The 72,089-nt window shown below is 35.4% G+C and overlaps 6 protein-coding genes across 7 annotated transcripts; 4 read left to right on the forward strand and 2 right to left on the reverse strand.

The window, feature by feature from the left end:
• The first annotated feature begins 20,042 nt into the window (after positions 1-20,042).
• LOC140886769 (uncharacterized) lies at positions 20,043-26,587 on the forward strand. Of its 2 annotated transcripts, XM_073293580.1 has the most exons (9): positions 20,043-20,839; positions 23,199-23,405; positions 23,501-23,743; positions 23,941-24,007; positions 24,091-24,279; positions 24,428-24,519; positions 25,157-25,339; positions 25,420-25,556; positions 25,941-26,587. In XM_073293580.1, exons 1-9 carry the CDS (start codon positions 20,339-20,341, stop codon positions 26,119-26,121), a joined length of 1,800 nt encoding a protein of 599 aa, XP_073149681.1. In that variant the 5' UTR covers positions 20,043-20,338; the 3' UTR covers positions 26,122-26,587. The 2 variants fall into 2 exon arrangements, with proteins under 2 accessions (XP_073149681.1, XP_073149682.1); XM_073293581.1 differs by lacking the exons at positions 25,420-25,556; positions 25,941-26,587 and having other exon boundaries at positions 24,428-24,523; positions 25,157-25,324.
• A 16,441-nt stretch (positions 26,588-43,028) lies between these two features.
• LOC140890069 (uncharacterized) lies at positions 43,029-43,745 on the forward strand. Its single transcript, XM_073297824.1, has 2 exons — positions 43,029-43,160; positions 43,290-43,745. The coding sequence occupies exons 1-2, from the start codon at positions 43,029-43,031 to the stop codon at positions 43,743-43,745; spliced, it is 588 nt and encodes a 195-aa protein (XP_073153925.1).
• Positions 43,746-43,887: 142 nt separating this feature from the next.
• On the forward strand, positions 43,888-46,840 carry LOC140890070 (uncharacterized). The gene is made up of 8 exons (XM_073297825.1): positions 43,888-43,944; positions 43,986-44,094; positions 44,200-44,472; positions 44,524-44,706; positions 44,877-45,049; positions 45,434-45,770; positions 45,894-46,242; positions 46,594-46,840. The coding sequence occupies exons 1-8, from the start codon at positions 43,888-43,890 to the stop codon at positions 46,838-46,840; spliced, it is 1,728 nt and encodes a 575-aa protein (XP_073153926.1).
• Positions 46,841-53,641: 6,801 nt separating this feature from the next.
• LOC140890853 (histone H3.3) lies at positions 53,642-55,435 on the forward strand. The gene is made up of 5 exons (XM_073298974.1): positions 53,642-53,729; positions 54,475-54,546; positions 54,644-54,720; positions 54,807-54,897; positions 54,983-55,435. Exons 2-5 carry the CDS (start codon positions 54,475-54,477, stop codon positions 55,151-55,153), a joined length of 411 nt encoding a protein of 136 aa, XP_073155075.1. The 5' UTR covers positions 53,642-53,729; the 3' UTR covers positions 55,154-55,435.
• Positions 55,436-63,519: 8,084 nt separating this feature from the next.
• LOC140893160 (14-3-3-like protein 16R) lies at positions 63,520-65,298 on the reverse strand. The gene is made up of 4 exons (XM_073302225.1): positions 64,651-65,298; positions 64,196-64,318; positions 63,879-63,995; positions 63,520-63,779 (listed from the first exon to the last, which is right to left on the reverse strand). The coding sequence occupies exons 1-4, from the start codon at positions 65,128-65,130 to the stop codon at positions 63,738-63,740; spliced, it is 762 nt and encodes a 253-aa protein (XP_073158326.1). The 5' UTR covers positions 65,131-65,298; the 3' UTR covers positions 63,520-63,737.
• A 435-nt stretch (positions 65,299-65,733) lies between these two features.
• On the reverse strand, positions 65,734-69,691 carry LOC140886380 (ras-related protein Rab11D). The gene is made up of 2 exons (XM_073292928.1): positions 69,335-69,691; positions 65,734-66,481 (listed from the first exon to the last, which is right to left on the reverse strand). The coding sequence occupies exons 1-2, from the start codon at positions 69,562-69,564 to the stop codon at positions 66,034-66,036; spliced, it is 678 nt and encodes a 225-aa protein (XP_073149029.1). The 5' UTR covers positions 69,565-69,691; the 3' UTR covers positions 65,734-66,033.
• Positions 69,692-72,089: the final 2,398 nt, after the last annotated feature.

The following is a 72,089-nucleotide window of genomic DNA, read 5'->3' on the forward strand; positions in this document are numbered from 1 at the left end:
GTGATTCCATGCAGGGTCACTACAAAAGCTGACTTTACATCCATTTGATATACTTTGAAGTTTTTGTAAGCAGGATAGTCAAGGAATATCCTGATGGCTTCAAGCCTTGCTACTGGAGCGAATGATTCGTCAAAGTCAATACCTTCCTCTTGTCTAAATCCTTGAGCAACCAGTCTGGCATTGTTTCTAATCATTGTCCCATCCTCATTAAATTTTTTGCGAAATACCCATCTGGTGCCTATAATATTTTGGTTTTCTGGTCGAGGAACTAGATTCCAAACTTTGTTTCTAGTAAACTGATTTAGTTACTCTTGCATTGCTTCAATCCAGCTAGCATCTTGTAAGGCTTCATCGATGTGCTTAGGCTCTAGCTGTGAAATTAATGTTGCATGTAGTAGTTCGTTAATCATTTGATTACGTGTACGTAGATGGGCAATAGGGTTACCAATGACCAGCTTAGGTGGATGACTTTTACTCCACCGAAGACTTGGTCCAAGGGGATTTGTGCTTTGGTTTGTTGGAGTGTCTTCTTCATTTCTGATGTTGCTATCGGGTTCAATGATTTCTTCTCTGATTCTATGTTCTCCATGATCTTGATCTATTCTTCCTTCATTGGGTTGAATGATCACTTCTTCTGGTTCATAGCTTGTGACAAGAGGTTCATCACTGTCACTTTCATCATCTAACACAATTGATTCCTGCCTATTTGCTAGATCTTTGATATTAGTTTGAGACTTATCTGCACATACAGTAGCTTCGTCAAAAATAACATGAACAGTTTCCTCTACCGTCAATGATCTTTTGTTAAAAACTCTGTAAACTCGACTGACTGAGGAATATCCAACGAATATGCCTTCTTCTACTTTTGCATCAAAGTCCATTAAGATATGTTTTCCGTTATCGTGGATGAAGCATGTACAGCCAAATACTCTAAGGTATGAAACATCAGGTTTTGTGTCATTTCAGATCTCATATGGTGTTTTGTTGTGCTTCTTGTTAATCATAGATCTGTTTTAAGTGTAACATGTTGTGTTAATTGCCTCTGCCCAGAGTCTTTGAGATACGTTGAAATCAGCAATCATAGTTCTAGTTGCCTCTTTACGAGTTCAATTTATTCTTTCAGCAACATCATTTTGCTATGGGGTCCGAGCAGCAAACAACTCATGCTTGATTCCCTGGTCATCTAGATAAAATTCGAGGGTTTTGTTTAAAAATTCAGTGCCTCTATCACTCCTGATCCGATCTATCCCAGTACGTTTCTCATTTTGCAAACATTTAAAAATCTTTATCAGGTGAGTAGTTGTTTGATCTTTGGCAATATGAAAATTACCCAAGTGAAACGAGAGTAATCATCCACAATCACTAAGGTATATCTCATTCCCCCTAAGCTCCTGACCGGTATAGGACCAAATATATCCATGTGTAACAGGTCTAAGCATTTAGAAGAAGATATATACCCTTTGGTTTTAAAAGTAGCTCTCACTTGTTTGCCCTGCTGACAAGCCGAACAAACTCTATTATTTTTAAAATCTCCTTTGGGCAGGCCAAGAACCAAATCATGTTTGCTCAGATGTTTAATGGACTTAAAATTCAAATGATTAAGCAGTTTATGCCATAACCACTGCTTATCACTATGAGTAACAAAACAAGTAGGAGTGGATGGTTGTTCACTTTGCCAATTCATCCTATAAGTGTTTTGTTCTCTTAGTCCGGTTAACATGATTTCACTATTACTAGATTTGATCATGCATGAGTGCTTGTGAAATTCAACAATGTAACCATTATCACATAGTTGACTAATACTGATCAGATTATAGCATAGGTTATCAACAAGCAATACGCCATTAATAATAATGTTACCATGAGTAATCTTACGCTTAACCATGGTCTTACCCTTTGAATTATTACCAAAAATAATTTTAGGCCCTTTGTATTTTATGATTTTGAATAACAGTTCTTTATTTCCAGTCATGTGCCTGGAGCATCCACTGTCAAGATACCACGTTGTCTTTTCCATTGGACTATTCTTCTCGACTGATTTTACTGATAGTACCTGCAAGAAGAATATATAACCATGGTACCCTTATTTATTTGGGTCCTAACTGGATTAGTCCTTTCGAGACACACACCTGAATTACTCTAACGGTTTTACCCGTATGTTCATCTATAAAGTGATTCGGTCGAGGTGCACGATGTGTACTTGTGTGTGGTCTGGATTTTACAGTGTGTTGTTTGACCTTTTGATCTTTGTTATCCAGTCTGTATCGTTTTTGAATAGGCATGCAATTGAAGTACTGTTTTTGTGTCACCCGATGATTCCTGTATTTGTATTGACTTGGTTCAAACCTCGACTGCCTGAACTTAGATTGGTTTCCCTTTCTTTGTTCATTCAATCTAGATTTGTTCCATGTTTCTCTTTTCCTTGGATTCTGAGGCTCCACATATCCCAGTCCTTTATGTTTACCTTTGTTCTCATAGCGACTTGGCTGTCCATCATAGATCTCAGGTTCATCATGTTCATATATCGTACTAGATCGAACAAATCTTATTGCATTAGGATCGTTCCCACTAAAATACGATTGAGTATTTTCCTTTTTAAGAATACATTCATTTGAGCCATATCCAAGACCGGTTCTATCACCTGCTTGTTTCTGGTTCTCATGTATCTTATCCAACGAGGTAGAAGCATTATTCCAAGAGTTGATTATTTTAAGCAACTTTTTATTTTCATACAAAGTGGCTTGGAATACTCGTTTCATATCATAATTCTCAGCTGCCAACAGATTTAGATTAGTCCTTAGACCGTCAAGTTCTTTTTGCTGTGAACAGCTAGATTCCCTTGACTTATCAATAAGACATGTCTTTTCTGTTTTTGCTTCCTCGAATGATGTAGAAAGCTTCTGATACTCAGTGACCATATCATTAAGTGCTTGAATAAGTTCTTCTCGTGTAAATTCAGACAAGTTAAAATCAAATACCTCAGTATCATCTTCTTCATTCTGAGAGTTAGCCATAAGACATTGAACTTTCTTTTCCTCACTTTCTTCGGATGAGCTATCTGTATCGGATGATTCAGATTCTGTTTCTGCCCATTTGCTTTTTCCTTCGTCTGAAACTAGCACTATTTGTTCTTTCTTCTTTCGGAACGTTCTTCTTCCTTCTTTGCCTTTATTTTTCTCATAGTGCTGCTTTCTCTCTTCGTTCTTAGGCCTAGTACAATCTGCAATGAAGTGGCCTTGCTTGGCACAATTAAAACATGCAAGACCATCCTCTATATGGTCTTGTTTGTAATAAGGTCTGTTAAATTTTGTTTTATCCTTACGCATGAATTTACCAAACCTTTTAATGAAGAGGGCATCGCTTCTCCACTCATCTGCTCAGCTGTCTTCTTTGCTGATGCTTCCTCGGTTGGTTGAGGTGAGATAGTTGACGTTAATGCCTTGGTGGGGTTCGAGACCGATGGTTCTTCCTCTGTTATGATTCCGAGTTCAAACTCGTACACCTTGAGATCTGCAAATAAATCATGAAGCTCTAGTTTGTTCAGATCCTATGATTCTCTCATGGCTATGGTCTTGACATCTCATTCCCTGGGTAGTGCTTGCATAACCTTCAAAGCAATTTCACGGTTAGTGTATATTTTTCCAAGAGCAATCAAATCACAAATAATATTGATAAATCTTTCATCAAACTCAGTCATAGTTTCTCTTGGTTTCATCATGGTGTTGTCAAACATCTGAATGGCTACGGTGAGCTTGTTCTCCTTGGTTTGATCATTTCCTTCGCACAGTTGAGTAAGTTTCTCCCAAATTTCTTTGGCAGTAAAGCATGTCTTGATCTTGCTAAACATGTTTTTGTCCAGCATTTTGTACAGTATATCTTTGGCTACGTTGTCAAGATTTGCTTTTTTCTTGTCCTCATTACTCCATTCTGCTCTGGGTTTCTCAACCATCTGTGGTTCGCCTCCTGATATGGCTACAACAGTGTTGACTTTGAGAATCTTCATGGGTCCGTCAGTGATGACGTACCACATATCATCATATCGAGCAGAAAGATGTGTCTGCATACGTATTTTCCAGTCATCTTAATCTTCTTTAGAGAACATAGGAATTTTGTTTAGTGAAGTCATGATGAATATCAATAGCTAAAAGAAAAACCCGCTCTGATACCACTTGTTGGGGATCGAATGTGTGTGTAGAGGGGGGGTGAATACACACTACTAAAAACTTTTAACTCTAATGCAATATGATTGAGAAAATGTTAGTTCACTCAACCGATTTTCTTTTGGCTTTCTAGATATATAAGAGCTACTTAGAGTAGTGCGGAAACAACTCTTACTAAACTAGATGATAATGACAAAATAGTGTAATGCAGTAGCGTAAATAAGCACATATATGTTTCTGAATGTTCGGAGCTCAATATTCTATGTCACCCCTTTTTCCTCACGAGAAGGATACACTAGAAGACTTTGGTTATTACAACGTCTTGCAATACACCCGATCCAAATTAGGACTTATCAAATGCCCAAGATGGAACTCCTAGATTCATACTGATAAGATTCTAATTTCTTATCAAACTTTTCTTCAGTTGATGATGTAGAATGTCTAAGCTTCTTGAAGGCTTAGAATCTCAAATCCTTGTAGCAGATAGTGTTCTTCAAACAATAGCTGGATTTGAGTGACCCTTGAAAAGATCTCTTTGTAGATCGGATATGCTTTTTAGCGAAGGGTTGAATGTGTAAGAGTGGGTGCCCAGTGAGCCAACTGTGTGGCTATGGGCTTTGATGACTCTTTGTATAAACAATCTTTTGTTTAATATTATTTACACTTTTATGGCAATGACTTTATATTACTTCATATTGTTATATTGTGATATACTATTGTTGTTTTGATAAAGACCTTGAATATACTATAGTGTATGTAAGATGTGGTAGAACATGGAGATGTCTATCATGAAATACATCTTATAGTCACTGTATATTCTAAAAACCGTTCCTAGTCGATTGAGCCGTCCGATAATAAGGATAAGGATCGCTCGAGTTTGAGACTAGCATTTGCGATGCGGAGTACCACGTTTCATTGGTAGGGAACATGGAGATGTTCGAAGCATGCAAATGGATATTCATAGGATGAATAATCGAACTACCCTATCCGGACTTTCCAAGTGGTTATCACTTATCGAGTGGATAAAGTTCGCGGTTTTGGTTGTACACCATTAGTCCTTACGACTTGAAACATCATGGAGACTCTATATGCTAGTGCTGTGCTTTGACTCGTTTACCGACTCTATGGGGGTCATCAGGTGTCGAGATTGGGTACAGTTACGACACATATAGGAGTCAATGCATTGTTGTCAAGGATTCACCACATACTTGCGAGTGTGGATATCCTATGCGATCTGAGGAGATATTAGTGTGACAAATCTCTGGCCAGAGTACTTGATGTGATTTAAGAAATGGTTTCTTAGTAGCACATGCGATGTCACTAATTTGATCTTCAAGATGCATTGCATAGTTATCGAATCTTGAGCGACTCTCGATATACCAATGGTTGTTGATTCGATCGGGATATATGGATGAAGGGACCGTACTGTACGCTAACCAAAATCTACTGGTTCTTGTAGGCACTATCAGTGATACCTAGGGAATCATGGGGCGATGTTGCTAGGCGCTTTACCATGATTCGTTGGGCAAGTCGGAAAGTGTTGTTCCGAGTCACAAGGAGTTGTGAGCCCACGGCTAGCTGTATCCCTGAACCATTGAGGGTCACACAGTGTAATGGAGTTTTAATCCCCGTTGAGATAGTTAAATTTAAAGAGTTAAATTTAATGAACTAAGGAGTTGGACTTCTTAATTAAGAGTAAGGGAGTAGGGTTTCCTAAAATGACATAGGGATGGACATTTTTGGAAACCACTGAATTCGGATTCAGGAAAATTTATTTTGACTTTAAAACGTGCAGAAATGGTTTCTGTGCACATTGGTGAAATCGTTTCATCAATCGGAGTCACGATGAATTTTATATTAATTTCTGAACGAGCGGGCTTTGCTTGTCAGGCCCCAGCTTATGATTAATGGGCCCTAAGGTGTTAGTGGCCTGCATTATAAATAAGTTATTTCAGTACAGAAATTAAACATAACAGGTCATAATTTTTGAGAGCAAAAATCGAAAACCCTAGTTCCTCTCAAAGATTGTTTCGGCCGAACCCTCCCCATACTCTGCCCGAGATTTTCCGGTCTGTGATTTTGAATCGCAGTAAGGAATAACGAATCAGATTCGTTTATTCTCTTCGCAGAAAAACTTCTGATAGATTTTCTAGTGCAATCTATCAGAGGGATTAAACCTCTGTTCGTGGACCTGATTGAAGGAGTTCATCGGTTCCAGGGAGAGACAACAAGAGCAGATAAAATCTGTTGGTGTCCAGTAATCTCGTTGCGAGATTGAAGGTAAAATTTAATTAATTGTTATTTGAATTTTACACACACTTATAATTTAATCGTTGAACGGTTGATACCCACACCATGGAATTGTTCCATGATAAAATTTTAAACTTCCGCTGCACCGGGTATCAATCGTGATTGATCTGAACGCCAGTTTTTTCCAACAGTGGTATCAGAGCCAGGTTGCTCAGATCAAACGATTAAATTAATCGATTGTACAAAATTTTTGAATCTCGGTTTTTGGAAAACAAAATAAATATTTTTAAATAAAAAAAAAAATTTTTTCCGGGGCAAAACCCGGGCAGCGATTGGATCGCTGCCCGGTGGGGCAGCAATTGTTGCTGCCCCGGGCGGCGCACGGCGCCGCCCAAAGGGGGCGCACGGCGCCGCCCAGGACGGCGACCGTCGCCGCCCAGCGCAGCGCTGGGCGCTGCGCAGGGCAGCGCTCGGCGCTGCCCAGGGGCGGCGTTCGGCGCCGCCCAGGACGGCGCACGGCGCCGCCAGGGCAGCAATTGTTGCTGCCCTAAGGGGGCAGCCGGGCTGCCCCCGGGGTGCGGGCCGGCCCGGGAGTGTCCCGGGCGGCCCGCGGGAAAAATTATATTTTTATTAAAAATTAATTTTAATATGTTAAAATTTTATTTTTGGTCCGGTCAAAAATTGTTTTTGATTGGTTCACGAGATTTCGGATCGAATTGTTCGAGTCCGTAAATTTTAAAATTGATTTTGGATAAATTTGAATTTTTGGAAAATTTTAATGTTTTATCCGTAAATTGAATTTTGAAATCAATTATTTTGGTACAATTGATGATAAGATATGATCTTATGATATATTGAGTAAAATATGATTTTATTTGTAAAATTGGATTTTATAGATAAAATATGATTTTATTTGATATAGAGATAAAATATGATTTTATATGTGAAATGAGATTTTATATATAAAATATGATTTTATCTTGTTTAAATTTGAATTGCCACTGCATGTTATCCAATAAATTAATTTTGAATTAAATGTTATTGGATAAGGATGATCGATTGCCATGACCAATTTTGTAGGTGTATGTTAGGAATTTACATTTTGTTTTTATTGTTGTTGGTTTTATTAATGGGCCTGGTTTATGGCCCGATATGAATGTCATATGTAATAAAAGTGGGCTTGGTTTATAGCCCGTTCCCACCCCTAAAAATGTATCCCCTACTTGTCATTGTTATTTATTGTAAATGCATTAGATTTAGTGGGAGATCAAGATTTGAAGACGGTGGGCCCAGCAGACAATAAAGACTGAAGAAATGTAAATTGGAAGCACATGTAATAGGATTGCATTGCATACTGCATATTACCTAGGATTGGACTAAGACCCGTGATTGGCAACCACGGGTCAATTAGAAATGGAATCGATCATCCTATATAATATTTGATATTATGATTGTATGCATGTTTAGACATAAATTGCGTGAATCCGGCAAGCATGCAATAAAATGAATATGATGAGACAAATATTTTTATAATTAAAAATCCCTCATTTTAAATATGATTTAAAATTTATATCAAGATAAATAAAGGAAATTTAAATTTGTTTAAATGTTCCCACCTTCCATCAACGGTCAATGTATGTGATGCTACCCGGATACGGTCCGGCTCATATTATTGGGGGGGCCCGTCCGTCGGAAAGCTGTACATTGGATCGACAAATGTTGTAAGTTGGGTGGAACTCCCATGGGATCGGCTCATATTATTGGGGATCCACATGGCGACCGTCCATCACAACTTAATATTGATGGGTCATCTTGACATGTCACTTTAAACGGCGTCATATTATTGGGCCCTTATTGGACATGAGGTAAACACATGGGGGTTGCTTTGGAAGCAATTGGGCTCTACCTTTTGAGAATTATGGTTGGCTGATATTATTCGGGACCATAAGTTTGTCAATTGGACTCCATGTTCTCACTAAGGAAAAAGTTTCCCGTTTTCACTAGAGGGTGGTGAAATCGTTAAAATAGTGGGAGTGAGATTCATAAAATTAAATTCGCCTATTTTATGTCTTAGTAAATTGTTAAACAATCATTGATATATGTCTGTTTTTCTTTTCAGTATTTCATACAATGAATTCGCGAAATCCATTATTCTCGATCCTCGAACAAAACAAGTTGACTGGCGCCAACTATACGGAATGGTTCCGGAAGTTGAAGATTGTCTTAACTTCGGAGAAAATGCTCTACGTGTTAGAGAAAGCACCTCCGAAGGAAGCACCAGCTGACATAAGTCCGGAGGAATTGGCCAAACTTGATGCATGGTGTGACCATGACATCAAGACCAAATGCTATATGCAAGCCTCGATGTCTGATGAACTCCAGATGCGATTTGAGGACACGGTGAATGCTGCTGACATTCACACGCAACTCAAGGAACTTTTTGGGGCTCAGTCGAGGGCTGAAAGGTTCGCTACTGTTAAGGAGTTGATGACGTGTCGCATGCGTGAAGGGACTTCGGTCCGTGATCATGGGGTACGAGTGATTTGGCTCATACAGAAGTTGGCGACCCTAGATTTGGTGTTGGAGCATGAACTCAATGTGGATTTATTGCTTCTGTCTCTTCCTTCTTCATTTGATGGATTTGTGATAAATTTTAATATGAACAAGATAGAGGCCACCCTTGAAGAGATGGTCAATATGCTCGTTACATATGAATCCACACTTAAGAAGGATAAGCCAACTTTCTTGGTGGGCTCCTCATCTTCTGCGAAGAAGGGGCCAAGTATGAAGGGCAAGAAACGTTCTACCCCACCCAAGAAAGTCGAGCCCGAGAAGAAGCAAAAGACAAAGGCTTCAAACAATGGAAAATCCAAGGATGTTTGCCATTACTGCAAGAAGCCGGGTCATTGGAAGCGCAACTGCAAGGAATATCTTGAGCAGTTGGGAACTGCAAAGGGTATGTTCTATATTGAAATAAACATGTCACTTAATACAACTTCTTGGGTATTGGATACCGGATGTGGATCTCACATTTGCAATGATTTGCAGGTGATGACAAGAAGTCGCAGGCTTAGAATGGGTGAGACCCAGCTGAGGCTCGGGAATGGTTCCAGAGTTGAAGCTACGGCCATTGGAGATGTTTGTTTGACTTTGCAGAACGGTTTTAAATTATTGTTAAGAGATGTTTTATTTGTGCCAGATTTAATTAAAAACATTATTTCTATTTCTATGCTTGATAGAGATGGTTATTCTTGCAATTTTGTGAATGGGATTTGCAATATTTACAAGAATGAATGTTTAATTGGAAATGGACAACTTGAAAACGATCTATACAACTTAAAACTAAAAGACGTTCCAGTGAATTATGTTGATAAACCGGCGACAACAAACAAAAGGAAAATCGATAGTCAAAACCCGGCAAACCTTTGGCATGCTAGGCTAGGTCATATTTCCTCAAGGAGGATGAACAAGCTAGTGGGAGAGGGCATGTTTGATATGTCTGATATTAATTCTCTACCTACTTGTGAATCCTGCCTAAAAGGAAAAATGACTAAATCTCCTTTTAAGGGGAAACCTGAGCGTAGTCAGAATCTGTTGGATTTGATCCATACAGATGTTTGTGGTCCATTTAGAGTAGGGACTCAACATGGCCACACCTACTTCATTACCTTTACTGATGATTATTCAAGGTATGGGTATTTATATTTAATGAAATATAAGTCTGAAGCATTTGAAAAGTTCAAAGAATTCAAGGCTGAAGTAGAAAACAAGCTAGGTAAAAGTATTAAAGCACTTCGATCGGATCGAGGTGGAGAATACTTGAGTACCGAGTTTTTGGACTATCTGAAAGAGAATGGGATTCTCTCTCAGTGGACTCCTCCTATGACACCACAGCTTAATGGTGTATCGGAGCGTCGTAATCGAACTTTGTTGGACATGGTTCGATCTATGATGAGCTTCACTGAGCTTCCACCTTCGTTTTGGGGCTATGCGCTTGAAACGGCGGTATTGTTGTTGAACAACGTCCACACTAAAGCAGTGGACAAAACACCATACGAGTTATGGAATGGCAAAGCTCCTAAGTATTCGTACTTGAGGATTTGGGGATGTCCTGCTTACGTGAAGCGGACAGTGGGAGATAAGTTGGATAGTCGATCCAGCTTATGTTATTTTGTAGGGTATCCGAAGAATTCAATCGGATATTATTTCTATTATCCTGCTGAAACAAAGGTGTTTGTTTCTAGGAATGCCACCTTCTTGGAGAAGGAATTCTTATTGGATAAGAAAGGCGAGATGATGGAACTCGAAGAAGTTCGAGAAGAACCCGAAATACAAAATAACGATCCTACACCTCAGGAACCATTGCTGGACACGCCTGCACCTAGAAGATCCGAAAGGACTTCTAGACCTCCAGTTCGATATGGTCTTCTTCTTGAAGGGGATCAAGATGAACCCGACATTGGATGTGATCCAAGAAACTTCAAGGAAGCAATTTCTGATGCGGATTCGAATTTATGGCTTGAAGCTATGCAGTCAGAATTGGATTCGATGCATACAAACCAAGTTTGGTCTTTAGTAGATCCTCCCGATGGAATTGTTCCGATAGGGTGTAAATGGATCTACAAAAGAAAGCTTGGGCCTGATGGTAAGGTATTGACCTACAAGGCGCGATTGGTGGCTAAAGGTTATACTCAAAGGCAAGGAGTTGACTATGACGAAACCTTTTCACCAGTTGCAATGTTCAAGTCCATAAGAATCCTAATTGCCATAGCTGCATGGTATGACTATGAGATATGGCAAATGGATGTGAAGACTGCTTTTCTTAATGGAGACATTAAGGAGGAAATCTATATGAAGCAGCCTGAGGGGTACACATCCATGGGAAGCGAGCATAAGGTATGCAAGCTTCAGAGATCAATTTATGGTCTAAAACAAGCATCAAGAAGTTGGAACCAGAAATTTGATGAAACAATAAAAGATTTTGGTTTCATCAAGAACCCGGAGGAACCTTGCGTGTACAAGAAAGTAGTTAAGGATGCGGTGACATTCTTAGTACTTTATGTTGATGACATCCTACTCATTGGGAATGATGTAGGGATGTTGCAGTCAACAAAGATATGGTTATCAGGTAGATTTTCGATGAAGGATTTGGGAGAGGCATCCTACATTCTTGGGATACAGATCTATAGAGATAGGTCTAAGAGAATGATAGGACTCACTCAATCAACCTACATCGATACCATATTGAAACGGTTTTCAATGGATGGGTCCAAAAGAGGACATCTACCCATGTGTCATGGAGTTTCTCTATCCAAGTCTATGTGTCCCAAGACTGATGAAGAGATAGAGAATATGACACATGTACCATATGCGTCAGCTATAGGTAGTATCATGTATGGGATGATATCTACCAGACCGGATGTAGCATTTGCTCTGAGTGTCACGAGCAGATATCAGTCTAATCCTGGTCAAATGCATTGGAAAGCCGTGAAGGACATTCTTAAGTACTTGCGAAGGACTAAGAATATGTTCATGGTTTATGGAGGACGAGAACTCAAATTGGAAGGCTATACCGACTCTAGCTTCCAAAGTGATGTGGATGACTCGAAGTCAACCTCTGGATTTGTGTTCATGCTCAATGGCGGTGCTGTCTCTTGGAAGAGTTCCAAACAGGACACCACAGCGGATTCCACCACTGAGGCTGAATACATTGCAGCATCAGCTGCTGCTAAAGAGGCCGTTTGGATGAGGAAGTTCGTCCAAGAGTTGGGCGTTATTCCTGAATTTGTTGGTCCAGTCCCGGTGTACTGTGACAACAAGGGTGCCGTTGCTCAAGCAAAGGAACCAAGGTCTCATCAAAGATCCAAACACGTACTGAGGAAATACCACATAATCCGGGAGATTGTGGAAAGAGGAGACATCATTGTCGAACGAGTGGCCTCTGCAGACAATATCGCTGATCCGCTTACTAAGCCCTTGCCAGGACCATTGTTTGACAAACATCGCGAAGCAATGGGTCTACGTAGTATGACTAGTTGGCTATAGGGCAAGTGGGAGATTGTAAGAGTGGGTGCCCAGTGAGCCAACTGTGTGGCTATGGGCTTTGATGACTCTTTGTATAAACAATCTTTTGTTTAATATTATTTACACTTTTATGGCAATGACTTTATATTACTTCATATTGTTATATTGTGATATACTATTGTTGTTTTGATAAAGACCTTGAATATACTATAGTGTATGTAAGATGTGGTAGAACATGGAGATGTCTATCATGAAATACATCTTATAGTCACTGTATATTCTAAAAACCGTTCCTAGTCGATTGAGCCGTCCGATAATAAGGATAAGGATCGCTCGAGTTTGAGACTAGCATTTGCGATGCGGAGTACCACGTTTCATTGGTAGGGAACATGGAGATGTTCGAAGCATGCAAATGGATATTCATAGGATGAATAATCGAACTACCCTATCCGGACTTTCCAAGTGGTTATCACTTATCGAGTGGATAAAGTCCGCGGTTTTGGTTGTACACCATTAGTCCTTACGACTTGAAACATCATGGAGACTCTATATGCTAGTGCTGTGCTTTGACTCGTTTACCGACTCTATGGGGGTCATCAGGTGTCGAGATTGGGTACAGTTACGACACATATAGGAGTCAATGCATTGTTGTCAAGGATTCACCACATACTTGCGAGTGTGGATATCCTATGCGATCTGAGGAGATATTAGTGTGACAAATCTCTGGCCAGAGTACTTGATGTGATTTAAGAAATGGTTTCTTAGTAGCACATGCGATGTCACTAATTTGATCTTCAAGATGCATTGCATAGTTATCGAATCTTGAGCGACTCTCGATATACCAATGGTTGTTGATTCGATCGGGATATATGGATGAAGGGACCGTACTGTACGCTAACCAAAATCTACTGGTTCTTGTAGGCACTATCAGTGATACCTAGGGAATCATGGGGCGATGTTGCTAGGCGCTTTACCATGATTCGTTGGGCAAGTCGGAAAGTGTTGTTCCGAGTCACAAGGAGTTGTGAGCCCACGGCTAGCTGTATCCCTGAACCATTGAGGGTCACACAGTGTAATGGAGTTTTAATCCCCGTTGAGATAGTTAAATTTAAAGAGTTAAATTTAATGAACTAAGGAGTTGGACTTCTTAATTAAGAGTAAGGGAGTAGGGTTTCCTAAAATGACATAGGGATGGACATTTTTGGAAACCACTGAATTCGGATTCAGGAAAATTTATTTTGACTTTAAAACGTGCAGAAATGGTTTCTGTGCACATTGGTGAAATCGTTTCATCAATCGGAGTCACGATGAATTTTATATTAATTTCTGAACGAGCGGGCTTTGCTTGTCAGGCCCCAGCTTATGATTAATGGGCCCTAAGGTGTTAGTGGCCTGCATTATAAATAAGTTATTTCAGTACAGAAATTAAACATAACAGGTCATAATTTTTGAGAGCAAAAATCGAAAACCCTAGTTCCTCTCAAAGATTGTTTCGGCCGAACCCTCCCCATACTCTGCCCGAGATTTTCCGGTCTGTGATTTTGAATCGCAGTAAGGAATAACGAATCAGATTCGTTTATTCTCTTCGCAGAAAAACTTCTGATAGATTTTCTAGTGCAATCTATCAGAGGGATTAAACCTCTGTTCGTGGACCTGATTGAAGGAGTTCATCGGTTCCAGGGAGAGACAACAAGAGCAGATAAAATCTGTTGGTGTCCAGTAATCTCGTTGCGAGATTGAAGGTAAAATTTAATTAATTGTTATTTGAATTTTACACACACTTATAATTTAATCGTTGAACGGTTGATACTCACACCATGGAATTGTTCCATGATAAAATTTTAAACTTCCGCTGCACCGGGTATCAATCGTGATTGATCTGAACGCCAGTTTTTTCCAACAGAATGAGCAGTCGAGTATTCAAGATAGTTTCAAGTGCTCAAGTATGCAAATCTTTGTAAGCGTAGCTCTATCTTCCTTGTTGATATGCTCTGATATTTATATCAATTTCTCCAACGTCTTTTTTTTTTTGACAACGGTAGGAAAACGTCTAGAGTGTCAGATATCAATCCTTGAAATATGGACTGTGATTATATCTTCTGAATATTTGAACTGAGAGCGCCTTTAATTGTCTATTCAATATGTCTTCACATTAAATGTTATTTATGTCTTTCTTTAGTTTATCAGACGGCTCCTTAAATGCTTCGTCTTTTGCATTTAAAGTTTTCTTGTCAACTTTTCAAAAAACTGGGGATTCGTGACTTTTGAATGCGGCAGATATCTCAGCATCCTTATGAGCTCAGTAGATATCCTTGCTTTGATAACCAAGATCAGTTGAGTATTAGTCGGTAAATATGCTTAGCTCGGTTGACAGATAACGATTGAAGTGCTTCGATCAGCTGATACTGCTTATTCCAGTTGATATCTCTAGGTCAGCCGATATGTTGGAGTCGGTAGAGCATCTGTTATACATGTAAATGGCGGCCGATCTAAAACAACGATGTATTATTTTGTTATCACCAAAAGTTAAGATTCAACACAATAATATCCCACCACTTCTACCAACACAGTTAACAATAAACATACCAGAGAAACCAAGAATAGATTTCCAGCTTTTACATTGATAATCCCTCATTTTCGATTCAAAGAGAAAAAGAAGGGATGGGTCCTTTTCAACGACACACGAAGTTATCATATCGAAAAAAATACCGAATTTACTGAATTTTTGATATCTCGAAGATTTCGGTACTGTACGATAACGGTATGAAATTTGAAAATTTTTGTATACACGGGAATACCGAAATACCAAAACATATAACAAATTCGAAAGTAAATAATATTTTTAAACAATAAGTTCATATTTTTTAAAAAATATATATAGAGTTTTTTCCCGTATAAAACAGTATTTGTCGATACCATCTTAAAATCTTGGTATATCGAAAATTTCGGTATAATTAGTATGTTTAGTTATATGTACCAAAAATTTCGGTACACCGCAAATCGGTATACTAAAAGTTTTGATACAATATCAATATAAAACTTTCGTCTATTGTAATTTTCGCTACGATATGAAATTTTCGATACAATATATTACGGTATGATACTCGTACATTGAACCGAGCTTCCAAGATTTTTACAAATAAGACAAAAGATAAAAAGAAGAGGAAAACTACTTCCTTCGAAAATTGGGGAAGTGCGTAAAGTCACAAAGCAAAGTTTAGGAGACTAAGATAGTGTTTGGAAGAGCTTTTAGGAAGTACTTTTTAATTTTTCATTAACAAAATTTTGTTAACGAGAAGTTGAGAAATGCTTTTTAAAAGCTCTTCCAAACACTACCTAAAATAGTATTTAAATACTTGATTCGATAGTAGTACGAAGACTGTATATTTTTTCATCTAAGATAATCATGTAATGCATCATATAAGAAAAAATATATAATCTTCTTACACGCATTAAATTAAGCGCTGGAATACTATCTCGATATTAGGATTTAATAACAGACTAAAACATAAGAAACTTGAACGTGTTATCTAATATCACGTGTTAATGTACAATCAAGTCCGGTAACACTTCACTTAATTAACCATGACTTGTATTTGGATAAAAGTTGTTCAAATTTCTTTTTTAAAAAATAATTTGTTTAGATAAGCAACAAAAAGACACAATTCACATACATGAACTGGCCCCAAAAAAATGAGTGAAGGACTTTCGTGAAAATAAAAGTTCAAACTCATAAAACATTAATTACTATTATAATCGAATAATCTTAAATCTATGTGTGATATCATTAATTTGGTAAAAGTGATCACCCGCACTTTTATGAGGGAAAAAGTTTTTTTCCCCCTCATATACATTCGAGATTAAGGACACATACAAATTTATTTATTTTTAATTCCTTCAAGTATAGTGCATGCATTTATCTCGTAAATAAGTGACAACAATTGTCAATAGTCAGTAATTCGTTCTCTCTTGCCAACGTTTTCTCGGATAAGCTACTGTATAAACTTTGTCCATTACAATTTATTCAATTAATATAATTTACATGCTATTGTATTAGCCCAGAGTCTATTTAACACTCACCGAAATTTAACAATCGGAATTTAATAAAATAAATTTGTAAATATGAATAAATCAAAGGTGTGGGACCCATACACTTGCTCGTAATTATCACCAAAAAAAACATCATATGTAGTATGAAAGTCAACCATGGAAATGCAAAATATGCTTCATTTGCATGAACATAAAGTAACTACAGATCCCTTTACATAAAACAAATCCAAATTTTTATGCAAATTTTTTTTTTATTTGAGAAGAAATATATAGATTCCACGCTCACGATGAAATTATAAATCCTTGATTTTGCTATTGTTGAGTCACAATGTGGAGTTCAACCTTAGACAGGGGCATGGCTGTGTTATTATTTTGTTTTGTGGCCATAATTAATTTGAAGTGTCCCGTAAGAAAGGATGTACAAGGACTCGGGAGCTATTTTATTCATAGAGAAAAATTCATTTTCCATAGTATATATTTAAAATTTTGCAATTTTGATCTGCTTTGTTATTAGAATAAGTCTTATTAATTATGCGTTTTTCAACCTTTTTTTTTTGGAAATTTTGATTATCTTTTTTTTGCCACATAATCATTTTTATTTACACATAATGGCCACCTAAAAAAAACCCAAAATAAGAAACAAACACGATGAACCAAATTTACAAAATTTTCTATCTCAAAATCATCAATTATGACAGAAAAAGGGCAGCATGATTGATAATGATGCATTTCTTCCACAAGAAAAGTGCTTAATCATGTTGTGGCATTTTTCGTGTTAGGTGTAACGAAGCAATAATTGAGGAATAATTTTTTTGCCAAAAACAATTATTGGCAAGTAGCTTAGCCATTTGAATACAATAATTGAGAGCTATTAATCACTCCTCTACATTTTTTCCCTATGTTATGAATGATGATTATTCCATTTAATTATAGACACCAACTCGGGCAAACAAATCCCTCTATTCACCCGGATTTGCACACAATTAATTGGAAAAGTGCTCTATTCTCTATTTATTGATTTCTTGGTGGACTTCTAAAAGTCCTTTTTGACCATTTAAAAGCATAGATTTTATGAAAGCCAGGGCAGAGCTCGTGGTGCTATAAAAAAAAAACCTACCCCCAAAGAATATTATGGAAGACTCTTTCTAAACATGCAGATGGAGGAGTCAATTTTTTTTTTAAAATGATCTCCCTGAAATCTAAATCAGAGTAAATCCGAGAGTTTGTAAATACCAAACGTGGTTTTCAACTTCGTAAAAAACTTTTGTGAGACTGTCTCACAAGTTAATTTTGCGGAACAAATCTCTTATTTGACATGTCTTGTTAAAATATGAATTTTTACATCAAAAACATTATTTTTTACTCTATATATTAATCGGATAGACTCGTTCCACGGATAAATATTCGTGAAACTGTCTCACGTCAGACATATCCAATTTTAAACTTTTATTGGTTAACAATTTTTTTTTTCTTTTTAGTCAGATTTTCTTGAATATCATTATTGGAACAGTTTTAAAATAGTTTCTCCAAGGAAAATTCCATCCTACCTCATGGGTAATACACATGGAATAGGTGTAATCATTTTATTGGTTCATATCATGTGGAATCTCACATGATTGAGTGGGGCCCACATAATATGAACCAATTAGTGAGCTCCACCTAACCCATATGATAATACTCATGGGGTAGGGTCGAATCAACCGTTTTTCCAGTATACACACAACCTACAGAACAAATAACGAATTTAAAATTGGTATTAAAATACTGTTATATTATATTAAATATTAATATAATATATTTTAAATCTTAAAGATATCAAAGTTTAAAATCTAAACGACATATATATATAATAAAAATATCAAATATAATTATATTTTTTTGACCAAAAACTTTAATCAAAATAAATTCAAATACAACTAAAATAATGTTTTTAATAAAATTCAAAATCCAATAATAATATATATACCAAAAATAAAATATTAAATTTAAATATAATAATATTTTATTTTTTTAAGGAAATATAATAAATAAGCTAATTTTGTAGGAAACTAAAATCCGGTTCTTGAAGAACCGGATTCGATCAGTCTGACCGCTAAAACGGGTAGGTACGATTTTAAAAACAATGATTTGAATCTTTGTTCATAATTATCTTGAAAAATAAATTAGAGACAACATATTTATTTAATTTTTATATAACTTGGTCACACAAGCAAAGACATACCAAAAATTTTTGTTTAGGAGATGCAATTCATATAAAATCACAAAAGTGTAATTGATATCAACTAAAAGACGATTATAAAAATTAAAACATTATCATCAATTTAAATGTGACTTGTAATTGATCTTTACGATCTTTATTGATTTGTGTTGATAATAATTCATGATACAAGTATAGAATAACTAGTAACCTAATATATATTTTTCATTTATACTATCAAGTAAACAACACTCCAAAACCATATAAACGATTCTTGCCATAAAAATAGATCAAAACTTATAAAAAGCATCAAACTAACAATCAACACATAAAAAGCAACAAAAAAATATGGCATATGTTTACGATAATGGCAAGAATAGAAACGAGAGGGAAGTAAAAGAAGATGTGATGCCTCCACTTTGTATAATTTTTTTGCTCTTCAAATGAATTAAGCGATCAAGTATCAAATATATCGTTTCACCATATTCACTTTTCAAGAGCAAACGGATTATAAATTTTTATTTTTGTGAGAAGAGATCCAGAAGGATTTTTAGGGGGGAGTTTTGCAACTTTTTGTAATATATATACTGCGGCTTTTCAGTACGTATCAGGAAAACTTCTCGGATTAACACAAAAAATCTGCAAACCACGTTAATCAAATAAATCATATTGGACAAGCCTTGTGCAATAAACTTGTCCGAGAAAGTGTAGCAAGATAATCAAACAGTGACCACTAGTCAAGCGCTCGACTACCAGTGACGGAGCCACGTTGATGGCCACCCGGCTGCCTGAAATTTTTTTTAAACAGTGTATATATAAAATTTGAATAATTTTGGATTAATTTGATATTAAATCGGATAGTTTAATTCAAAATATTAATGAATTCGAGAGCTTAAAATGTTAGCTCAGGTAGACTAAAAATTCTGATTCCGATATTGTCAACTACTCCACCGACTCGAATAACTCGTTGGGTGAAACTTCTTGGAATACTTATTTCATGGTGTACATGTTTTTTGCAAAATATTATTTATTTTGTTATTAGTAATTTCACATACAATCACAGAATAATAAGAATAATACTAAAAGGTACAATAAATATTGTATACAATGTTATTTAAACAATTATATCACGAGATTATGTTATTATATCACGAGATTTTGTATTCAATATATAATGAGATTTTGATAAATGAAATTTTTGTATTGAATATTTTTGTTTCATAATTTGACAAATAAATTTAGTTGTACTTATAGAATTACTCAAATAATAAACAAGTAATAATCTTTAATGATAAACAAGTATTGATAAATACAAAATATACACAAAAAACGTTATTACAACTTACAAGTGAATGGTGAGTATCTCTTGAGAACGAGCAAACAGAGAAGAACAAAAGTTGAAGAAAAAAAAAAAGGGAAGAAAAACAAAAACAAATGTAGAATATTTTGACCACCACCAGTACTGACACACGCACACCACATCTCCTCTTTCTTCCAGCTACCTAATTCTTTGATTTAATGCTGGCGTTGAAGGCCTAATCGTTGTTGATTCATTCGATTTTCGATGATTCGAAGCCAGCTGATGTGAGGGAATGTTGTTGAGCAAAATCGTGTAAACAAAGCTCAAGAAACTTGTGTTTCGATCTTCTTTCCGCTTATGTCGAGGGAGGATTTAGTTCCGAGGACGTTCCGAGATTTGGTGGAGAGGGCCGAGCGGAAGTTCGCGCGTGTGCGGGACGCGCCGCTGCATCCCTACGGAGGGATTGGGCTGCAGCACGGTCAGTTTTTCCACAAAGTTTTCAAGGCTTATATGCGTCTGTGGAAGTATCAGCAGGAGAATCGGGCCAGGTTGGTGGAGTGCGGATTGCAGAGATGGGAGATTGGGGAGATCGCTTCCAGAATTGGGCAGCTCTATTTCAACCAGTATTTGAGAACCAGCGAGGCGAGGTTTCTTCTCGAGGCGTATATATTTTACGAAGCCATTTTTAATAGGAACTATTTTGAGGGTTCTAGGAAGGATCGAGGGGTTAGGTTCAAGGAGCTCAGGTTTTACGCAAGGTTTTTCATGGTTGCTTTACTTTTGAATCGGGTTGAAATGGTGAAGTTGCTTGTCGAAAAGTTTAAGGAGCTTGTTGATGATAGTAAATTTAATTTTCAGGTATGATCTTCTTTTTTCACTCATGAATTCCTGGCTCAATTGTTGCGATTGTTTACATACGTGTAGTGTTTTGTTCAGTTGTGTGCATCTTGAGTTCATTGTTTGCTTGTTTGAATTGATTCTTTTTGTTCAGGGATTGAAAGGCTTTTTTTCTTTTTAATCTTTTCGCCTGAGGTTACATGGTTACTGTTGAGGATGTGTTTAAACTTTAAAGCTTCTACAGTTATTTTACGAACATAAATACCTATTCAAGTTGGTTAAAAACTTGGGCTAACGATGCAAGAGATAATATTGTTGAGATACATACATGATAATGTTAACCATGAGTACTGATACATTATGTTCTTTAGCTCATTTTACCAGAAATTACCAGGCTCTACAGAAACGCCTATGCAAATAAATCTTCCCTTCATTTTCATATTCTTTTAAGAAATTCATTTGAACGAAAGCCTGGTTTTTTAATCTGTTATTGTTTGTTCTGTCTGCATGGTATTGTTACTTTGGGTTGGCATGAGAAAACCATTATGCATTTCAGACATAATGTTCACCAGCCTTGCATGAAATTGGTTACATTTTTTGCATTTACTACTACTACATGGCAGGGATCTTGGTTGTTAACTGAACCTTGAGCAATGATTGATGCTAATTAAGCACCACGTCCGCTCAGCTCCATACCACCATAAAATGCTCAATAACAGAGCTAAATCTTGAATGGATCGAACTAATGTTGAAGGTTCAGGCAGAAGTGAACTAGAAGCATTAAGCCTCCAGAAGATTTTAGAGAGGGGTGATAAGAGAATGTGAATTGATGTAAAGCTTGAATTAGATTATTTGTAACAATGTTATTAATATACTTAGTTAGCTATCTACATGTATCTTAGTTGTTTTTACATTCATGGATTCTATATTTTATGGTGTTGAGTTGTTCGTTTCCTTCAAAACCATGTTGAGTCTCTAATAGTTAGCCATGTTAAACGATCATCTATTTTGATTTGTCTGGCTTAGGAAAGTCAAATTGGTTTGTAGTTAGGTATTTAGTTTTTCTGGGAGTAACACTAAACTATTCGCAATTTCACTGCTTAACAATCTAGTGCATCGGATAGCAAATTGCAAATACTCAGTCAAACCTTCCTCCCAAACAACAAATGCCATAATTGGGGTTGGATTCTATCATTATGAGATTGTGATATCTTATGTGAACCCCTGTTGAACTCAAATCTGATTTTTGTGGGATTTGGCAACTTACATATTAGATCTTCTTTCTTGGCATCAATTGATTGCATAATTTGTTTCAGATTTTGTTGTATCGTGGTGAATTGACCTTCAATTTGCAGTTTATTGCTTTGAGAATGAACCTCTGTTACTTCGTTGGCATTTATCGCATCTTACTTAACGAGAGCACCAATTGTAGGATCTTCGTGGATAATGTCGGGATTGAAAGATAATCTACTCTTCAAATGAGCGAGTGCTTAGAAAAATTGAAAAAAAAATGCAAAATGATGGAAGAAGTTAGATAAAGGGGGCGGCGAAGAGAGTGGAACGGAGAGAACTTCCTTTTGAATGCTAATCTTGTTCTCATATCAGAGCTCCCCTTTGTCCAATGTATAAATTAACTCGTTTGAATTTTTCTCTTATCGTTCTGTAAAACTAGTTATATCAATGTTGCAAGGTGTTTCTTTAGTTGCACTTGGGAATAACTTGTCGAAACAATGTTTATCAATTTATGATTATAAAAAATAACGATCTTTAGTTCAGGTACTTCTCATCTTATGAGAAATAGTTTGACTATCTTGTTTGTTTTGTGTGTGGCATTTCATTGCAAACAATGATCACCTTTCTCATTATGCATACTTGTATCTTATCATTCCTTAACAATGTGTTTGGATGCCTAAAAAGTGGGATTTGGAATTGGATTTGGATTTTAAAACCATGGAATAATAATTTCATTTTGGTGTTTGGCAAAATTTAAAATATAATTTGGAATTTGATAGTATAAATTTTGGATAAATAATATTTTGTAAAAATTTAAAGAAGACTTAAATTTTATAACTAAGACATATAAATTTATTAGTAAAAATTATTTTATTGTTTTATAACCCAAATCCCATGAAATCTGACGAAATCCGACCAATTTTGTAAGGATTTCACTTGGTTGAATGAAATCCCATCAAATACGGATCCCATTTTTGCCATATCCCGTCAAATTCCATGGTTCCAAACTCACCGTAATTTATTTTTAATCTCTCGTTTTTTGATAATCTATATCTGTATCTGTTGTGTAGCCATATGGTTTCTCTTGAAAACAGATTGCTTTTTTTGCGGTTAAGTATAGTTAACACTGCACAAGCTTTTCCTTCAGGATACTAATTTCAAAGAATGGAAGCTGGTGGTGCAAGAAACTGTTCGGTTTACAAAGGCTGATTCAGCAATCCTGAGTGCTAGGCCTTTGCGTTATACTGCACTGTTTGATTCACATCCATCGTCTCTCCCATTCGTGGCTAAATTTCATGCAAAGAGGCTTCTGAAGTTTAGAGACGCAGTGTTGTCAAGCTATCATAAAAATGAGGTTCTAGATTTATGTATCTGAGATTGCATATTGCTAGCTCTTGCAATGTTATACTCTTAATAATGCTGCAAATTATGCTTCCAACTTTTCTGCAGGTGAAATTTGCAGAACTCACTTTAGATACTTTCAGGATGCTGCAATGTTTGGAATGGGAACCTAGTGGTTCTTTTTATCAGAAGCATGCTCTTGAATCAAGACAAAATGGTTTACTGGCTGATCATTCTGCGTCTTCAGGATTGATAGATATAAATTTGGTTGCAGATATGACAGATCCAACGTTACCTCCAAATCCCAAAAAAGCTGTTCTCTATCGTCCATCTGTGCCACAATTGATAGCTGTGAGTTCTTGGATCTTGAAGTGATCGTTTACTTTTCTATAATTGCAATATGAAGTTTAAGCGCGTTCTAAAAGCTTGTGTGCATCTGATCAGTAAAAACACTTCAATTATAAGAACTATTAACATGCGAATTGGCACATAATTCCCTATGCAGTTCTAACAGCACACATTTACAATTGCTTCACACATACTGGCAGGTGATTGCAAAAGTTTGCGAGGAACTTCCTCCAGATAGTGTCGTGTTAATATACATGTCAGCCTCAGGTTAGCTTTCAGATAATTGATATTTTACACGAGCTGGATATTCTAGGTCATCCTTTCCAACTTAGATCTTGTTTCGGATGCAGGAAATTCTGGTCACTGTAGCACTTCGCAAACGGGAAACGCTGGAATATCAGGAAAATATTCAACGAAGAGTGCCTCATCCGATAATAATCACGGGCAGATGAATGGGTTGTATGAAAATCATGTTAGTACAAAGGGAGACCCAAATTACTTTGAGAATTATTTGTTGTTGGGACCAAGCAGAAACGGAGGTAGGAATAGTACATAAACTTCTTTTAGTTGTGCTCCAGTCTGTGAGATATTTCACGCACGATAACATGTACTTGTTTTGATAGCACCAAGAAATGCAGGGTTGTTCAGTTCTCTACTGCTTGCTTATGAACTAAAATTTGTTTTCAGGTTCAAATATTCTCTTCCCTGGTGATATAATTCCTTTCACTAGAAGACCGCTTTTTTTGATAATTGATAGTGATAACAGCAATGCATTCAAGGCAGGTTTGTCAAAACTTTGTAGAGTTACTTATCCTAGCATGTCAGGTTCATTGGTCAGTTACTCTTGGAGCAGTTGAACTCCCTTATTTTTAATGATGTTAACTTAATTTTGTATCAGAAGTTCAATTGAAATTGATTTTATGCAGTCTATAGTTTGACTCTCATTCTCACAATTTTTATGTACCTTGTTGTGATAGTCAGATTTGTATTGCTTTAAACAATTCTAGTTGTAACAATTGTTTGGTAGATACGGCTGTGAAGTTCGATTTCCACTAGATTGTTCATGTTTTTAATCGGTGTTTGCTTACAATCATCTGCATTAAAGATCATAAACTTGTGAAACTACCGATAACTTGGTCGGTGTCTGGTGAGCTTTTATGTACTTTGAACTGAAATTTAGGGAGAGTTTACAGAACAGCGATTGGGTATAGGTTTTATGAGTTGATGTTTTCTACAATCTCGAATACACAAGTCCCAACACCTTAAATAGAACCAGAGTTTTATCCTCATTATGATACATGTCTTTCCCCGGAATAGCCTTGTTTTGACCTCATTTAATTTCCTACTTTGACTGCATGGAAATTCACTTGGTTGAATTTTTCCTGTTGAATTTTCTGATCCGTGGACTCTTTTCAGGTTTTGCACGGAGCGGAAAGGGGTGAACCTGCTGCTTTTTTTCTTTCGCCTCTGCGGCCTTCATTCAGGAATCCGAGTGGCATTAGTATAACACAGAATGGAAGTCAATTCACCTTGTTCCTCACAGCTCCTTTGCAGTCTTTCTGTCAATTAGTTAATTATAACTTAGCCTCAGACAGCATGGTGCGTAAACTGTAACCTAATCAAGCTCTCAGGAACATAATTATGTTAACTCTTGTTTTTTATTATTGATTTTCATTTAGGACACGTACAACAGCGCAGAAAGCATTCTCATGTCAGCTTTCTCTGAATGGGAGGAGATCCTCTGTACGTCAACTAGCCTCGATCTGGTTTGGGCGCAACTTCTGGCTGATCCATTTCTGCGACGGCTTATTATTAGGTATGCACTTGATTTTGATTTAATTATCCAAATGATCAATATTTGAAATACAATTTGGAAAACAATATGAAAACTCTCACCTTGCAGCCTTTGAGAACGATTCTTGAAAACTAATTGACTGGTATAAGACGAGGAATTGTTGAAAATGTAATGTTCTTTGCATATGGTTCCATAAATCTATTGGGGGCTAAAACAATTTTATTTTTTCGAAAGAAAGACAACTTATTTGTTACCCCACTTAAAAGTACTTGGGCAGTGATTGAGAGAGCTTATGTGAAATTTTATTAAGAAAAAGCTGAGAAACGTTTCCTAGAAGTTTTCCCAAACACTACCTTGATAATGCTGCCTTTAGCTGATGACTGAGCTATGCTTGGGTATCTCCAGATTCATTTTCTGCCGTGCTGTTCTATCTCTATTCTGTTTACGAGAAAACGGCGAACAGTATCTACCAGTTTGCATACCCGAACTTCCTAATGCTGTGGCTGTCAATTCCAATGCTGTCCAACCTGCAGTCAACCGACTTGCAGATCATTTCAAGGTTGCAGATTGTTTTAGCTTCTCATAATTATCGTGGAAAGGTGGCCGGAAATTTATGTAATGAAATTTGAAGTTTGTCCCGATATGCATGCCTAACATTTCCGTAGAGACTGAAGATTTGCTGAAGCAGTGGCAAAACATCATGGACTATGGTGATAGTTGGAATTGCTTTCTTCAAGTCTCATGTACTGTTTAGTGTACAAAATTCAGTTGTTTTAAGGGCTGCTCATTCGACTTTTCTGATGCTGGGTTTTTTGTTCATAGTTCCTCTGTGTCTCTGGGTTAGTTGTGTTTAGTAGCATACTCACGATGGTTTTGGTAGTATGTTATAGAATATTCATACCATTTGTATATTAGAACCAAGAGTGAGAAAGATGATTATGTTTCCTTCTCTTGTATCTACGAGTAAACTGAGCGCACGCCAGACGTGTGTAATGTTATAAAACACATTTATATTTTATTATTTTAATTGATAAGAGTAAAGACATTTTGGATGTTGAATTGAAAGATTTAGAAGTAAATTTAACTTGGTGTAATGTTATAAAACACATTTATATTTTATCATTTCAAATGACAGTTTGATCTTTGAGTAATTTTTTCAAATACTTTACCATAAAAAATATAATTAATTTAAATTGCAGTATGACTTTTTATTACTTATTACAAATTTGATATTATTTGATTTAAATATAATCAAATTAATTATGAAAACAGTATAAACACGCAATGCATTCGTTTGTATACTAGTATATTATTAAATTTCTATTCTTGAGTGTACATGTGGATGATCACGGTGTGATTTGGACGAGTTTTATAAAATTCAAAGCGAATTACTATTTAAGATATATAAAATATTCTTTCGAGTTGTAATTTTTCATATAAAAGTAGATGTGATTTTGGATAATATTGGTCCATTGGGCAGTTTTGTGCAGCGAGACGATGTTTACAATAAATAGTAATGCATGGAATGATTTAATTGTAAATATTTATTTTAAATTTATAAAAAAAAATGAAAATCAGAAATGACTTATCTTTATGGTATCCAATTTTTCATTGTAAGGTTGCACTTGAATTGAAGGATATCAAATTCATTGATTTCGATCATAATTTCATTGTTAACAATGAAACAATAGATTAAATCATAAATGTATATATTATTTATGTACACATTAGTTATATAAAGTATAATGAATTTCAAATTACACCATTATTAGGTGAACTTGAAATCATCATAATTAACAATTTAACATTAAATACTATATAAACATTATTGATGACAATGGGTGTAACACTCTAAATTTTGGAGGGACTAAAGTTAAAGATTGATCATAGGATATCAAGGTCCACATGTTCTCAACACTATAAAATTAATTATATAATTAATTAATTTATATATATATATATATATATATATTAATGCTATATATATATATTAATGCTATATATATAAGAGTGAATTGTGAATAAATCCCCAAACTCAAACCTTTCTTTCTCCCAACTCCCTCCCTTTAAGATTCTTTCTTTGCACTCCCTAGGACCACAAAATTTGATTATTTTAATAATTAATTCTTGTACTCAATATGGGTTATTTTGTGCTAAGCTCTTAAGGTTTTATACTTAGATCTAAGAATCTTTGTGCTTATATCTCATGTTTTGATGCTTAATTTCGGTACAAAGAATTATGTGTAAAAATGGTATCAGAGCTTTAGGTTAATTATTCAGACTTTATATTATTCGTTAATTCATAATTTTCTTTGTTGAGGAGAAGATTTTTACAAAAGATGACTTCAAACGAAGGTTTGAATCAAGAGGATTTTATTCATATGAAATCCTATAAACAAGTTAATTTATTCACAATAGATTACTTAGAACAGGTTGTGATTAATGCTCTCAATTTTGAAGGGATAAAGAAAGATGATTTCTAACTCTCAATTTTTAGAAATTACCCCAGATTCCTCTAAACTCTCCGGAGATCTTAGAGAAATTCAAAAGACGGTACAATATTACAGCAATCAGCTGTATGAAATACCTCGACAAATTGAAGAAATCCTTAAGAAACAAGAAGAAATTCTTGGAACTCTAAAGGATCTTCAAAATAAAATCATAAATCTAGAACACACTTCTGGTTCTAGAAAAAGAAATACAGGAGGAAGGTTACCACTCTCGTTTGATACCGAACCTTTGTTACATCAGAAAGGTAAAACCAAAATGGTTCAAAAACCTTTAACTGATGATGAAATGATGATTAATCTTATAAAAGCAGTATCAGAGAAAAACACTAGCTGATGACTACTTTAGAAAGATTAAATCTCGAGGATCTACAAGATCTTGCGGATTCTTTTGCGAATCTCAAAGTATTACATCTGAAAATGAATTCCCCTGAGGGTGAACAACCCATAGGGAATCCCCCAAGATATGCGGTTAAAACAGAAGAACCACATAGTGAGTTTCATGTTGGAGAAAATTCACATCTAGCAGGAACAAGATCAAGAAGGAGTAAGATACCACTACATCAAACTCCTTATGGAAAAACTGTTTTAGACCCGATACATCCTTATGGGGTTATGTTAAACCTTGATGTTCTGGACTTCAAAAACAGAGAAGATCTCATAGATGATTGGACATCAGCTATGAGAATAGCAGCAGGAACATTAGATCTCAATAAAGAAGGATTCATTAAACTTTTAGAAATGAGTCTAATGGGATATGTCAAGATCGCTTGGGAGATGGCTATGCCAGAAACTAAGGAATCAATCTTAGCAGGAGAATCCCTCAGCGAGATTGGAGAAAGAATGGCCACCCTATTTAAAGCACAATTCATAGGGGTAGACTATTTCAATAATCAAGATACAGAGAAAAAGATAAGATATACTCAAGCTCTGTATAGTCTCGAGTTACATGATATCTGTTTAGTTGACGAATACATTATGTTATTCGCTAAATATGGATGGAATTCGGGAGTCGAGGAAAATGTAGCTATTCAGCTATTTTTCGCAAAAATGTCAAGTCCCTGGAGAGAAATGCTGATTAAAGAATATGTTCCAGGTAATCTTAATACATTGGCAAGACGCGCCTCCTTTTTTAAAGGAAAATTGGCAGAATTGTGTCATATGGCAGCATTACAGAAGAACTACAATAAAATAAGGGGTATAGATAAACGTACACCTTTATGTTGTAAAGAAAATGATCTTCCAACGATCATTGGAAATAGATCACAGAGATTTAAAAGGAAGAAATTCAGAAATAATCCCTATAATAAAAGAATGAAAAGTTCTTGGAATCCAAGAACATTTTGGTCCAAACAAAAGGCCAGATCCTATAGATTGGGTAGAAGAAGTGGACCTATAAGAACATCCCCAGCAACAGGCTCATCACAAAGAAGGGGAAGAACACCATCAAAAAGAACTTTCAGAAGAACTCATACAAGAGCAAGTGAAAGTTTCAAAGATTGCAACTGCTGGACATGTGGAGCAAGAGGACATATATCTACAAATTGTCCAGAAAATGAGAAAAAATGAGTTAAACTCTTTGAAGCAACACCAGATATCGATGATGCGGTCTTCTTTCAAGATCTCGTCCAAGTATATCAATTTGAGGATATCCTCTCAGATGAAAGCATATACGAAGAAGAGATATTGTTTAGTCAAGAAGTTTCTGAGGATGAATCTGAATCAGAATCAGAGTAAAGAGGAAGTGTTTTGGCATGAAACACATGAAAGTTTGGCTGGGTTCTTTAGTCAAACCACGATATCTCATAATATGGTCCAAAGGATTATGAGAGAAAATCCAACATTACAGAAGTACCAAGGATTTTCGGCAGGACAAGTTGAAAGAGTCTTAGGAAACCTAGGGTTAAGACAGAGAAGACATAATTTGATTTATAAGGTATCCAAAAGGGAAATGGAGATCCCTATGGAATTAACCAGTAATCAAATTGAGATGCAGTTAATTCCCTTTGAAGAAATTCGAGAAGAATTACAGAAATTAAAAGCAGAAGTAGCTAAGACAATGTCTTGGATTCATATTGGAGCAATCCAGATTATGATCAAAGCTACTTTTAAAGAGGGAATAGATTCACCTATAGATATCGTAGTATGCGATAAAAGAATGGGGAATATACAAGATGCAGTTCTAGGAACTATCTCGGGAAATTTGTGTGCAGAAAAAATTGTGGGAGTTATTTATCCAAGAATATCCTACAATTTAGCAGATAGAGATTTTAGTCGAGCCTTGACGTTGCATCAAAACTTCATGGAAAAAAGACTAATGAATGAAGGTAATAGGTCATATTCTATTACGTATCAAATTTCATATGTTCTTTCTAATACTCGCCATTCTGAATTATTTATTAGAAATGAGTTCATTGAAATTCCAGAGATCTTTGGGAAAGTTGCTCAAGCAATATACCCGAAAAGGATCGAGTTTTCTTTAATTCAGAAAATAGACATTCAAATTCAAGACAGACCGGTTCTATACAGAGACCTTAAAATAGAACCCCGAAGGTTATCTTTCCAAGGAGACCGAATGACAAGTAGGAGATGGGACAAATCTCCTATTCAAGAAATTCCACCAGAAGAAAAGGAGTTTTCTATAATAGGAAAACTTAGATCTCCAGAAGGATGGAAAGAAGTGAAAATAGTATTCGAAATTACAAGTCATCGGAACCAGTTTCCTTGTAACTTGATTTACTATTTGGAACAACGGAAAAAAGAAACTTACCAAGGAGTGATAAATATTGGAGAATTGGAAGTTCAAATCTGTGGAATTCCAGAAAAAAAAGTGGATCAGCTCATTCTTGGCCTAAAGTTTCTGGAGGACCATAAACCATGGAAACGCCTTGAAAAAGGAATAGAGTTCATGGCAAAAGAAAAGACTTGGAGGATTCAATAAGAATTCTACGAGATGGAAAACCAAGAGAATTGGATAAGGGACAATACCTTAATCAGATTCAAAAACTCTGTTTACAAACAGAGGAAGAAGCAACTGTTGAAATTAGTAAGTCATAAACATGATTTACTAGAACGCATTGAAGAAGTAGAAAGGAGTAACCATACTTTACCTTCTGAGGACTTAGGAAAACTAAAGGTGAATAGTCTTAATCGGATTACTGAGTTACAACACAGTTTGTTAAAAATGGCGGGGCCATTTAGTAATCCCTTTAAAAAATTACAACAAGTCCTTTCTCCATATACATTCTGATAGGGATGTTGTATGAACAATATAAGGCTGAATACTTTGTAGCTTATATTGACTCGGGAGCAGGAATTTGTACAACAAAAAGATGAGTCTTCCCTGAATAATGTGAAGAAGAATTGCCAAAAATTGCTGGACGAGATTTCTCTCGAAGAATTTTAATTCTTTGCAAAGGAATAAAACAAGCAGAGATCCTTATGGGAGGAGCAGGTCAAACACCTTGGTACAAGATAAAGACACCACCAATCTATTTCCATGATACAGGAGCTTATATCCTGTTAGGAAATAACTTCTTACAAATGTTTAAGAAATACACACAAGACAATGAGTCAAGAAGACTTATGTTCACTACAATTTGTGACCATAAAATTATCGTTCAAAGACTCAAGGTTGCTTTTTATCGACAATTGCCGATAATTTTTCGCAGTCAGCGTGGTGATAAAGGACAACTTTTTCACCCAAAAATGAAAGATCCAAGAAGGTTTGGAGAAACCATGTTGAAAATAACAATAGAACAAGAACTCCAAACAGAGGATATGGAGCTTCTCAAGGTAACTCTAAATCACAGAGATATAGAGTTAGAAAATAAGGTATCCCTTGAAGATGTCAAAAAGAGGCTCAAAGAAAGTTACAACGAGCATCCTTTGGCATGGTGGGATAGAAATCAACTCAAAGTCAGTCTTACTCTAAAGGAAGGCAAAGAGTATGAATTCGTCAGATATAAGCCTATCCTGATGAACTTAACAGATCAAAGGGATATGAGAATGATTATCAAGGAACATCTGGACCTTGGTCTAATCAAAGAAGGAGTTTCACCATATAGCAGCCCAGGTTTTCTGGTCAGAAATCATGGTGAAATAAAAAGAGGAAAACCCAGGTTAGTTATTAACTACCAAGGTATTAATAAAATCCTGGAGTTTGATGGGTACTTCATACCGAGTAGAGAACACTTAATTAGCTGTGTACGAAATGCTAGAGTGTTCTCAAAATTTGACTGTAAGTCTGAATTTTACCAGATTCGAATGGAATAAGGCAGAAAAAAATTCACAGCCTTCTCTACTCCACAAGGACACTATATTTGGGAAGTTATGCCTATGGGATTGGCTAATGCACCACAGATATTTTAAAGAAAGATGGATAACCTTTTCAAAGATTATTTCAACTTTATGTTTATTTATGTTGATGATATTCTTATAGCATCAAAAAAAACATAGACGAACACGTCAAACACATAGAGATTTTCTCTAAAATTTGTAAACAAGAGGGACTGGTCTTATCTGAAAAGAAAGCAGTGATAGCAACAAGGAAAATTGAATTCCTTGGTATTGAGATTAATGAAACTGGAATAATTCTACAACCCCATATTGTGGAAAAGGTAAAGAATTTTCCAGATAAACTCAAAGACGTAAAACAACTTCAGAGTTTTCTTGGAGTAGTTAATTTTGCAGGGATGTTCATTAACAGCCTAGCAATGTACAGAAAGGTGTTCAGTCCTTTGTTAAAAAAAGATGCTAGATTTATATGGACTGATGACCATACTAAAGGGGTAAACCAATTAAAGGAGATATGTAAGAATCTCTCAAAAATGGCTATACCCGTAGATGAAGATGATCTGGTATTATTTACAGATACCAGTGACGATTGGTGGGCAGCAGTCCTTACCAAGATCACTACATATGGAGAAATACCATGCAAATAGTGTAGCGGTCTTTTTTCAAAATCAGAGGCCATAAGATGGCATATCAACGAAAAGGAATTTTATGCAGTTAAAAGGGCTTTCGAAAAATGGCCATTATTTTTACTTGCTAAAAAATTCACGCTGAAGGTTGATAACACCCAGGTAAAAGCTTTCCTAAAAAATAAGATTGAATCTAAACCTGAAAAAGCTAGGTTATTAAGATGGCAAGCATTATGTCAAAATTATATTTTTGATATTGTTATTATTAAATATCATGAAAATATTCTTGCAGATTTTTTAACAAGAGATGGAAGGCAGTGATGTAGATTCCATCATAAAAATGCAGAGGCATCTCAGAAAACACCTTGGGTTGCTTCAAACCGAGTTCAACCAGTTAGCCATTAATGCTGAAATGGCTGGAAGGTTACAACAAGCTGATCGGATCAAAGTATCTAATCGAATTACAGGATGTATGCAAGCTCAAACACAACTATGGGCTGCTATTCAAGGACCAATCGTGAAGGCTATAGAGAAACCATTGGTTTCTCATAAACAAGATATGCTAAAACCATTGGTTTTACAAAAAACAAGAAATACAACCACCGATTGTGAAACAAGATGTTGAGGAATCTAAAACTCAAGAAACAAGTGCTAATCTATCATCAGCCTTTGATGATCTAGATGAAGCAACAATTGATGAAAAAAACTTATCAAGTCAACCCTCCGCCTCTGGGGTAAAAGAGGAAGAGATCAATCTTAGGCCCAACACAGACAAGGGCAAATCTAAGATCGATACTAACCCAGCTATTATTTCTCCATTTCAGGTTTATCAACAGAGGTGGGAGAAATTAAGTACAAGAAGTGAAATTAACCCTAATACTTGCAGGGTTGATGTTGCAGGGATATATCCAAGAGTTTGGCTAAAAAACAATGTCAATCCTAAGGATGTAAAGTTCTAATATGAATTTGGGGCTTTGACCTCAGTTTATACAACGTCACCTAGCTTCCCGGAAATATCACAGTTACCAAAATGGATTCAGGAAGCAGTCCAAGAAACATGGGCAAATAATGACCATTTGTCCAGAGGAGATGTGTTTGAATTATATTTCTTTAGTGCAGCTCCAAAACCAACAGGGAAAGGATCACACGAGCCCTTTCATTTCATCAAGCTAAGGAGACCTAACATGAATAATCAAAGATTCATCAAGGATCCAATATCTGAAGAAATACCATTAGTGTCCACTTTTGGAGAAAATGAAATTTCAACCAGAAGGGCATGGGGTATTTGGATTTGTCTCACCGAGATGGACAAGGTCAAGTTTTTGTTCAAATTTTATCAGAATTCTGTGAACGGATCATTCCTGTTAAACACAATGACAGGAAAAACTACGGCTTTTGCGTAAGAACTCTTAAAAAAAGAAGAGAAACTTTTTGTGGAACAACAAGCTACTGGGGAGTAAAGAAACTCGCCGAAAATTTTGTAACATGGCTCATATCGGAAGATGGTCAGATAACATCTACCCAGAGTGTCCAAACCAGAAGGAGCCAGAATTCAAAAAAAACTTCAGACCCCGAACGGATCGAAAAGATTTTTTCGAGACAAGCAAAGGTGGACAAGGACCACCAAAGATGCGTTTTCACAAGGGCCTATTTCAAAAGCAAAAGATGCCCCGACAACAATAAAACAGGCATGTGAGGAGAATAAAGTCAAAAGAAAGTGGCAGGCATGTGATTCCTCTACTAGTAAAAGATGTCATCAATAATGACATAAAAAAAATACAAGACAGCTGCCTCCACTAGTAAAAGATGTCATCAATAATGGCATAAAGAAATACAAGACAGCTGTGAGATTCCCTGAAGTTTCTCGGTGAAACGAGCGGAACTACAACTATAAATACAGGCATTTGAGGAAGCTGAAGACATCGATCATTTCCTTCAGTTTTCTTACAAATAAATTGTTGTAATATTTCTCTCTCTATTGTATTAAATTTTCCTTTTATGTATTTCAAGAACAAGGCTACTATGAGTAGCTAAACAAGTTGTCTTCTCCTCTTCAAAAGAGTTGATTTATGTAATAATATTATGTCTGAATAAATTTTCTAAAGTCTCTTGTTCTTTCATGCTCATATTTTATAATTAAATTTATATATCATACGCCTTAAGGTAGAAAACGAATTAAGGATGTGCTGGGTGTCGTTGAAGGAGCTTGTGCAGAAATCATCTGTTGCGACTGCGTGGTTGGAGTGTGAGGAACACTTCGTAAAACTCGGAAGGTATGACCCGACGACATTATGGTCAAAGAGGTATTTAAATTTGATTCACCTTACAGAAGCATGTTGGACCCTAATCTAAAGTATATCGGCTGAAAACCTTGCGCAACCAATAGTTCTCTTTAACATGAACTGGTTCGATAGGTAAAACAATGTCAAGTACAAAAGATTAGTTAAATATTTTTAAATCAAAATTGGGAACCACTAGGGAGTGCAAACTAAGAAATTTGAATGTAGGGAGTTAGAAGAAATTTATGTTTAGGTTTAGAGATTTAAAAATAATTAGCCCTATATATAATTAGTTAATACATATTTATATACACATGATTTTATATAGGTGCATGTATGTGAGTGTGAGTTTACTTGTTCAAGTGAACATAAGTGCTAAGTGTCACAATTCAATACAACACTTGACATGATTTTTACTCTTATTTTGGCTATAAATAGAAGCAACTAAGGCAGCCAAATGACAAAAAAATTCGTCCAAATGCACTAGACATGAGTTAAGTAGGTAGAAAATATGCTCAAAAAGGAGAGAAAAGCTTAGGAAAATTAGAAAAACCCTTCCAAAAATTCCAGAAATATTCCTAAGTCATCTCACTTGTAGTAACCCAAATTTCATTTTAAGATAATAATATGATAATAATGATTAAGGGTCCAGTCTAAACTGCTGAACTGTTGATGTAGCACCTGGAATTTCATAATTTAAATTTCATGCCTAAATTCATTTTAATAATTATGATTTTTTTTAATTCCTTGGATTTAATTGTTTAAGTTTCATTTAAAGTCTAAGTTGCTCAAATATTTTAAGCTATTTAATTATTGAGATTTTCGAGTCAGTGAGACAGTGACTTCCAGTTCCGGTGTTCGGCGATGGTGGATTTCGGCGGTAAACTTCAAGATTTTATTTTTTAAAAAAAGTTAAGAATGGAGGAAGGAGAAAATTATGTGAGAGTTTGAAAGTTAGAAGTTTTCGGGTATCAGAAATCATTTTCTTTTATATCACAATATTGGGCTTATTCTTTAACTTTTTCAAAAGTTAGAATTTTCTTAACCCAGACTAGTAAAACCCAATATAATATTTTTAATTTGGGGTTTTTAAACTTAGGAATTTTATTAGTGTAAGTTAGTAGGCAAAAGTTGTAGTACTTTAAAGTGTACTTTTAAAGCAACACTCACACCTACTTTTAAATACTTGCATCTATGCTTACACACACATGTACACACTACACACTCAAACTTTTAAACCTAAAATAAAACATTTAGCAAACCCTAGCCCTCTCTTTCCATTGTAGCCGCCACCCACCCTCCATTCTCTCTCATTTCCCTTCCACCACTCACGACCGCCCTTCCTCCAGAATTTCCGATCGCCGCCGTCCTCCTACCACCTCGCCGTTGCCGGAGTCCACCTGGAGAAGTCCCGTCCAGCTGATGGTCGAGGTCTTAGCTAGCCTTTTTCCATCGGTTTGTAGGTTGTTTTGGTTAAGGCAAGTATATGCATTCCTTGGGCTATCAAGCTAGATAACTAAGCATTTATTTCATGGTTTTTGTTATGTTTCGAATTTCTCATGATTTTTCAAGTTAGGGATTTGGTTATTGCATATTTTCAGCTGAGTTTATCTTCAAGTTTCAAAAATTTCATGTGGTTTGATGATTATGGGTTGTATGATGCATTGTGATAAGAAAACATAAGGAATTTTAATACACCATGGCACTTTCGAAAATTTCAGAAGTACATATGCCTAAATTTCGAAATTTATGTGGTGTTAGGGCTGTGTTTAAAGCATGTGTAGTGCATTTTGTTGTTTGGAAATTGACTTCATTCTTTGTTCAAGAATTTAAGACACTTTGGTGCATAAACTTGGTGTTTTTGTATTGTGGAGTGGAGGTGTGGTTGAGGGCTGCCTAGGTATTTGTGATAAGTCCTAAGACATGTAAATAGGTGTGTTTGGTGGTTTGAAAGGAGGTAGAGGTAAGGAAAAGGGGCTTGGAGGTGTTTCCTCAAGGTAGATGTGTTGTAGAGTGATGTTTGCTTGGGGCAGGGGCTACTGCTTTTGGAGCAGGGCAGGCATCAAGCAAGGTCTGGGCATGGCTAGGGCTGGTCCTAGGTCAAGGTTATGATGTGGAGGTCGTGTCGGTATAAAATGGGCTAGTTTCGGTTAATTTTTCAATGGGTTAAGGGTATAGTCCCCCTCCTCCTTTAGGTTTCATTTGTATCGCTTTTTTATGTTTATATACAGGTAGGGGTCTGCCTAACCCCCCCGCTCCCGGCGGTGTTTTTTTTAAAAAAAAAAAAAAAATGAGGTTACAAACTAGACCTATGGTTAGTTTGTAATGTTTGGAGAGTGTCGGTTTGAGCGGGGTCGAATTCGGTTAAGGTAAGATCGAGTTAAGGGCTTTTTAGTGTGCTTACTCAGGTTATGTCTTGGTTGCGAAAAATAGAGTTAAGGTCGGGTATTAGCACCTAGGGGCAGCTACTCTCACACTTAACACCCGCAATTTTGTGTTGAGTTTCATTTCCCATAGTTGCATACATGTGCGCTTGAGTCTCGTCTTTGAGCCGAGCGAAATGTTACAAAGGAAGTCGTTTTTATTCATGTATGCTAAGTATTTTGAGTCGAGTCAAAGAAGGAAAAAAAAAATATTTTTTTGAACAAAATGAGTTGATTGTGATGAGACAGGGTATTGATGGGTTGGGGGATGCCTCACTCACTTGCCAAATAGACGGGTAGAACGAGATCGGGAGACATCTCGGGATCCCTACCAAAATAGACGGGTAGTGTGAGATCGGGAGAAATCTTGGGATCCCTACCAAATGACAGATAAAGGGGTAAGTCGCGTCGGGATAAATCTCGGCATCTTGCCGGCATAGTGCACTGCAGCCATTGATCAATCAAAACAAATGGTCACAATTCAAGGATCTAAGTTTATAGTTTCAGTTTCAGTTTCAGTATCAATTTGACTCGTCTTAATTTATTCAGTTTTCAGTCATGCATGAGTTTCAGTTAAGTTAAGAAAGTTCATGAGTTTCATAGTGTGGGTTGGCATGTGTTCATTGTTTACAGGTTGCCTCATTCTCTTGTAGCATACGCATTTTTTTACAGCCTAAGTTTCAAGTATATTATGTACTGTATTTTGAGTATTACTGCAGTTATTTTAAACCCTTGTTATTACACTGTTTATATTTGTTGGGTCATTAGACTCACTATGCTTGTTTGATTGTCAGGTGAGGAGGAGTTTTTAGGGACCGAGGGGCAGGATCCTCGAGGTTGAGGTCGCTGGCGGTGCAAGGCCCTATGACCGTTGCTGTTTTTTTTTAGTTCCGCATAAGACTCTGTTTTGAAATAAAGAATTTTACTATGAGTACTTTCAGTATTAGCCAGGATGTGTTTTCCCTGTGCTTGAATTTTTATGATTTGAAGTTTGTTATCGCTATTATTGCAATCGTGTGGGGTTGTCTTTATTTTTGAAGTTTATGATTATCGCAGTTTGGATTTCTTTTATCACTTTTACTTCTTTATGTTAGAATTGCTGCGTGTAACAGGGTGTTTTGTTTACTTTCAAACAAGTCATGACAAATTTTTTTAAAAAAATCCGTAGTTTTCTTTATTATTTAATTAATATTAGAGGTTAGGGTCGTTTCAGTTGAGCTGCTGAACTGCAGCTAGGGAACATGAGCAGCTAGGGAATCTGCAGCTAGGGAAATTCGAGTCGCTAGGGAAACATGAGCATCTAGGGAATCTGATGCTAGCGATTATACTTCTAGGGATTCTTTAGCTAGCGAGTTCTCTTGCTAGGGGTTTTGATTTTAGGGAATTCTCCTGATAGGGATTCTACGGCTAGGGAATTCTGCTGCTAGGGAATTCCGTTAATAAGGAAGTTTGAAAAGCTGCTAGGGAATCCCGACCTGCTGCTAGGGAATCCCAAACTGCTATTAGGGAAGCCCGAACCCTCAAGGACAGGCAGGAAGGTGTGTGGACGCTTGCATGAGTGAAAACTGGTGCCTAAGCATGAGGTGTCAAAAATGGTAATGACTGAGCTCAAGAATTTGATACGTGGCGTGCATACAGGAGCTCGGACGTCTCGACATCGGATCGAGAATCCCAAACACCCCAGATATTTGCCTATAAATAGGGGGTCGCATATTCATTTCAAAACACATTTTTCAGAGTGAGACCATGCTCAAGTGAGGATATGAATCCCGACCCGAACTACAATTTCCCAACCCAAACTGATATTCCCGACCCGAACTAAACTATATAGAGAGCACCTGAGCATCATTTTCAAAGGGCTAACGATGGACGAAGGCTTGGTACCTAGGTCCTGAATTGTACTCGAACTAGCACGTAGGAGGTACATACACATTGACTGAAATTTCCAGCGAGTATACATGTTTATATGTTGCATTTACTTGGCATTATTATGTGGCATGATATATGTTTTACCGCTTTTTATATTCATATGTCATGTGCACATACACATTGAGCATGTACCTTGTTATACCCTGATTATAGAGCCGCTCAGCTCTATACTTGATAGTCTGTCATTGAGAGTACCGTGACGGCGGGGACATGTATGCCTGACAACTCTGGTGTTCTAAACAAGTGTGGTTGTACCCAGAGGTTGATCCATGAGGTTACATCACTCATGTGGTGCCTGTACTGCGCATGACTTATCAGATGACCATTTTATCAGTCATCACGGTCGCATGCATTATATATATATATATATATATATATATATATATATATATATATATATATATATATATATATATATATATATATATATATATGTTTACTCATGTTTATGTACTGGGCGTTAGCGCTCACGTCCTAGTTGTTATCTTGGACACCCTATTCCATGGGGCAGGTTGCAGGATGGACGGAGCTGGTGGTTCGAGACAGGACTAGGAGAGCCAGAGCTTTCAGGGGTTTTATTATACAGCAGGATTCAATATAACTGTATAATATTTTAGACAGTTTTTACTTAAGTTTATTCGATATGGTTGTATCACTACTGATAATAAGCTTGGAACTTTTGTACTAAGCTGATATGTAAATTATGGGTTATGTTTTCGCACGTTTTTCTCTGTTTAGTGTTTATGATTTAATTAAGTTTAATGTATGTCTTAGTTGTCAGTTAGTAGGTGATTCAATGCTGGGTCACTACATCACTTCACCTAGAAAACGATTAGTCCGGAGGTTTAACAAAATGGCAAGTGGAAATCGGCCGGAAAAATCAAAACCGTGAGGAATCCAGGAATCTTTAAGCCAGAAACCACCTTTCTCAAGTTGCATATTCATGTATATATATCACTTACTTACTGATTGTTTTAGGTTTAGACTATAACATGAAAGTTGGTTCTTTCATGTCTTAGTATCCATGAATGGTCACCGACTGCCGAAAATGAAATCGGAAATGTAAGATCCAATAAGACCACTAGCTTAATCACGATAAATTAATTTAAATTATATGATTTATTTCGTGTAATTTAAAATATTTAATCGTTATGTTTAATTATGTGATTTATTTTAATGCCTGGAATTTTATGTGATGTGATGTGATGTGATTTTAAAATTTTCAGATTGGTATTTAATTTTGGGTCGTAGGAACGAGTCTAGCCTTCGAGTGAATTAATAAAATGTTTTTATTTAAATAATTTTAATTTGATGCAGTGTATTTTTAATAGTAGGGAGAATAAAGTTTTTTTTAAAAAAAAAGTTTTATTTGTAACTAATGGGCCGATTTTGGAGCTCATTAGTCACAAAATTATTGGCGTTCAATCTTTCAAGATTTCTCAAAAGAACGTCGCTAACTTTTTCCTCCCCCAAACCCTCTTTCACGTGAGCACTGCATCAAGGAATTAAAGGTTCTTTCTTCTCGAGACTAGATCGTACCGCAGTTCACGTTAATTCCAATCAAATGATTAGGCAAGTTTTTACTGTTTTGATACACATTCAAGAATATATGTATTTTCAAGGTAAAACCTTATGTAATTGATTGAAGATCTATGCATGTTTCTTGAAGATTTATGAGTATGTTGTTTAATTGTGAAACATGAGGCGTTCCTGATGTTTTCGGTACAAGTTTGATGGGATGTAAGGGTACGTATAGATGTTTGAAATCTAAATTTTTGTGATTGAGTGTGTTGGGTATGAATTGTTAATTCAAATATTTGATCTAAAAGATTGATGAATGAGTTTTGAAGTGTTATTTGAAGGTTTATTGGAGTTTTGAAGTGTTCTTTCAAGGTTTATGATGGTTGGTTAAATTTGGTACTCAAAAGTCAGAAATTTGTGAAAGCTGATCGCAGATTCGTACGAATCTACAGATTTTTTTTCACGATGTCCAGACCCTGGAAGGGGGTCCAGACATGGGTCCGTGCCCTCTCGCATTTTCATGGGAAAATTTTTGTAAATGCACTGACCCTGGCACGGGGTCTGTGGCACGTTCGGATTGGGTTCGGATTGCTTCGAATGAAAAATTTTAAATCTTTTTTTTTTGGGTCCTAAAAATTATTTTTTATGATATTTTAATGTACTTTAGTTATTTTTAAGAATGTTTATGAAAATTGTTTCAAGTTTTTAAATGTCCGGGACGGACGGAACGACTCACGTGGACCGATTATACTATGTAATGTATGTTTATGTTTTCAACCTTCATGAAAACTATTTTTCCATGAAAATCATGAAATGTAGGGAATACTTTATGCATGAATGGTTCTCACATCGGTTATTGCGTGCACGACATTTTTTTAATGAAAGTTCATGATTATGGAAGAATGATGATGATATTTACGAAGCATGATATGATATGACGTATGAAAAATATTTTGATGATTTATGCGTCTTGTTGTGATTATATGGGGTATGAACTTCGGGATGAGCTCCGGGGCCGCTATCCAAACATGGCTCATGGGATGGTTACACGGGATATGCACTTTGGGATGAGTTTTGGAGCGGCTATCCAAAGAATGAAAGTTACGGGCGCAATACCATATGTTTGTTGTACAACAAGAAACTATGAATGACTTATTATGACGGCTACCACAATACACATACTTCATCACCCCCAAAGGTTTTATGCTATAGTTAGATCAAGATGTGTTCATTATTTGTGATGCATGAAAGTTTAAGTTATTGATTATCATTTCAAGTTTTAGTAAACATCCTTTTTATGCATTATATTTGCTGAGTCTTTAAACCCACTATACTTGAATGGTGCAGGTAACGATGATGTTGATGCATTCATTGATGATTATGGTAACGGGCATGAGGAGGAGCATGGAGTCGGTCCGTTGGGCGATGCATGAGTGCGAGGCTTTACATTTGAGGGTTGATCAGACAATTATTTTATTTTGTTGAGGGAAAACAAATGTTGGTTTTATTTTATGGCCACGTATGGAAAAGTTTTATGAATGTTTATTTCATTATTTTGTTGCGCTTTTAAATATTTTTATTTTTAAAGAAGAATTTTTATTTTCCGCAAATTTTTTCGCAATGATTTTTTAGAATGAATGTATGTTTGTGTAACGTTCCAAGAGAAGTAGGTTATTATTATTATTTTTTTTGGATGTTACAGCTTGGTATCAGATCAGTTCGCTCTGGGATTTATCTCACACATGCATACTCGCCACGACCCTATGCTTCGTCTTCATGTCTGTAAGTTTTTATGTTATGGATTGTTTAATATGCATGCTAGTATTTACGATTTATGAGTTATGCATGTTCAAGTATGATGTTTATGTTTAAAAGATAATTGAGTATGTGGACTATGTTGGACATTAGGAACATGACTACCCGTAGGAACCCAAATAATGAGAGTGATCAGAACAACCAGAACAACCAGTTTCTGGCCGGATTGGCAAATCTGTTGCAAGAACAGAGTAGAGCCCAAGGGGCACAGATTCAGCAGCTAATTCAGGCACAGTAAGGAGGCGAGAATAACAATCAACCATTAATAATCAACCCGATCTTTAAATAGTTTAAGGATCTAGGGCCAACGGAATTCAAAGAACGGGTTGATCCCATTGTAGCCGAGTAATGGGTGCAGGCAGTGGAGACTATTTTCGACTACATGCAGCTCATCGATGCGGATCGTGTGAGACGTGCTATCTTTATGTTCCATGATGATGCACGGGTTTGGTGGCATGGATCTCGTTCTGCTGTGGATATGGCTATATTGACATGGAACATATTCAAAGATTTGTTCTATGGGAAGTATTTTACTGTCAGCACCAGAACCAGACTTGTCAGGGAGTTTCTGGAGCTCCTCCAGGGGAGTATGTCAATTTCGGAGTATGTGAAAAAGTTTGAAAGGGTGCGATACATTGTGCCCATGATCTCTGGGAATGCCGTCGAGGAGTTGAAACATTTCATGGAGGGATTGAATGCCTCCATTCTTTGTGATATCAGATTAAGTGGGGCAACCACTTACCGAGAAGCAGTCGATGAGGCTATGTTGTCTGAGAAGGAGATGAATGATATTATCAAAGAATCACAGGCTTAGAGGGTTAGCTATCATGGTAGAGATCAGCAAGGGCCTAGTCAGAAGAGGTCGTACCAAGCTCCAGCTCAGAGGAAACCGCAGCAACAGCAGCGCCAGAACACCAACCAGGCGCGACCCCAAGGGAAGAATCAGCTGAACGCCAATGCTCCAAGGCCGGAAAATGTATCTATCTGTCAGAAATGTAGGAAACCACATTCAGGTTAATTCATGCTGGGTACTAATACTTGCTTTAACTGCAAGAGGCCTGGACATTTCGCCAAAGATTGCTCGCAAGCAAAGGAGCGTACTAAGGGAAGAGTTTTTTCTATGACTCATGATCAAGTTGACCCGGATTCTGCGATTGCCACATGTATGATTTGTATTGCTGATTTATCTGCTAATGTGTTGATAGATACGGGAGCTACGCATTCTTTTATGTTTGTTAATTTTATGATGAAATCGTAAATTGTGTCAGATGAGTCCGTTTTGGGGTTTAGTGTGTCGTTGCCCTCAAGAGAAGAATTTAAGAGCAACAACGTAGTAAGGAATTGTAAGATTCAAATGCAAGGTTTAGATTTGTATGCAGATTTAATTGTATTGGAGATGTCAGATTTTGATGTGATATTTGGGATGGATTGGTTGTCTCAGCATGAGGCTACCATAGACTGTAAGCAGAGAACAGTGTCTTTGAAAGTTCATAATGGAGAACTATTTGTGTTCTATGTTGCATCTAAGAAGAGCACAACATGTGTGATTTCAGCGGGCAAGGCCTGAAAACTGTTGAATAAGGGTTGTACAGGTTTTCTAAAAAGACTATTGGGTGATCAAGAGATGCAGCGACCGAAACTTGAAGAGGTGGAAGTGGTGAAGGATTTTCCAGAGGTTTTTCCTGATGATGTTGCGGGATTGCATCCAGTCGAAGAATTCGAATTTGGATCGAGTTTTTTTCAGGAACTAAGTCAGCTTCTAAGGCGTCGTACAGGTTAGCACCGACTGAGATAAAAGAACTAAAGGATCAGTTGCAAGAGTTGCTAGATAAAGGGTTCATCAGACCGAGTGTATCGCCATGGGGTGCACCGGTGTTGTTTGTTAAGAAGAAGGATGTGTCAATGAGGTTGTGCATTGACTATAGAGAACTGAACCACGTTACAGTGAAGAAAAGATATCCCTTGCCTAGGATAGATGATATGTTCGACCAATTGCAGGGAGAGGTGGTGGTATTCTCTAAAATCGATCTACTATCAGGCTACCACCAACTGAGGGTGAAGGATGAAGACGTGCAGAAGACAACATTCAAGACTCGCTATGGCCACTACGAGTTCTTGGTAATGCCGTTTGGGTTGACCAATGCACCAACAGTGTTCATGGATTTGATGAACAGAGTGTTTCAACCTTTCTTGGATCAGTTTGTCATAGTCTTCATAGATGACATACTGATTTACTCTCGCAGTCTGGAGGAGCATCGTCAGCACTTGACTACAGTATTGCAGATTCTGGAAAAAAAAAAAAAAAAGCAGGAGTATGCTAAGTTTAGTAAATGTGAATTTTGGCTTGAGAAAATTGAATTTTTGGGTCATATAGTTTCAGTTAAGGGAATTGAGGTGGATCCGTCTAAGGTAGAAGCAGTTCGAAATTGGGTTACTCTGAATAATGCAACAGAGATACGGAGTTTCTTTGGTTTAGCAGGCTACCACATGCGATTTATTTAGGATTTCTCCAAGATTGCACCACCATTGACATCTTTGACCCAAAAAGGTGTGAAGTTTGTGTGGTCAGAGCAGTGTGCAAAAAGCTTCGAAGAGATGAAGGAGAGACTGATGACAGAATCAGTGCTAGCAATTCCAGAAGGCACAAGTCATTTTTCGGTATACACCGATGCTTCTAAGAATGGATTAGGGGCTGTGTTGATGCAAGATGATAAAATGATAGCTTATGCATCACGACAGCTAAAAATTCATGAGAGGAATTACCCGACCCATGATTTTGAGTTGGCTGCAGTTGTATTTGCTTTGAAGTTGTGGAGACATTATTTGTATGGTGAAAAATGTCAGATTTTCACTAATCACAAAAACCTAAAGTACTTCTTCACTCATAAGGAGTTGAATATGAGGCAGAGACGATGACTGGAATTGGTGAAGGACTACGACTGTGACGTTAGCTACCATCCAGGTAAGACTAATATAGTAGCAGATGCATTGAGTCGCAATTCTGAGACATTGAACCAATTGACCGTTCAACAAGAGTTAATTGCTGATTTTGAGCATATGAGTTTGGAGGTATTCGAACCAATGGAGGTATGCACTCTATCAGCCTTAACAGTAGTACCTAGTTTGCTTGATAGAATTCGAGCAGACCGGGATTCTGATAAACATTTGTTGGCATGGAGGAATAGAGATGAGGCTAAATGTGGTACGTTGTATATCGTCAAAGATGGAATTGTTCATCATAGAGGTAGAATGTGGGTGCCAGCAGTAGACTCACTAAGAGTTGAAGTGATGACTGAAGCTCATACTGTCCCGTATTTTATTCATCCAAGGAGTACGAATATGTATAAGGACCTGCAATCCTTATATTAGTAGTCAGGTATGAAGAAGGATATTGTAAGATTTGTGAGTGAATGTTTGACATGCCAGCAAGTGAATATTGAGCACCAGAGTCCAGCATGACTCCTGAAACCGTTGCCTATACCCACATGGAAGTGAGAAGATGTCACTATGAATTTCGTGGTAGGATTGTCAGTTACACCGCAAAGGATGAACTCAATTTGGGTAATAGTTGACATGTTAACGAAGTCAGCTCATTTTCTTCCAGTCATGAATAATTTCTCGATGAATCAGTATGCAGAGCTGTACATTCGGGAAATTGTCAGATTGCATGGAGTTCTAGTGAGAATAGTGTCCGACAGAGATCCTAAGTTCACCTCGAATTTTTGGGGAAGCTTACATCGAGGCTTGGGAACGAAGTTAGCTTTCAGTACAGTTTTACACCCTCAGAAAGATGGTCAGTCAGAAAGAGTAATTCAGATACTCGAATACATGTTGAGGGCTTTCATGATCGACCTTGGAGGAAATTCGGAGTCAAAATTTGCCTTTAGTGGAGTTTACTTACAACAATAGTTATCAAGAAACTATTTTCATGGCTCCGTACGAAGCATTATATGGGAGAAGATGTAGAACTCCCTTACATTGGGATGAAGTTGGAGAAAGAGTTGTTTTGGGACCGGAGATAGTGACTCAAACAGTAGATGTGATAGCCAAGATTAGAGACAGCATGCTAACAACTCAAAGTCGACAAAAAAGTTATGCCAATCAGCGGCGTAGAGATTTGGAGTTTGAAGTAGGTGACCATGTATTTTTGAAAGTGTCACCATGGAAGGGTGTTATGAGATTTGAAAAGAGAGGTAAATTGAGTCCAAGATATATAGGATCTTTTGAGATCCTAGAGAAAGTTAGGGCTCGAGCGTACCGAGTAGCTCTACGAACTCAGTAGAGCTCAGGATTCAAAATGACTCGGACAAGTGGCAGTTCGGACCATCCGAACCCAGTTCGGACCGTCCGAACTCCGCCTATAAATAGGGGTCCGAATTCCTCATTTTGAAGTGCAATTTTTCCTCTCCTCTCCCGATAATCGCTCTATTTAAGGGCTTCGAGACTCTTTTTTTAAGAGTTGGAGTAGGAAATAGTATATTTTTATAGCAGACAGTGTCCGCAGTAGCAGCCAGGCGGCGGAGCTCTGGCGAGGCGTCCAGGGGTCGTAGCTAGGATATGCCCAGGCTCTGGGGCATGCGTCATCAACGGGCTGACGACGGACGAATGTATGGCTTTGGTTCCCTATAGTAAATAGGGAGTAGGCTATAGTTTAATTAAGGCTTTTAGAGCCTAGTAGGTGATGTTTGTCATGCTAGGTAATGCATGGGTTATTTATGTTGTAGTGATGCAAGATAGGCTTGGACCTAGAGGGGAAGCTTCTAGGATCTGCCTTAGTAAGGTACAGAAGTATTATTCGAGATATTCAGATTGAGTATGCATGTATTATGTGTTTGCATGGATTATGTGATTGCATGTTTTATATGCCTTTATATATACAGCATGTCACGACTGTATGTTGCATCCATGAGAATATTGAGCATGTATCCTTGAGGTATCCGGTATTTGGATATTTATCCTGTCAGTAGATGGTTGGACACAGAGACACGTGTTAGGTCACCAAAATCAGTTGGACACGGATCTCGTGTTAGGTCACTGATATTTGGTTGGACACGTGTACTTGTGTTAGGTCACCATCAGGGCTTCTGATTAGTAGGTGATCACGGTGCGGGTTACTACATTTATGGAATCAGAGCATGCATAATAATCTTGAGATCTAGATTGTTGGAATTGGGTTTAACATTTTGATCATCGTATAGATGGCGGGGCTTGGTGACGAAAGTAGCCATAGTAGCGTGGGTGGATGTTGGGGTGATCAGGACGATCTAGATCATCGTCGGGTCGTCATAACCATCGCCATGATGATCGTAGGCGTTTTAGTATGATAGATATTTGCATAACCAGGGGTTAGAGTTGTGCTAGTTTTCAGATGATCAGTTCTAGGCTTTTTCCTATGATTCAAAAAGTCAGTGGTTTGATATAGTGCCAGATTTGACTTGTTTCCTCCGAGACTCAGTGTTTGGGTCATTGGTTATTGGTGATGGATTTTCATCATACATTCAATGATGAATTATATCAGGTGCTGAGGACTGTGCTGGGTTGTTCAAGACGTGATAGGAAGTGCGACCTACGCCGGTGTTTTTTGGGAGGTTTATTCCAGATAGGCTATTGGGGGAGGCTACCTGAGTCTTGATATTTTGCACAGTTATAGCAAGGGGTATAATTATCAAAAGGAATGTCCTTATGAATTTGATATTGGTACTGGATTAGTGCCAAGAGTCTTGAACGTTGTTTTTGGATTGGAGTACAAAAGAAAAATTGTTCCCTATGATGTCTAGTATACCAAAAGGTCGGTTGATGATGGGAAATGTAGCCGGAACCGGCATTTTTATGATGGTCAAAACCCTTGAAAAAACAGTTAGGAAATGGTAAATCTGGGAACAATCGGTAGCGAATTTCAAATAATTTTCTAAACAGAAATTGTAACACTCCTTGAGATACATGTATTGTAAAAATTTTCAGATTCTTTAGGAGGTATTCTCAAATTATCAGGATTTTTCTTGTAAACTAACACTTAGGTTTCCACTCTAATTTAAGTATAAAATTGAATGGAGACTAGTTACTATCTACTAAACATTACTAACACCATAATTATCATAAAATTTATAGGAATCTGAAGGTATTGGAACGATAAAGCTATAAGACAGCAAGGTGGGGTTCTTCACGTAAGGTTCTCATTACCGGGTTCTTCGATAATAGTTATTTTAGCATTTGGCCTGGAATTTACAGTAAAATTCTAAATTATGATTTATTCATATATCAAATCATCTTGTGCACTACTTGTTTTATTAATCATATTGACCTACATATTTGATCTTTGGACTGTTAGTGACTGATTATCATCGGATACTGAATGAATGAATGAATGAATGAATGAATAAAAGATTGAATGAAGATCGATTGCACGGATCCGATTTGAGTACGTGGGAAAAAGTGCTACATTGATTGTTGGTGTGAGCCACCTCTTTAGCTCATGATACTTGATTGGAAATCTTGAACAATCAGTACTTACTTCTTGGCAAGTCACTTTTATTACGATGCAATATAACTTGTTGATAATAGATTTTGATAATACTATCTGTAGTGACCCGCACCAGAATCACCTACTAATCAGAAGCTTAAGCATGCAGTTGAGCTTAAACAAATATAATTAGAATAAATCAATGGAAACTTAATAAATCTCAAAGGCCTGGAAAAATACAACCGAATCGAATAACTAAAGACAAAATAAAATAACTTAGGCACCGTTCTGTTCACCATATTACTAATATATGTATAACTCATCTCATCTCATCTCAGGTTCTTCTCATCATATTATTTATCCATATATTAACTACATCAATCAAATCATTAATTATTTATAATACATCAATCAAATCATTGAATTTAAATTACAATATTACCCCTTATAAATAATATAATTTTTATTTTATTTATTGTTAAAAAGACAAAATAGTCATTTAAAATTTTTATATAAAATTTAATCAATCAAATCAAATAAACTATAATTTATCAATCAAATCCAATACTATTTTAACTATCATTTTTTATTTATTTTTTATTACATTATATTACTTATCTATGTATTACTTATACTATCACTCAAACCGAACGGTGTCTAACTGAACCCCATAGTCATGCCCTGGACACCTGACTAATCTCCAGTCATTTGGTGAACCACCTGGAAACTGCCCTGTCGAATAGGGTGTCCAATAAAAAGAATATGAACGTGAGCGCTAAAGCTCAGTACACCAGTACGGGTAAACATACAAATATGATGCATGCAAATGAAATGACTGGGTAATCATATCTACAAAAGTATACTGACAATCGGCTCAGGAGTCACCTAGGTAATGAGCGGTACCGAACTGAGAATAAAACGACGAGATATGCCACTCATTCCTAACTGGACGTGTATCCCTGGATCACTAGAGCTGGTGCAGCCCACTTGTTGACAGGACTCTCAGTGTCCAAACGTCCTAATAAGAGGTGAACGCCCCTCCCCGCCCCCGTCCCCCCCCCCCCCCCCCCCCGAAAACTCTGTGAAACTGAAAAGATACCTGGCTCAATATGATATATGCTCATGCAACATAATATGTATCAAAGCAATAACATACCATAATAGAACATAAATGCAACATATAAGCATGCAAACCCGTCTGGATATCTCGGTCAGTACAAATGTACCTCAAATCTATAGACAAGCTACACCAGCTCTAAGACCAAGCCTATAATCCACACAACAAGGAAAAATACTCATGCATCATAACATTATTCTAAAAGCCTTAACTAAGCTAATAGTTACTCTCAAAAGCTAATCAGAGTCTAGACTTATACCTGCGTCCATCGTCAGCCCTTTGATATCGATGCCCTAGAACTTGGACACAACTCCGCTACAAATTTTGAACGCCTCGCCAAGACTCTGCCACACACCTAGGAAGGCTGGAAACATCATATAAAAAATAATAAAATATTATACATAAGTTATTACAATATCATTATCCTACAAAAATAACATTTTTTTATACTAATAAATTTCTTTGTTCCATCCAACTATAATCATTCAACAAAAGTAATTAGAATTAATATTTTAACATATATATATGTGCATACACACACACACATATATATATATATATACATATATATATATACACACACACACACACATATAATTGGGTAGTGCGGACGGATATGAGTAGGATGTTACTACGTCCGCCTCCATTCTCAAATCCAAAAATCACATACCAATTATCAATTTATTTAATTGGGTCCAAAAAATCCCTCCATCAACTTAGGGTCGTATCCAGAAATTTGAAGACCCTAGGCTAATTATAAAGAAAAGTTTTATATATATTTTTAATAAAAATATTACATACGGGTTAAGAATTAAATGAACATAATTATCATCCATATCTAATTTAATAAACAATATATTACATTTTATTAAATTATAAGAAATGACATTTATAAAATAAATCTAATAACAAATTATTCATACTCTTCGCGCTTTTTGTTGCGCAAAATTGTGAACTAAATCATCGTAATCAAATACCTTATTTTTTCAAAAGACAATATGATCAATTACGAGATTATAGAAACTTGGAGACCAAAGTCCAAAAACCACAATTAAACTAAAAACACCAACTACAACACACACATATATAAAAAAAAAACATTCAATAAAAGTGGCACAATAATTGATTCAATGTGAATAACCTAGCTAACCTGAATAGAGCAATTTAGTGAAGAAATTTATTTATTTTTAAGATGAGACATGATATTTTTTTAGGTAAAAAAATAAATTACGATTCTAAAAAAAATTACATATTTTATTTTTAATAAAATATATCAACTCTAATTTTTTAAAAATATTTCTAGCAATATTATTGATTTATTTGACAATTTTTTTTTGCCATATTCGTGTATGATCGTATCATTAATATTATTATTATTCTTTGTTTATTTTTTGTATTAATAATACTAAATTAGTTTATTTATAATATATTATAATATAATATAATAATGCACGAACCCCTAAAATAAGTAATTTAGTCAAATTAATGGATGGACAAAAAAGTCTTTTACTACTTATAACTACCATAGTTCAATTTTATTTTTTAATTCAAAAATATGAAAAATATTTATTATTTTTAGATGTAATATAAACTACGTGCGTAGTTTACTAGTATATTATAATACGTATATAAATATAAATTCATAATTGTAGTATTCTAATTCTAAAAAAAACAAATTTCATAAGATTTTTTTTTAAAAAAATTGAATAGAGTTTGACTGAGGGCCGGCCGGGATCGGTTAGAAGTTATAAATTTTAAATTTTTTTGTTGTTAAAAGTAAAATAATGCACACGCAACACAACAATGAACATGATTTTACGAGATAAGATATATTTTAAATGAGAGAAGTTATATTTAGAGCACCCCGCCCAACTTAATCGGCCCAATTCATCACTCGCCCCTCCAAGGGGCGAGGAAATCGCACGCGGATGTTATCTGCGTGCGATCAAGTGGTGGGCTCCGCGCGGTGAAGTATTCAATACAAGAATTTAATCTATCAAAATATCAAGATACATTAAATACAATCTCACAATAAAATAGTAAAATCTCACGATATTATTGTTGTAAATATCGTTGTACGCGATATTTATTGTACCTCTAGCATTTTTTTTGAATTGGACTGCCAAATTTGTCTAGTCGTTTAAGATCTAAGGACCAGAAAAATCTGGCCCTTTTATTTAAAAAAAAAAACAAAAGGTGAATAAAACAAAAGGAATGGCTGGGATGATCTGGTCGTTGAAGATCAACAGCTAGATCAATCTCAGTATGATATTTTTTAAAAATAATTATTAAAAATCGAAAAAAAGTTAAAAAATTTCAAAAAATTCTGAAAAAGTATGAACGATCATATTTTCAAAATTCAAGCATTTTTATTTTTTGTGTTTTTATATTTCAAATAAGTTTTAAATTTTAATTATGTTTATTTTAAATTTATTATATTTGTGTGCACTTTTATTATATTTAAATAAAAATATTAAACATAATTAAAAAATAATATTTCAACATCACCACACAATTGTAGAAACGTACAATGAAGTTATCAACGCTGACATCATCATGCAATCAAGTTACCAACTTGACCACACCAACTTCCTCACATCTTTGTACATGTTCTTAGTGAGATGAGTACACAATAACAATTAACATGATTTTATGAGAGAAGTTATATTTAGTGGATGAGTGAATAGTTAGCCTACATGTGAAAAAAAAAAAAAAGAAGAGAAAATAGGGGTAAAATGAGAAAGAAAAGATGGAGTCATCAAAAACGATTTTTTTAACATGCTCAATTATTATAAAATAGTAAAAATAGTAGAGAAGCGGATATTATTATTATTATTATTATTATTATTATTATTATTATGGTTGTTGTTGTTATTATTATTGTTATTATTTTGTTACTTTTAAAAATTATTTATTCAAAGATGGTAGGGTTTCGTGCCAATTTCTAACCAATAGAGAAAGAGAATTAAGGTGTCTCGATCCGTGTGATATATTCAACTTCACATAATAGCCGTCCATTTGACAGGAGAAAACACAAACTACCTCATTGATTGCCGTCCGATGAAAGATTTGATCTAAATATCTTGACCGTCGGATGAATATTCACCAAAATTTCCACGCCTACAAATAAACGTCAACCGACTACGGTTACAGAGTTTATTACATTCGGTGCTCAGCGGAGGAAGAATACGAGACGAGAGGTTTTCTAGTGCTAGTTAGAGGTGATTCCGACTTTCTTTCTGATTTTGATTACGATTTTGTTTGGTCATTATGATTTTTTGTGTTCATCTATGGAATCTGGCTAAAATTTCGATATTTATTTTGATTGATGTTTGTTTTGATTGCTTTCGAAATTAGGGTTTGTATTCTAGGATTAGGTTTATCCTATGCTGTTCATGTTTGTAGTCTATCATTATATGGAGAATGATCCAAGCTTCGACGTTCTGTATTTCTTTCTCTCTTATCTCTTTGTTCCTTTTCGATTCGAAAAACTGGGTTTTATTCCGAGGTTATTGTTACTATTGGCTAATAAAAGTATGTTTATATTGACAATTTATGTATATATTTGTGTCCGTGTGGTGGGTTTTCTTTCAAAAAAAAAAAAATTGTTGTTATTTGCTTATTTTACCCGACCGCTGATATGGTTAAATTAGGGATTTTCCATGTTATGAAAGTCGAGGATTGGAGTACCTGTAAACTACTCATTCGGAAGAACACATTTCACGAATCAATGTTGTTTTGTTGGCTTTCTCTCGTTTGAATTCGTAATCTTGCCTTTTCTGCCTGTGTGTGTGTTCAGTTTGGGTAAGTTTGTTGCATGAGCTCTTGGGATATTTGATACATGCATGGCATTTTAACGGCATTTGTCATGTGTACATGCCTGCTGATATTTAGCCTGCTGCCGTACTTTATGAATAGTAGTTAATTACGTGATCTGACGGTAATTAAGGTTGCTAATATTTGTAGATGGCGCGTACCAAGCAAACTGCTCGCAAGTCTACTGGAGGAAAGGCTCCTAGGAAGCAACTTGCCACTAAGGTTCCTGTCCCTCTCGTTTATCAGTTGCCCTTTGTTATCTATGCTCTGTTTGTATATGGATCATTGTGTTTTGATATGGTATAACTCTCTGGACCAGGCTGCCCGTAAATCTGCTCCGACCACAGGTGGAGTGAAGAAGCCACACCGTTACCGTCCTGGTACTGTTGCTCTTCGGTGAGTCATCCCTTTATTCCTGGTAAGTCAGCGCTATCTGTTATGTGAGGGGTAATTTTTGACAATCACAATTATATTTCATGTAGTGAAATCCGCAAATACCAAAAGAGTACTGAGCTCTTGATCAGGAAGCTTCCTTTCCAGAGGCTTGTTCGTGAAATTGCTCAGGATTTCAAGGTTAGTTTTTTCACCAATTGTGAATTTGCAGTGATGGATGGCATATTGTGAGTTTTGTTGATTGGTGTTGTTTCTGTGGTTGCAGACTGATTTGCGTTTTCAGAGCCATGCTGTTTTGGCGCTTCAGGAAGCTGCTGAGGCCTACCTTGTGGGTCTGTTTGAGGACACTAACTTGTGTGCCATTCATGCCAAGCGTGTGACAATCATGCCCAAGGATATCCAGCTTGCTCGCAGGATTCGGGGCGAACGGGCATAATATTCCTTTGTTGTCTTAACAATGGTGATCCTGGTGTGGGATGGTGGTGTTATTTTGTTCGCTTTCTGTTAAGAAATATTGTCGAAGATACTTTTAAGTTTTAACTCTAGTATTAGTGATAGTTCCTGTGTCCGTAGGGCATGTGCATTTCAATGTCATTAAAATTGTTCTGTGTTGGGAGTCCGGTAGAACTGCCTGGTGGAATCTTGTTTTGTCACACCTCCGTTAATGAATACTTTCATGTTTGTGTAAAAGTTATGAATTATTTTTATGTGTGGTTAATCATGCTTCGGTATATAAATTTATAGCATTTGGAAAGTTGGATTTAAGAAAATTTTTGAAGATGGTTTCTAAGGATAATTTTTCAAAATTTGATGTTATATTTTTTTTTTTTGGCCTTGTTGGATGTCAGACTGTCAAAATGGAAAAATAGCAATTTTTTTTAATTGATATCGGAGGTAGATATTACTACGAAGAACCTTGAAAATTTTTGTTCAAATTGAAAACATCATTTATAGCAAATAATGTTATGCATCTCTGTTATTATTATATTATAATACTTGAAAGTGTGGTGAAAAAGTAAAAATTTATGGTAAAAAGTAAATACTCCAAAATTTAAAATTTATCAAACTCTACACTTTACAAATATTTTTTTCTCAATTTAATTGTATTTTTTATCACAAATGAAGACCTATTTATAGATCCACATTTGAGATTAGTTCAAAAATAAATACATCATCATACACTAATTTTCCACATTTTACAACTCAATATTCAACATTCAATATTCAACATAATATTAATAATAATAATATTTTTCAACACTCCCCCTTGTGATGATGATCGTGATATGATGACTGTCTTCATTACGTGTTTTATACTGTCTCGTTAAAAACCTTATTAAGAAAAACCCAGTGGGATAAAAACCATAGTAAGGAAAAAAGAGTGCAGCCACGTAAACTCCCCCTCATGTTAACATGAGTGATTCTTCACATATTCCGCAGATTGCGCATCCCAATGTTGTATATATGCTTTTTGAATATCGTCGTGGGAAGTGCCTTTGTGAAGAGATCTGATGAGTTCTCACTTGATTGAATATAACAGATATCAATATCTTTATTCTTCCCAAGCTCTTGAGTGTAGGCAAAGAACTTTGGGGGTATATGTTTTGTTCTGTCATTTTTGATGTATCCTTCTTTCATTTGAGCAATACATGCAGCATTGTCTTCATACAACGTCACAGGCTTCTTGTCTACTGATAATCCACAAGAAGTTTGGATATGTTGTGTCATTGATTTTAGCCAAACACATTCACGGTTTGCTTCATGTAGCGCAATAATCTCAGCGTGATTTGATGAAGTTGTTACGAGTGTTTGTTTCTGTGAACGTCAAGAAATTGCGGTGCCTCCACGAGTAAATACATATCCGGTTTAAGAACGTGCCTTATGTGGATCAGATAAATATCCAGCATCAGCATAACCAATGATACTTTGATTGGTGTCTTTTGAGTACAAAAGTCCCAAATCTGTTGTTCCTCGTAGATAACGAAATATATGTTTAATTCCGTTCCAGTGCCTCTTTGTTGGATATGAACTGAATCTTGCCAATAAATTTACAGCAAAAGATATATCAGGTCTAGTGCAATTTGCAAGATACATAAGGGCACCAATGACACTTAAATATGGTACTTCTGGACCAAGAATAACTTCATCATCTCCACATGGACGGAATGGATCCTTTTCTATGTTTAATGATCTTACAACCATTGGAGTACTTAATGGATTTGATTTATCCATATTAAAACGTTTAAGGATCTTTTCTGTATAATTTGTCTGGTGAACAAAAATTCCACATTCTTTTTGTTCGATTTGCAAACCCAGACAATACTTGGTTTTTTCAAGATCTTTCATTTCGAATTCTTCCTTCAAGTACATCATAACTTCTTGAATTTCTTTATTCGTTCCAATGATGTTTAAATCATCAACATATACAGCAATAATTACACATCTGGATGTTGTTTTCTTGATGAAAACACAAGGGCATATTGGATCATTTACATATCCTTTTTTCATCAAGTGCTCACTTAGCCGATTATACCCATTCGGCCGGATTGCTTTAACCCATATAATGATCTTTGCAATTTTACAGAATAAAATTCTCTGGGTTTTGAACTTTGTGCTTCAGGCATCTTAAATCCTTCAGGGATTTTCATGTATATATCACTATCAAGTGATCCGTATAAGTAAGCTGTAACAACATCCATAAGACACATTTCCAAATTTTCAGACACTGCCAAACTAATCAAATATCGAAACGTAATTGCATCCATAACAGGAGAATACGTTTCTTCATAATCAATTCCAGGCCTTTGAGAAAAACCTTGTGCAACAAGTCTAGCTTTATATCTGACTATTTCATTTTTCTCATTTCGCTTTCGAATAAAAACCCATTTTTATCCAACAGGTTTTACACCTTCAGGTGTGAGGACTATAGGTCCAAAAATATTGCGTTTATTCAGCGAATCCAATTCAACCTGGATGGCATCTTTCCATTTGACCCAATCATGACGAGTTTTACATTCATCAAAAGATTTTGGTTCATGATCCTCATTTTCATTTACGATGTCATAAGCCACATTATAAGAAAATATCTCATCAATATCTTCTATGTCTTTTCGGTTCCATATTTTTCCAGTATTAATATAATTGATAGAGATTTCACGATTCTCGTCAGTTTGTGGTTCTGACAGAATATTTTCATCATCAGGTGATTCTTCTGGAACACCATTTTCTATTTTATGATCGTCGTGTTTCTCTATGCCTTTTCTTTTCCGAGGATTTTTATCCTTGGAACCGACTGGTCTTCCACGCTTCAAGCGTTTTATGACATCATGAGCGTCTTCAATTTGTTTCTTTGGAATTTCAATTCGAGCAGGGGCATTTACAACATGTATATATGATTTTGTTACCCCTTTTGTGTCTGCAAATGCATCTGACATTTGATTTGCAATTCTTTGCATGTGCACAATTTGCTGTACATCTTTCTCACATTGTTTGGTCCTTGGATCCAAATGTAACAATGATGGTACATACCATGTGATTTCTTTTTCGATGTGTTTCTTTTCTCCCCCTAACACTGGGAAGATTTCTTCATTAAAATGACAATCAGCAAAGCGTGTTGTAAACACATCGCCTGTCTGAGGCTCAAGATATCGAATGATTGATGGACTATCATAACCGATATAAATACCGATTTTTCTTTGTGGACCCATTTTTTATCGTTGAGGTGGTGCAATAGGCACATACACCATACATCCAAAAATTTTCAGATGAGAAATATTTGGTTCTTTACCAAATGCAAGTTGTAATGGGGAGAATTTATGATATGCACTTGGTCTGATGCGAATTAATGCCGCAGCATGTAAAATTGCATGTCCCCATATAGAAATAAGGAGTTTTGTTTTCATAATCATTGATCTAGCAATCAGTTGTAGACGTTTAATCAATGATTCAGCTAATCCATTTTGCGTATGAACATGAGCTACAGGATGTTCAACAGTGATTCCCATTGACATACAATAATCATTGAAAGTCTGGGATGTAAATTCTCCAGCATTATCAAGTCTTATTTTCTTGATTGTATAATCGGAAAATTGATTTTGCAATTTTATTATTTGAGCCATCAATCTTGCAAATGCCACATTCCGAGTTGACAATAAGCATACATGTGACCATCTGCTGGAGGCATCGATCAATACCATAAAATATCGAAATGGTCCACATGGTGGATGAATTAGCCCACAAATATCACCCTGAATACGTTCAAGAAATATGGGTGATTTTGTTTGGATTTTAGCTGACGATGGTCTTATAATAAGTTTTTCAAGAGAACATGTTTTACATTGAAACTTATTATTCTGAAAGATCTTCTGGTCTTTCAATGGATGACCATGCGTATTTTCAATAATTTTTCGCATCATTATTGAACCAGGATGTCCCAATCGATCATGCCAATTGGTTAATATTGAAGAACTATTAACCACCATATTTGATTCGATTGGCCTTATATGTGTATAATGCAATCCAGTAGGGAGCATTGATAATTTTTCAACCACATATTTTTTTCCTGATTTATATGTGGTAAGACACATATTTTTGATTTCCATCAGTTATCGTCTCAGTATCATATCCATGAGAATATATGTCATTAAAACTCAACAAATTTCTTTTCGATTGTGGTGAATATAAAACATCATTTATCAGAAATTTTGTATCATTTGGTAACAAAAATTGTGCTTTACCACAACCTTCAATCAAGTCTACAGGACCTGATATGGTATTTACCATTGCTTTTGTTGGTTTTATTTTCAAGAAATATCTTTTCTCTCGCAGAATAGTGTGCGTTGTACCACTATCTGGTATGCAAATTTCCATTATATTATTTCCATGTTTGCTCATAGCATTTTCATATCAAACTTCACAAAAATATAATAAAGAAAAATCAAGGATAATATATATATGCAAAATATATCATGTTTCATAAGAATGCATGAAAAATATAGCATGTTACATTCTAGTCCCACCAATATATTAATCAATGTTCTCGAAATCATTTGAAAAAATCGGCAGCATTGAAATAAGTTGAACCACTTAAATGTTTACTGATTTCAACAAAATTGGTCTTTTTTTTTCCCTTTATCGATACTTTAAAGAGCTTACATAAGTGCTCAGGGGTACATGACCAATTTCTTGGAGTGCCACATTTATAATAAGCACTCTCATATCTTTTTGAATGATTTTTATTTTCACTCATATTTTCATGCTGCCCTTTTGGGTGGTTCGTGATGTTCTTTTGAGATTAGTTATTGAAGTAACTATCTCGATTATTTTCATATTCACGGCCGTAACCACGACCGCGATCATTTTTACATCCACGTTCATGACCACATCCACTTCCTCGACCACGACCAAAATCTTGTTTATGCATTTGATTTTGGTTTTCATTTTTCATTACGACATTTGCTTCAGGAAATGTCGTTGATCCAGTGGGTCGGGATTGATGATTTCTTATTAACAATTCGTTGTTCTTTTCTAGTGATATCGAGAGCAACGAATTTAAGTTTTGCCAAATTTGACATGATGGTACTAGAAAAACAACAATGCATTTTATTAGTTAATTTCCATTAATATGAAAATACAAAATAATGGATAAACGACGAGTACAAGTATGTTTAAAAATAGATAAAATGTGTGCGGTGGAAAATCGCTGGTGAGTACAAGACTCGTGAGCATGATGATCATAGCCGTTATGAAAAATAGCTTTATAAATGTCATCATCTTCATCTTCGAAAAATCGAGAATATTTTGAGAGAAAGAATGAATTTTGGTGTGATTGAAAATGAGTTTGAGTGAACATATTTATAGGCAAAAAACTAGCCGTTTTGTGACCGTTGGGGGTAAGGAAAAAATTGAGTATGTGTTGAATAAAATTTGTGATAATGATGCAATGCATATAATGATAATCATAATTAAATAATTATGTATATCATATCACATTATTATAAGATTGGTGTCGTAGACAACCTTTTATATAATATTGTGAAATTATACCAATATAGTTAGTATAAAGTCAGGTATAGTATATCATATCACATTATTATAAGATCGGTGTCGTAGACAACCTTTTATATAATAACATGAGATTATACGAATATGGTTAGTATATAAATACACAATAATTTATACCATATCACGTTATTATAAGGTCAGTATCATAGACAACCTTTTATATAATAACATGAAATTATATATTGATACAGTTAATATATATACGTAATAAATATATATCACGTTATTGTTTAAAAACCTTAGAGGCTTTTATACTTGTCGCATCCCTTACCGGGAGTGTGGGATGTCGTCTTAACATCCTCCCAGGATTTATAACAAGTTTTGAAAAAAACTATTTTTTTCATAACATGATATTATATATTAATATATACACAATAAAAATATATAAACAGTAAAATAAAAATTCTTACTTGTTGAATATTTTTGACTTCTTCTTGTATTTTGGAGCGTCGGAAAATATAGAGAACCTTCGAGCGATCGTGCTGATAACGTGTTGTGAAAAAGTAAAAATTTATGGTAAAAAGTAAATACTCCAAAACTCAAAATTTATCAAACTCTACACTTCACAAATATTTTTCTCTCAATTCAATTGTATTTTTCATCACAAATGAAGACCTATTTATAGATCCACATTTGAGATTAGTCCAAAAATAAATACATCATCATCTACATCATCACACACTAATTTTCCACATTTTACAACTCAATATTCAACATTCAATATTCAACATTATATTAATAATAATAATATTTTTCAACAGAAAGGACTAGAAAAATTCTTTGTTTAAGGACATCAATTTTCCTTTTCTATTTTATCCTTCTCTTTATGTTTTTTTTCACATGTTGGCTAATTTTTTCACACATAAATATAATTTTTCTCGTAACTTCTTTTCACATTTTTTTACATGTTGGTTAATTTTTCTCATAATTGCTTGCCTTTAATTAGCTATTTTATGACTCATGTTTGCTTGCATTTAATTAGTTATTTTCAATTGTATGGTTCATTTCGATATGAAGTATATAAATATTTTAAGGAACATGCAACGCATGTACATCATTTACTATTATATGTAAAATTTCGATGGTTTTTTGTCTACCATTGGTCTGGTCTTGGTGGTAAGTGAGTATTATTTTTCAAGTTTATTTCACATATATTGATAAATCTCTATTTTTAAATATATCATTGGGGTGATGTATGTAAAAATGGATTTGGATCCCCTACTGTGGGCATCCCCACAGTAGGGGATGCTGTGGGGTAAACGCTGCGTTTACCCCCACAATCCAATTTTTTTTTTTTTAATATATTTTAAAATCTTCTTTTTGTTCCTTCATGTTTTTGGATTTTGTTTCATATTTCTTCTATATCAAAATATTATTTCTTGATCATTTATATGTTCACTTTTTCTCTAATTGTTTTGATTGTCGAATATTTTATTTTGTATTTAAATTTTAACGATATATATTTAAGAAAAATTTTGACATGTAAAAAATTTAAAATCAGCCATATAAAGTAAAAAGCTTGTCACAATCTTTATTTTTATTATATGTAACCACTACTTGATCATTCTAAATATTCTTTTTTAGATGTGAGCATTTGGTTACTTTGGTTAAAACACGAATCGAATTAACCGAAATTGGTTTAATCGGCTTTTTTTTATTAATAAAACTTAACTTAATTTCTTTTAAAATCTACGTAACCGAACCGAATTAAACTCGGTTAGTTCGGTCGGTAACCGCATTAACTAATTTAGTTTTTTAAACTATTTTTAAAATAAAAAAAATAAAAAATTGAATATGGGATTTTATGATAATAAAACACATTATTCTTGAAAAAATTAAAAATAAGAAAAAGATTAAAAATATAAATATTAACAAATACCATATAAAAAATCAAAATATAATTAATTATTTATAATTATGAAATCGAAATTTTTTTATGGAAACAAAAAATCGAGCCGAATTAATCGAATATTTTTTTGACAAAACTCATAAAATTCGGAAAAATGATACGGATACATTATTAAATGATAAAAAGTATTATTATCAATATAATACTATTTTATATTAAAATCACTAATTTAACTTTTTTCCGATTAACGATTAATCTAACTTATATGAATTATACTATATATTATTTTATATAAAATAAATTTTACAAAAAAATTAATATATTGGTCGGAAAAGAAAAGAAGAATAATGACGAATTGTTAGAAGGAAAAAAAAAATAAATTTAAACCTAAAAACATTTTGCTAAATTTAAAAAACCCACATTAATAAATCCCATAAAAACTTACCACCAATAGTGGATTTCAATTGAGATCTCAATTGATAACTTGCCATAATTATGGCACAGTACCCCCTACTGTGGGGATGCCCACAGTAGGGGATCCAAATCCATGTAAAAATAGGATAAAATTATCCCTTCTCGTCATGGCTACATCAGTTGCGCACATAACTGTTATTAATTTCTGGTCCATATATGTATGGATCATGCTTCCGAACCAAATCTCTTGCATGCCTATCGTTTGCTAATCTTCACTTCGTGTTACAAATGCATGTAACCTTACTACCTGACGTCCCAACCTTATTTTATGCACGATATTTGTCAAAAATAATAATAAGAGCACTTTGAGAGGGTAGAATTTAGAATTGAAACGTTGTGGGAGAAAGAAATCATAGAGGAGGTATCAAAGCATCGCAAACTTTTATAGCCAAACTCAAAACAAATAGTCAAACTCCTTTATGAGAAGGAAGTAGAATAAAAGCTTTTATAGCCAAACTCAAACACAAATAGTCTTCCAGATAATAATGAGACAAGAAATCATTGAGGTATAAATACATCTCAAATGGAAGGTTACCCAAGTAGAGAAGAAAGACTATAGTATAGAACTAAACAATTGACACAAAACAGCAAACACCACCCGAACAGTAAACCAGAAATAACCGGTCACTTGTCATCAGGCTTTGGGACTTTCCTTGATCTCCTCTGAATTGTCATCCTACATGAGACGAAGAATAACTCTTTTGATCAGACACTTGATACCCCCATGATAGAAGGTAGAAGTTCATCAAATCAAAAACTAACTAAATCAATCTACCTGCATGTCCGAAGTCCACAAAGTGAGGTTGTCACGGAGAAGTTGCATGATCAGGGTACTATCCTTGTATGATTCCTCACCAAGTGTATCTAACTCAGCAATGGCCTCATCGAACGCCTAAATTAGTCAGCAAAATTATTAGGACATTTCGCTTATAAACGGGTAAGCCCATGATTTTCATTTTCGTTTTTCTATTTACTAAGAACATGTCGCCCATCTCTAGGCCAGAAAGAACCAAATGAAATAAACCTCTGAAACAAGGAGTAGATAATATATTATCCTTTTAAGAGTAATAATGAAGATTTCTAGTCACACACCTGTTTTGCTAGATTACAAGCTCGATCAGGGGAATTCAAAATCTCATAGTAAAACACAGAGAAGTTGAGAGCCAGGCCAAGCCGGATCGGATGAGTTGGAGCAAGTTCAGCATTAGCAATGTCCTGCAGGCATCAAAACACAATTGTTTCCCCAAGATATCCCAATTGAAAGCATGAAATCCCAAGTACCATGATTTCGACACTTGGTCGATCATACAGTCACAACAAAAGAATTCAATACAACATAAACGTTGAATTCTACCAAACCTCACTGCTACATATCCCTTAGAAACCAAACATATCAAAATATTCGAATCATTCAATTGCTGCACCACATTTAACAGGTCGGGAACTTAAATGTTTGGATAGATCCTAACCACCAAATTAACCCAATAACAAAACCGAAATCACGAAAATAGACAAAACCAGGAAAGGAAAAAGAAATGAAACCAAACCTGAGCGGACTTGTAAGCATAGAGAGTGTTCTCGGCAGCTTCCTTGCGCTCGGCACCAGTCTTGAATTCAGCCAGATAGCGATGATAATCACCCTTCATCTTCAAGTAAAACACTTTGGAATCACCAGAGGATGCAGATCCGATGAGCTTGGTGTCCAGGAGCTTGAGAATGCCGTCGCAGACAGAGGAGAGCTCCGACTCGATCTTAGATCTGTAGCCTTTGATGGTTGAAACGTGGCTCTCGTTACCGCGGCTCTCCTCCTTCTGCTCGATGGAGGAAATGATCCGCCAAGAGGCGCGCCGCGCGCCGATAACGTTCTTGTATGCGACGGAGAGGAGGTTACGCTCCTCGACGGAGAGCTCCTCGGCGCCGTCGACGGCGACGACTACCTTCTCCATGAAATTAACCATCTCCTCGTAGCGCTCGGCCTGCTCCGCCAGCTTGGCCATGTACACGTTCTCCTCGCGTGGAGACGCCATTCAGATTCGACTGCGAATCGGTGAGGGAGATGGAAGAAAGAATGGGAACGATTTTGGATTTTCTTACTGATTTTCTTTTATGCTCAAAATATGTTATTATTTAAAACGCGTTTTCAAACAAATCTATTTAAAATTAAAATTTTTATCCCAAACTTGCTGGCCATAATAATGTATGATATATGCTTCAAAACGAGGCAATCCGTATCCTTGTATTTTTGTTTGAGGTTACTTTTGGGTGATAAACAGATACTTCGCTGCATAGAAATACAAGGAACTTTTTTGTTTCAAATTGTGAAAAACATTTGTGAATCTGAATCATATGATATCTTATCTAAAGTTTGAGGCTTTTATATGTGTCAGACTATAATTATTTTTTTTTATCGCTCACGAAAGATAATATTTGTATGTATATTTATATAATCAAAATAAAACATGCAAGTTAAGAGCGGAAACACATCTATGTACATTAGATTCAAATTATGAACGATATGAATATGTATGTTGTAACATTATTCATGCCTCTTTCCCCAAGTCATGTCCACTCTATGAACAGGAAATAATACAATTTACCTGTATGAACACCAGTACAAAAATTTCCACGGATATTCAACTATTGTTCCACAATTAAGTGTAGTTTTGGAACAATAACCTCAAACCAAGAAGGATGGCCAAGAATAACATTACAAATTACAAGAAACATTAGAAATTCAACTAACAGAAAGGGGTAACAGAATTCATAGCAACAATGACTATGTTCACTTTTTCTTTCTCTCGACATCAATATCACAACCATATACCATTAAAATGGAAGGAATACAACTCTGATGTACCCCCAAATGTTCAAAAATTACCAGCGAGAGCCTAGAGCAAAAGAACCAGGATCCAAAACTAGCTTCAAATAAATCAAGATGATCTACAGCACATCCTGTTCCTTTCGGGGACTACCTGCGCAGGTCCAGGGATGATGATCTTTTTCCCAGCCAAAGACGTAGGATTGTCGCTACCTTGATCTTCGCCAGCGACAAGAGTTTTCTTATTCACAATGTTAAATATCTCGCTCAACACAGTCATGAATGCTTCCTCCACGTTTGTTGCTCCAAGTGCTGATGTTTCCAAGAAGAATAGTTCTTCCTTCTGAGCAAATTCCTTGGCATCCTCGGTCGGCACGGCTCGCTGGTCTTCAAGATCTGATTTGTTTCCGATCAGAATTATCACGATATTCTTGTCAGCATGAGCACGCAACTCTTCTAGCCAACGTGGTATGTGGTCAAAGGTCTGTCTTTTTGTTATGTCATACACCAACATAGCCCCCATGGCACCTCTGTAATATGCACTTGTGACTGCTCGATATCTGTTCACAATCATGAACGAAGACAAATTAGGCGCCACAGTAAAGTTCTTGCTAGTTTTATTTACTTATTTGCATTAACCCAAATTTCTTGGAAAAGGGCCAAAAATGATAGCTAGAATTAATGGACCGTTTATTGGGTGCATACATTCTGCATTACAGTATTGCTGCAAACTCCAAGATAATAAATCATTTGCAATCTTTAAAAATAAGTGATTATAGATATTTTCTTCACACTATAATCACTTACTTTGGAACCACTTATCTTTAGAAGTTGCAAATACTACCTAAGTAATGTCAGAGCCAACATAAAAAAATGCTCTTTTATTTATAGTGGCACTACAAAAAATCACTCTAACTATTTGATCTCGAAGTCTACGCACTTTTGGCATTTGCCATGAAATTCACAATACAAAGGAATATGATGAAAGAACTGTGTATTTGAGTATACATTGATGTCAAAAAGTTGCAAAAGGTCACATTGGAAACTTTGGGGATCACAATGGGTACAAGCATGGATCACATAATCGCACACATGTTCACGAGGAGGCTAGCACCAAATGGCAATCATAACTGGACAAGAATCATCCATGGCTCCCGCAATGACTGTCGCTACGAGAAGGTTAATAAAAAAGAAAGGTGTTTTTGAAATGGTTGTAAGTTCTTGAAACAAAGTTATGCTTTAACAATAGTAAAACAATGGAGTTACAGTGATGTTAAAAACATTTAGTTGAAGGGCACGCATTGCAGCCTACAACAGGGAAAGAAATCAATTCCAAGTAAATTACAAAGCCGAACAGATAGGTTGCTTAGCATTGAGTAGAATAGTAGATGCACAAAGCGATTGGCGAGTTTTGTTATATATGGGCCATCATGCATAATATACGAGAAGAAAATGGAAAATGAACATACAAGTATTTCACTAAGAAACTTGCACAAAAATGTTTGTCATTACATTTTTTAGTGTTATGTTTTGCGGAGACCGCTTGAAAAGTGAAACTTGGACTAATATAACTGATACCCATGATTACATCATCATTTGACATTCAATTGATACTGTAAAACTTCATTAAATACAAAGATGTATGATTTCAAACATGTGCAGATATGCTATCGCTCAGATATGTAGCATAATGTTATAACACAACACACGAACCAAATACTTTCTAAACTACGAGATCCTTTTGTAATTAGAAGTAGAAATAGTTATAAAAAGTTATTCTTTCTCATTTAGATGAAGAATCTTATGCTATTATTTGTTGCTTTTTGACAATCTCTAGACAGTATTTCTTGGAATATGTGATGTATGTTTGGCTTTATTTTCATTGAAAATATCATGCAGCCTAAGAATTTGTTGGATTAGGAATCTCGTGTCAGAGATACATATTCTTAAACTGTGTGATTAATTTTAAAAAATAAAAAATTTATTTTATTGGATCACAAGTATAGATATAAGGTTAAATTAAAGTAATATTGTGACGAAAGATATAGAAGGAGAAAATATGTTGAGAGAAGAAAAGAGGGTGATGCTTGATTTCATTTGCTGGAAATAGAAAAGATCCAGAATTAAATCTATAGTTTAATTTTTAGATAGAATCCAAATGTATTCATAGCTCAAATTGCAAGCATCAGTTGATATATCTTTTTTTTATAAGAAGCATCAGTTGATATATCATAGATAAGCAAGATCATCTAGGGTATTGCTACAGTCAGTATCATGACGACAAATAACAGAGAAGGTAGCTTGGATGCGACAAAAGCAGCCGCAAAGAATAGATTAAAGAAAAAGATCAATGTCATGATCAAAATCAAGTACTTTATGAGTCACTAGAAAGGAAGTAGCTTCGGTGAGCAGCAATTCTACATGAAATAAGGAAACCGAGGCATTGTCTCTGATGATATCTTGATGGATAAAAGCCTGACCAATCCTGTAGCAATCTGGATGGGTCCAGAAATATGAAAAGTCACATAAAGCTAACTGGGTCGATGGACTAGATATTTCGTTTCTTATCCTTTCCACCATAAGTTATATATGCTATGCAGTTGTACATTCTCTCTAATTGTTAAGTCAATAATCACCAATCTCAGCACAAGGTTCTGCTAATTCACCCAAACTAAAGGTTATATAGAAGCCAAAATAAATAAATAAATAATGTTATTGAAACGAAAATAAGTAAAACATATTGTTATTGAACAACTACGTCCAAACTAATTTATAGACTTGTATAATCCTATCACAGGTGGAATTCAAATCTTTAAGTCTGTTTCAAGTACAAACGGAATGAAGTGTTATCATAATATAACTACCCTTTGAATGATACTTTTGTTGAAAATCTGCACATCATAAAGTAGAAAACAACACATCAAATGAGAGTCAAATATTATTTTATTTTTGAAAGTAAATGAATTAACTGAAAAAGGATGATATCAAGAGAAAAACACTAGACTATTTTTTTGTTAAGCAAATCATGTCCTAAACCGGTTGATAGCACGAAATCACCACCACACCTGTTAGTTACTAAATTTAGATTACAAAAAAACTAAACAATCAACATTAATACACCACGCAGTCATACAGAGTACAGTGAACAAGAGCACTGACGAGCCAAGTATAGCTAAAACATAAATCTCAATGAAGTAAGCATAGGAGATTACTATTTCACCACAATGAAACAACTAGATCGATCCTTCAACTTCCCAGTTCAAGACTATAGAAGAACATCAGAATAAAAAATGATCCATCCAAGATCAGTCACATCCAGTAAAACAGACATGCAGGTAGTCAACAGTAGGGGGTAACAATTTTCATTCAAAACACACACGAGCATTCGGTAGACATACAAAGTTTTATTTTACCTTTCCTGGCCAGCTGTGTCCCAGATCTGAGCTTTAACAGACTTATGCTGGATGACGAGAGTTCGCGTCTGAAATTCGACGCCGATTGTAGCCTTGGAATCCAAACTGAACTCATTTCGCGCAAAACGCGAGAGTATTTGAGACTTGCCCACGGCGGAATCACCAATCAGCACCACCTTGAAAACGTAATCGATTTTCTGGCTCGCATCGCCATATCCACCGCTAGCCATTTCCACTTGTGCTCTCGCTCGATCTTCGGGGCCGTGTTTTGCGTGAAAAAAATCAAATGGAAAAGCGAGACAAGGAAACGGAAGCGACGGGGGGAAGAGCGATAGAGACAGAGGAGATTAGATTTTTTTTTTTTTTGCCGTGACAAATTAGTCCAGATGGAGGTCTTGGTCGGTAAAACTATGAACTATTTTTATATGAAATTAAATCTCTTTTTATTTATTGTGTTTTAAAATTGACAACTTAATATATTATACAAAACTGGAGGTTGAATCCTTTGATCCGTTTCATTCACGCATATTTGGCATCTTTGATTAAGTTTCCAACCATGATATGATACATCATGTATAACATATGTATAATACCTTGCATTAACTTGAAAAAACCATATATACTAGTAAACATATGCACACGATGCGTGCACATAAATTAATTTTTTTTTTCAATGTCTCAAACTTAATAATATAGAAGAGAGAGTTTTGATCACACGCACCCTAGAGTGCGTGAGGTTCCACGTGCACCCATGCCCAAAATAATTCTGATTGTCTTGAAATTTCACGGTAGGATCGTCTCGAAAATGCGAATCAATCGATATATCATATGATAAAAAGTTCAAACTCAGTGTTAGGAAATAGGAAGATAACTTCTTCCTATTTTCGACTACCGATATTGAAATTTGTATCCATATGATATATCGTTGAATTCGTATTTTCGAGACGATCTTTTCATTAAAATTTCAAGACAATCAAAATTTTTTTGGGCACGAGTGCACGTAGAACCCCACGCACTCTAAGGTGCATGAGATCAAAACTCAGAGAAGAGATATAAAATTGGATAACGATATCAAAATAGATCAAAATATATAAATCGACTATACATCAAAAGAATGTTTTACATAACTTTTCAAAACAATTATCCATCAATATTATTTAAAACACACTTTTGCGTTGTTTGAGGAAACAAAAAACAAAAAAACAATGACGTTGCCACATACTCACATGCGATATCCTTCAATATGTTTTTTTGGGCATAGGATCGCTAAATCATTCAATCTAATGACTCATTGTAGTTTTTAAATAAGATTTCAATAATTTTCATTTGAAATAACTCATCTCAACTGACACTATAATCATAAAAAAATCAGAAAAATTGATAAAATTTGATAGAACACCGTGATCATAGAAAAAACATCAATTTTCAATATAAACTCTAAATTTTTAATGGATATTCGAGATTTATTTGCGTTACATGCTTCTAAAGCAGCATCTCTTGCGGAATTCGTAAGTCTAAAAGTAGATCATTAGCTGCGGTCGACGGCAACGAAGTGCAGATTGGGCCGGCGATGGCTGATGGGTTTGGGCGACAAATGAATGTGAATTTCAACTTTTCAATTATAGCAGCTGTGTGTGCGCGTGACCCTTTGGTTTATAGTCATTATAATATAATAATACTTAAATAAATAATTGGGCCTCGTTACATATAATAAATAAATAATAAATATATATTTATATATTGCATTAAAAGATACTTTAGACAAATGAAAAATTATATTTAGTAATTTTATAATCTATACAAAATAGCTTATAAACTATTGTGTAGTTATAAGCTCTTCAAATTTGTTTGACAATAATTTAGTTAAACTATTTATATGTAATAAAAATAAATTGTTTGACGGGGCTTGTAAGTGTACCAAATAAGTTATTTAAAAATTTTGGGGTGCGCTTAATTTTTATTTAAAAAATTTTATTTTAACATTTTTTTTCAAAATAGTATTGTATATTTTCATAAATCACCATCATATCTTCCACCTATTAATATCAAATATTTTATAAAAAAAAGTTTCCAAAGAATATCAATTTTTACAAATTAAAATATGAAATAAAAAAATTTTGTAATATAGATTTAACATTTATGATAAAATTCTAAATGTATTTTTTTATAAATTTTATGATTTTATACTCTTTTTAGTAATTTCGACAATAAAAAAAATCATATAATGTCAAACACATCAACATCTTTAATTTTTTTTAAAAAATAAATTTATCCAAACTTTTTAACAACCTATTTTGAAAATAAGTTCTAACGGCTCATAAGCTCGTAAACCAGCTTACAATCTCTAGAAGATTATAAGTTATTTTTAATAACCGCTAAACGGATTAATATAGGCTACATCGAGAGTTCTTCTCCCCTATTCTAATGTTATTATATCATGTGGATTCCTTACATTTTTATGAAGATTGACATATGTATTCATAATCCAAAAACTGATATTTCAAAAGAATACTCTATATGTAATATAGAATAATCACCTGCTAAACACACTCGTAATCATGACCCGAAGGGTATACCCAAAGACTAAAAATATTAGAAAATAGTAGATAACAATGTAACATAATCATTCCCTTCATCTATATCTATATATGCGTGTTGCTATTAATCTATGTATAACTTATCTTATCCAATCTCGCATTCTTCTTGTCATATTATTTATCCATCTATTAATTATTTATTTTATATCAATCAAATC

Source organism: Henckelia pumila, chromosome 3, assembly GCF_033568475.1.
Source record: "Henckelia pumila isolate YLH828 chromosome 3, ASM3356847v2, whole genome shotgun sequence".
NCBI classification, from domain to species: Eukaryota; Viridiplantae; Streptophyta; class Magnoliopsida; order Lamiales; family Gesneriaceae; genus Henckelia; species Henckelia pumila.

Bases quoted from the DNA above. Each gene is read 5' to 3' on its own strand.
- LOC140886769 (XM_073293580.1), top strand. From the start codon at position 20,339: ATGTCGAGGGAGGATTTAGTTCCGAGGACGTTCCGAGATTTGGTGGAG. The intron at 20,840-23,198 runs GTATGATCTTCT...CTTTTCCTTCAG, and splicing joins ATAGTAAATTTAATTTTCAG to GATACTAATTTCAAAGAATG. The intron at 23,744-23,940 runs GTGAGTTCTTGG...ACATACTGGCAG, and splicing joins CTGTGCCACAATTGATAGCT to GTGATTGCAAAAGTTTGCGA.
- LOC140890069 (XM_073297824.1), top strand. From the start codon at position 43,029: ATGACTACCCGTAGGAACCCAAATAATGAGAGTGATCAGAACAACCAG. The intron at 43,161-43,289 runs GCACAGTAAGGA...TAATGGGTGCAG, and splicing joins AGATTCAGCAGCTAATTCAG to GCAGTGGAGACTATTTTCGA.
- LOC140890070 (XM_073297825.1), top strand. From the start codon at position 43,888: ATGCTCCAAGGCCGGAAAATGTATCTATCTGTCAGAAATGTAGGAAAC. The intron at 44,473-44,523 runs GTGTGATTTCAG...AGGGTTGTACAG, and splicing joins ATCTAAGAAGAGCACAACAT to GTTTTCTAAAAAGACTATTG. The intron at 44,707-44,876 runs GTTAGCACCGAC...ACCACGTTACAG, and splicing joins GCTTCTAAGGCGTCGTACAG to TGAAGAAAAGATATCCCTTG.
- LOC140890853 (XM_073298974.1), top strand. From the start codon at position 54,475: ATGGCGCGTACCAAGCAAACTGCTCGCAAGTCTACTGGAGGAAAGGCT. The intron at 54,721-54,806 runs GTGAGTCATCCC...TATTTCATGTAG, and splicing joins CCTGGTACTGTTGCTCTTCG to TGAAATCCGCAAATACCAAA. The intron at 54,898-54,982 runs GTTAGTTTTTTC...CTGTGGTTGCAG, and splicing joins AAATTGCTCAGGATTTCAAG to ACTGATTTGCGTTTTCAGAG.
- LOC140893160 (XM_073302225.1), bottom strand. From the start codon at position 65,130: ATGGCGTCTCCACGCGAGGAGAACGTGTACATGGCCAAGCTGGCGGAG. The intron at 63,996-64,195 runs GTGTGTGACTAG...TGACTAATTTAG, and splicing joins CTTGTAATCTAGCAAAACAG to GCGTTCGATGAGGCCATTGC. The intron at 63,780-63,878 runs GTAGATTGATTT...CGTCTCATGTAG, and splicing joins TGTGGACTTCGGACATGCAG to GATGACAATTCAGAGGAGAT.
- LOC140886380 (XM_073292928.1), bottom strand. From the start codon at position 69,564: ATGGCTAGCGGTGGATATGGCGATGCGAGCCAGAAAATCGATTACGTT. The intron at 66,482-69,334 runs GTAAAATAAAAC...GATTGTGAACAG, and splicing joins GACACAGCTGGCCAGGAAAG to ATATCGAGCAGTCACAAGTG.